The 70592-nt window shown below is 50.2% G+C and overlaps 5 protein-coding genes across 5 annotated transcripts; 3 read left to right on the top strand and 2 right to left on the bottom strand.

The window, feature by feature from the left end:
• The first annotated feature begins 9534 nt into the window (after positions 1–9534).
• Positions 9535–10227, top strand: LOC137677215 (olfactory receptor 14A16-like). The gene has a single exon (XM_068424485.1). The coding sequence runs from the start codon at positions 9535–9537 to the stop codon at positions 10225–10227; it is 693 nt and encodes a 230-aa protein (XP_068280586.1).
• Positions 10228–21942: 11715 nt separating this feature from the next.
• LOC137677214 (olfactory receptor 14C36-like) lies at positions 21943–23641 on the bottom strand. Its single transcript, XM_068424484.1, has 2 exons — positions 23635–23641; positions 21943–22925 (listed from the first exon to the last, which is right to left on the bottom strand). Exons 1-2 carry the CDS (start codon positions 23639–23641, stop codon positions 21943–21945), a joined length of 990 nt encoding a protein of 329 aa, XP_068280585.1.
• Positions 23642–34603: 10962 nt separating this feature from the next.
• Positions 34604–35515, top strand: LOC137677213 (olfactory receptor 14J1-like). The gene has a single exon (XM_068424483.1). The coding sequence runs from the start codon at positions 34604–34606 to the stop codon at positions 35513–35515; it is 912 nt and encodes a 303-aa protein (XP_068280584.1).
• Positions 35516–47146: 11631 nt separating this feature from the next.
• LOC137677235 (olfactory receptor 14A16-like) lies at positions 47147–48184 on the top strand. Its single transcript, XM_068424519.1, has one exon. The coding sequence runs from the start codon at positions 47225–47227 to the stop codon at positions 48182–48184; it is 960 nt and encodes a 319-aa protein (XP_068280620.1). The 5' UTR covers positions 47147–47224.
• A 10535-nt stretch (positions 48185–58719) lies between these two features.
• LOC137677212 (olfactory receptor 14A16-like) lies at positions 58720–59694 on the bottom strand. The gene has a single exon (XM_068424482.1). The coding sequence runs from the start codon at positions 59692–59694 to the stop codon at positions 58720–58722; it is 975 nt and encodes a 324-aa protein (XP_068280583.1).
• Between the last annotated feature and the right edge of the window lie 10898 nt (positions 59695–70592).

The following is a 70592-nucleotide window of genomic DNA, read 5'->3' as shown; positions in this document are numbered from 1 at the left end:
TCCTGCTCCCCCCTTGCCCTGCCCCCCCTGTTCCTGCTCCCCCCTGTTCCTGCTCCCCCCTTGCCCTGCCCCCCCTGTTCCTGCTCCCCCCTGTTCCTGCTCTCCCCCCGGCCCTGCTCCCCCCTGGCCCTGCTCCCCCCTCACCCTTTCTGCCCCCCCGCCGTCTCTCCCCCATTTCTCCTCAGGCCCCTCTGCCCCCTCCAGCCCTGGCCCAGCCCAGCTGTGACTGACAGGTCACCTCCAGCTCTGCTGATTGGCTCAGCCATGGCCAATGGCGCGGCTGTTGCCAGCCAGGCACAAGCAGCCCGGGCCTCTCCTCACAGACCCCCTGTGCCCGGCTGCCCCCCTGCATCACCGCAGACCCCGGCGCTGGGGCTGGGCCAGAGCGGTTGATTTCTGGCAGCGGCGGCCCTGGGCAGGAGGAGCTGCCTGTTATTGTCTTGTGGCTTTTGGGGGTTTTATTGAGGCATCTTGGGAGGAATAAAGGCAAAGGGCAGAGGGTTCTGTCCAGGCCCTCTCCTGCGAAGACAGGCTGTCCTGGAAAGGGCCCTGTCGGGGCACAGGCCTCGTCCTGCTGCTCTCACCCAGCCCAGCCCGTCAGCTGCGTCATTTCACCCCTGAGCGCAGCTGCTCCTCAGCCAGCCGGGACACTGGTCCAGTGGAGAGATGGCCTTCAAGAACGCACACACGCAGGGCCTGGTGGCTGAGACCCCCACTTGCTCCAGTAGCTGCACTGGGACCCCTCACTCGCTCCAGAAGCTTCACTGAGACCCCCAACTCGCTTCCACTCGCTTCAGTATCTGCACTGGGACCCCCCCCACTCACTCCACCAGCTGCACTGGGACCCCCTACTCGCTCCAGGAGCTTCACTGAGACCCCCGACTCGCTTCCACTCGCTTCAGTATCTGCACTGGGACCCCCTACTCGCTCCAGGAACTTCACTGAGACCCCCAACTCGCTCCCACTCGCTTCAGTGTCTGCACTGGGACCCACCACTCGCTCCACCAGCTGCACTGGGACCCCCTACTCGCTCCAGGAGCTTCACTGAGACCCCCCACTCTCTCCAGTAGCTGCACTGAGACCCACTCCAGTAGCTGACACCACAAGCCAGGGGTGCCCACACCCCCTGGTTGGCTCCAGGAGCTGGCACCCAGTCCACCCACGCCAGCCCCCCAGTAGCTGGCACATAATCCTTTCAATTCACATATACTCAGGGCAGAAAGTGAGATTATGCAGAGAGATTGTTAAGAAAAGATTTAATAAGAAGATAGAAGAAGACAGGACAGACATCATCTGTGTCCTGCTACAGATCACTTGTCTCTGGAGAGACTATGGTGTCATCAGGTAGTCCGTCATCTGAAACTTCTTCCACAAGATTAGAAGGGACGAATCCTCTTGTGCCATCGGTCAGCTCTCCCCCATGCCAACCATCTTCATCCAGGTCTCCAAAGATGTAAACATATTGTCCAGTAACTAGAGGAAGCTCTAGTCCAGGCTGCTCATTGGGATCATCAAAAAGATCATAGCTGTACCGAGCTATGAATGCTTGAAGCTCTGCTGGTTTTCTCATAGCCTCCAGGAGAATGGACTCCTTGTCTGCTGCCAGGTTAGTCTGGCACAGCCTGGAAATGATATGGTTGGATATTTCTCTTTTCAGCCATTCAAGTTCCTGAAATAGCTGCTGGCATTTTTCATTTAGCTTCTGATACCGATCATTGAGTTCAATCCGCTGGGCTTGAAACAGCTGCAGGGTTTCTTTGTGTTCCCTGAGTACTTCTGTCTGAGCACTCTGCAAACACCTTCCTCTTCTCTCCTCTGGAGAGCCAACTTTGTCTCCTCATGTTCCTTCTCCATCTGTCGAATCCTTTCTTCCATTTCTCTCCCATCTGGATTTGAAGACAGACATTCATTTGGAGTGCAGAATCTCTCTCCTCTGCTGCTCGCGCTAGCTACCCTTTCAGGTCAGCGTTGTCAGCTTGAACGAGCCACTCTCGATTATCTACCGGCAGTCCTGGTTAACTGGAGAAGTTCCAGCTGACTGGAAATTAGCAAATGTAACACCCATCTACAAGAAGGGCCGGAAGGATGATCCAGGCAACTATAGGCCTGTCAGCCTGACCTCGGTGCCAGGCAAGGTGATGGAACAAATCATCTTGAGTGCCATTACACAGCATATGCAGGACAATTGGGGCATCAGGGCCAGCCAACATGGATTCATGAAAGGCAGGTCCTACTTGATCAACCTGATCTCCTTCTATGACAAAGTGACCCGCTTAGTAGATGAGGGCAGGGCTGTGGATGTAGTCTATCTAGACTTCAGAAAGGCATTCGACACTGTCTCCCACGACATCCTCCTAGACAGACTGGCTGCCCAGGGCTTGGATGAGTGGACTCTTCAATGGGTTAAAAACTGGCTGGATGGCCGAGCCCAGAGAGTGGTGGTGAATGGGGCAAAGTCCAACTGGCGGTCAGTCACTAGCGGTGTTCCCCAGGGCTCAGTTCTGGGGCCGGTGCTGTTCAATATCTTTATAGATGATCTAGACGTAGGGATTGAGTGCACCCTCAGCAAACTTGCAGATGACACCAAGCTGGGTGGGAGTGTCGATCTGCTGGAGGGTAGGAAGGCCCTACAGAGGGATCTGGACAGGTTAGATAGATGGGCTGAGACCAAGGGCATGAGGTTCAACAAGAACAAGTGCCGGGTCTTACAGTTGGGCCACAACAACCCCATGCAGCTCTACAGGCTGGGGGAAGAGTGGTTAGAGAGCGGCCCAGCAGAAAGAGACCTGGGGATGCTGAACGACAGCCGGCTAAACATGAGCCAGCAGTGTGCCCAGGTGGCCAAGAAGGCCAACGGCATCCTGGCCTCTCTTAGGAATAGTGTAGCCAGCTGGTCTAGGGAGGTGATCGTCCCTCTGTACTCGGCACTGGTGAGGCCGCACCTTGAATCCTGTGTCCAGTTCTGGGCCCCACACTTCAAGAAAGATGTTGAGGTGTTGGAGTGAGTCCAGAGGAGGGCGACCAAGCTGGTGAAGGGTCTGGAGGGTCTGACCTACGAGGAATGGCTGAGGGAGCTGGGGGTGTTTAGCCTGCAGAAGAGGAGGCTCAGAGGTGACCTTATTGCAGTCTACAACTACCTGAAGGGAGGTTGTAGCGCCGTGGGAGTTGGCCTCTTCTCCCAGGCAACTAGCGATAGGACAAGAGGACACAGCCTCAAGCTTTGCCAGGGGAGGTTCAGGTTGGACATTAGGAAGAATTTCTTCTCAGCAAGGGTCATTAAAGATTGGAAGGGGCTGCCCAGGGAGGTGGTGGAGTCACCATCTTTGGATGTGTTTAAGAAAAGACTGGACATGGCACTTAGTGCCATTGTCTAGTTGACATGATGGTGTCAGGGCAATGGTTGGACTCAATGATCCCAGAGGCCTCTTCCAACCTGATTGATTCTGTGATTCTGTATTCTGTCAAACCCATCTGCCCACAGAGGAGAGTATTTTCTTCAGCCAGGCGGGTGTTTTCATTTGTCAGGGAGGGAGCTCCAATGTTTTATTGCATAAGGAAACCCAGGGAGCTCAGCTGTCCTAGCACTAACCTCTTCCTGCCTGGCTCCTCTCCCCTCACTGCCTGCAGGCAGTGCCCTCAGCCCTGCTGCGCTTTGCAGGGAAGCTGCTCCTCGGCAGAGCTGTCTCTCTGCAGCACTGCCCGCTTGCCATGAGCTCTCTCCACCCCAGGAGCCCACCCCAGCTCAGCAGAAAAGGACCAGCCCAAGGCATCACTGTCTCTGACGCTTCTGGGCTCCCTGGAGTTGTCCCAGGGGCTCCAGGGCTGACAGCTCCTGAAAGGCAGCAAAGTCACCTTTGGGGAATGGACATTTTAGCTGACTGCAGTAATGGCCAATCATCCCTCTTGAAAGAGTGGAGAGAGACTGATTCCAAAAGCATGGTTTGTCCTACCAGAGCATGGGTGCCTATGAAGGGTATAAATGTTCCCTCTGGACACTGATATTCTTGACCCATAACAAAAGGAGACCCAGGCAGGGACAGGGAGGTGTTGGTTGGACCCTGTGCCAGGCAGGGATTCAGCTGAAGCAATGCAGGCATCTCATCCCCAGCTGGAAGCCCTTGGGATGAAGCAGGATTCAGCTCCCACCATGCACCCCACAGACCCACAGCATTAAGGGATGTCAAGACTGACCACTGCTTCCAGCCACTCCAGCCCAGGATCCCTCCTGCCATGCTGCTGGAGCCCAGTACAGACCAGTACCACCCAGTACAGTCCTGCCTGGCTGCTGGAGCCCAGACTGGTGCCTGGGGATCTGGAGTCTTTGCCCAGGCTGAGGCACACAGCTGACACATTTCTGCTTGCAGGAGTAACTTGTAACGAAGCTCAGCACGCATCCCAGAGATGCACACACAGAGACGCAGAGGACACTGACACGGCCAGTCACACAGACTGCCACAGATGAGGCGCTGCTGTCAACAGCATCCATGTGCAGGACTCACATAAAGCACAAACAGAGGCAGCCACGTCCCCTCCTCCTCTTGGGCTGACAGAGACAGGAGGTCACTAGTGCGAGCACACATACATGACAACCTCTATGTTCACAAGCACACACATGTTCATGGATCCCTTGAGTACTGGCACAGCCCCTCTGCCCCACCCCCGGTACCCCTGCCCAGATCTCGGCCCTCTGACCCACCCCACGGGTTCCCTACTCGCTGGCTGGTCCCTCTTGGTGCTCCCAGCAAACATGCAGCACTCACACATTTGTTCTGCAGGCACCTCACACTCACACAACTCCCCAGGCACCAGCACGGACCCTCTGCCTGCCTGATACCCCAGCCCAGACCTGAGGCCCCCCAGTGCTGCAGGGGAGAGTAGAAGGTTTTATGTTGCTTAAAAATCACCACCAAAGATATTAGATAAAGTGTTTTTAATGAGAATTTGTAACAGTGTGACTTAATAAAGTTCAAATGGCAAAGTGCACTCTATTACTTACTACAAAAGAGCAATTGGGGCAGAACTGGGCTAGAATGATTTATACAGAGATTGGAAATGTGCAGGGGTAGAGGGAAAAGGGTAAAGGGAAAAGAGTAAGGAAGACCCTCCCTTTTAGTCACAAGGTTCAGAAAAGATCCCCTTGCTTTCTAAACTCCTTTTTGGAGAGGAATCTAGGTGCGGCTGGATCCACTGCTGGTCCCAGACTTGGTCAACAGTTCATGTCTAAAGGAATCTGGTAGAGGGATTTCAATGGTAATGATTCAGTGTGGTGTTATGTGCTTTGTGTAACTTTGGGATAGAGGCAATTAAAGTTTAACACTATTATGGTATGTCACGAGATTAGATTATATGATTCTCTAACAATATTTAATCCATCAAAAATCAACGATCTATTATAATTAACACAGTGATTCAGTTAAAGATTTTAAAAAGTTACTTAAATTATATGTATACACACATATACAGAGATATATATAGAGAGAGAAATAGAAATAGAAATAGAAATAGAGACGTTAATTTATATTTAAGATATTTTCTGCAGATCATAAATTTTGGAATCCAATAATCTTTGTAAATCTTGCAAAATCAAAATATATTGAATTACTCACTATATTTAAAAACCCAGTAATAGTGAATTACATGCTCTTTCCCTTCGTCGACATCTATTGGCGGACGGTCTAAATTATCTCACAAGTCAAGCCTGGACGTCACGGAAGCGGCCCTGAGGTGTGCCAGCTCAGGGGGAGATGCAGGGTCACAGTCTGATGTAATCCCAGCTCTTTGTCCGTGTAGCTTTTTCTCTGTCTTTTCCCATCCCACCCTGTGTGCACTCAGCTCTGCCCTGCAGAAACCTCCCAGTGTCAGGGCACATGCTGAGGCATCCTGGTGCTTGGCGGTCCAGAGACCCAGGTCAGAAGAAAACATACCGTGGCCAGAAAACGTCATGCTGCTGCAGCCTTAGGCTGATGAGTTGGTGATGGGATATTACCAGGTTTCCAGCAGACCTACCGATCTGTCAGTCTCTGTCTCTTGTCCAAACTTAACATTGCCTTTTCCATTTCTCTCCTCTCCCCAGCCCTCAGCAGCAGCAGGAACCTGAAAGCACAAACTCAGGAAGGCTCTTTGTCTTTATAATAATCACTGCATTGACAACATTTATGAAAACTTCTCTCAGAAATGCCCTGGGTGATCTGGATCTGTGAACAGGCCTGACCCATGCAGCACTCTCTTGACAGCAGAAGGACCCTGCCCTGCTGGGATGGCTCCCACTTCAACGTTGCATATTCATTTGGGTTAAAAAAAAAAAGCCATGCTGATGGTGGGATAGTTTTTCAAAGACTGTTTCAAAGTGGCAAAGCAGATCAAACACATAAATGCTGACAGGTGGGTTAAAAAAAAAAAAGATGAGAAAAAGAAAATAGGTGAGAGGAAAAAATAGGTGAAGATGTGAATCATATGGATTCACAATTTCTCTGGCAGTAAAGAGAAAGTCCCACAGGCTACGTGATGTTTTCATTAGATGGCCCTACGTGAAGATGGGTTTCTTGGGCCTCTTGTCTTGAGCCTGTGGCCTTCTCATTTCCAGCAAGGGGAAAAGGTCCAGCTCAGGAACCAGTTTGCCCCAATTTGTCTGTAGAGCCAAGGCAGTTGTGTCACACAGTAGCTGTGTCAGAGGGAAGATGGAGATAGTGGCAAATGAAACAATTTGGGCTGAAATGGAAGCTCAAATCAATAGCTGTCAGGAGAACACTGGCTACAAGTAGGCATGGTACCTGATTCAGCTGTGGCTTCTCACACACATCACTGAGGAGGGCAGGGTGACAGGAAGAGAGGAGCATGCTTCAGTTTCCCAAAGCCCAGGACAGTGCCCAAATCATCCATCCTTCCCCTGCCCTCTGGCATCCTGATTCTTGGGATGCAAACCTACTGGGGCTTCTGTCAAAAAGCCTTCTGTCATCCTTCAGGTGTTGGTGTGACTTCTCTAAGAGTATCAGTAGCTAAAATAATAAAAAAGCAAGCATTTATCTGCCTAAATCTAAATATCTGCAATGTAGCAGGCTGCATCCATCTGTGCTAGCCACTCTGGGCAATGCCAACTGAATCCAGTGGTCGCCATATAAGGCATGATACCCCATCCTCAAGCACACACCTAACATGGTTCAGTTGAAGGGTGGCCTTGTGAAAGTGACTCTTTGTGTCCCCAGGTGGCATGGACACTGCTGATATTCCTCTCCAGAGAGTGACAGGGGCTGAATCCCCTCCTCAGGACAGACTCGTTGCCCAGGCATGGGGCTAGCTCACCCAGTTCTTATTGGCACTTCACTGGGCATCCATTTGGGTGTATTAGGTGCTCTTCTGTGGCTCTTTCTGCACAGGAGATCATAAAAAGACAGCCATTTCATAAGAGATGATCACAACGGCCCTGCTAAAGACAAGAAGTCTCACCATGAGCTCTGAAGGGAGCCAGCAAGTTTGTTAATAAGCATGAGGAAGAGCCAAGAAGCTCAAGGCCTCTTCTGAAGTATGAGTGGCCCTGAGAAGCAGAGATTGGCAAAGTGTAGGTCTGGGGCAGAGAGTCGGGGGATGTCAGTGAGAAGATGGTTAACAAATCCTTACAACCATATCTGAGCCCAGAAATAGAAAGCAGTAGATGCCTGTGTGTGGAGGAGGTCTGTCCTGGCAGGAAGGGAGGCCCCTCCTGTGCAAATCAGGGATGATAGAGATGCTTCCATGTTGTGTGCATGGCTCAACATAGGAGACTGGGAATGCCTGGTGCTGGGGGTGGCTGTGCTCAGTTATGCCCCCTGAGCTGACCTTGCTCTCTTCCCCTCTGTTACTCCCCACGCTTGGATGGACCTCAGGAAACATCCATGAGCCTGGAGGATGGCACGATCCTCGTGGAGTGATGACCTATAACTTCAGGGGAAGAGGGAAGGGTTTTTGGGACACATGGGAGTGCCGTGAGGGGTCGGCGTGTGCATGACAGTGAGTGCTCAAAGGCAGGAAGAAGACCTGGAGTGACACAGGGTGGTCATGCTGAAATGGAATGGGTTGAGTTTGGATTTTGAGGCAGCAGAAGAAGGAGGATGCACATTTCAGTGCTGTGTTCATACAGAGCGAGGATTCAAACGAGCCTGAGGCTGCAACATCTTGGGTGACTGAGCAGCATTAGGAGAAATTTGGAAGAAGCTGGGAGGGTTGTAGGGAACTCACAGGCTTTGGAAAATCCTCAAAAAAAACACAGCTTTGTGTTTGAAGCAACAGCCAGTGAGGAGAGTGGGAGATCACAGAATCACAGAATCACAGAATCACGGAATCAATCAGGTTGGAAGCGACCTCAGGGATCATCGAGTCCAACCGTTGCCCTGACACCACCCTGTCAACTAGACCATGGCACTAAGTGCCATGTCCAGTCTTTTCTTAAACACATCCAGAGATGGTGACTCCACCACCTCCCTGCGCAGCCCATTCCAATGTCTAATAACCCTTTCTGAAAAGAAATTCTTCCTAATGTCCAACCTGAACCTCCCCTGGCAAAGCTTGAGGCTGTGTCCTCTTGTCCTATCGCTAGTTGCCTGGGAGAAGAGGCCAACTCCCACTTCACTACAACCTCCCTTCAGGTAGTTGTAAACTGCAATAAGGTCACCGAAAAGATCAGTAAAGCTGGGGATATCATGGGGTCAGACTAAGGTGGGGGAAGAAGGGAGAAGGTTAAAGTCTGCAGGGAAACAGGCACAGGCAAAGGACAGTGTAGGACAGCCTGGTGGGGACAGTCAAGGGACTTGATGGGGCTCAGACCCACCCTCAACATGGAGGAGGTGTGAGGGCAAAGAAACAGCTCCGGGCAGGGGCATCTCCAGGCAGCAGAGACATAGGCAGGGAGTGAGAGGGAGCTGCTCCCAGAAATGCCATGGGAGGGGGGATTTGGGCACATCCCTGCCACCCCCTGCAGTGCAGATGCCTTTCCCAGAGCTACCCCCTGGTCTCCTCTCCCACCCCGCACAGCCTCTGCCCACAAGGCCATGGGGTCCAGGGCATGAGTCACCTCCATTGCAGCCGGACGTCCAGAAAAGGAGAGCTGCATGTGTCCTCCAACGTGGTACACAACAAATGGGCCTAAAGCATCTACTCTGTGAGGTGTAGTGCACAGCTGGGTAAGGAGGAATCTTCACTGCATGCCCTTGTTTCTCCTTGCTTAATTTTTCTTTGAGCACTGCAATATTTTTCCTTGTTTCTCCACGTATCCATGGTACATTGTTTTTGTTTTTTTGGGGGGGCGCAGATCAGCTTCTGCTCTGATACTGATGCTCGGAGATGTGCCCTGGAAGTCTCTTCATGAGAAGTAGGTGCCCAAGCTCCATTTTAAAATGTCAAGCATGTCACTCATGGGGTTTGGGGCATGAGCTGACTTGTTCCTCATTCAGATCAGGGAGGAGGATTCCCATGAGAAAATCAAAGGTTTTGCTCAGAGAAGTCTCTCCTAACATGCCACTGACTTTTCCTCCTTGAACAGGCCCCCATGCCCAGAAGGACCAAATGTCCAACAGCAGCTCCACCACCCAGTTCCTCCTCCTGGCATTTGCAAACGCACAGGGGCTGCAGCTCTTGCACTTCTGGCTCTTCCTGGGCATCTACCTGGCTGCCCTCTTAGGCAACGGCCTCATCATCACTGCCATAGCCTGTGACCACCGCCTCCACACCCCCATGTACTTCTTCCTCCTCAACCTCTCCGTCCTCGACCTGGGCTCCGTCTCCACCACTCTCCCCAAATCCATGGCCAATTCCCTCGGGAACACCAGGACCATTTCCTACTATGGATGTGCTTTCCAGGTCTCTATGTTTGTTGTGTTTGTCACAGGAGAGTTTTATCTTCTCGCTATCATGGCCTATGATCGCTACGTTGCCATCTGCAAACCCCTGCACTACGTGACCCTCCTGGGCAGCAAAACTTGTGCCAAAATGGCAGCAGCTGCCTGGGGCAGTGGTTTCCTCAATGCTGTGCTGCACACTGCCAATACATTTTCACTACCACTCTGCCAAGGCAATACCATAGACCAGTTCTTCTGTGAAATCCCCCAGATCCTCAACCTCTCCTGCTCACACTCATATCTCAGGGAAGCTGGGCTTCTTGTGGTTAGTATCTCTCTTACTTTGGGGTGTTTTGTTTTCATTGTGCTGTCCTACACGCAGATCTTCAGGGCTGTCCTGAGAATACACTCTGAGCAGTGACGGCACAAAGCCTTTTCCACGTGCCTCCCTCACCTGGCTGTGGTCTCCCTGGTTATCAGCACTGGCATGTTCAGCTACCTGAAGTCCCCCTCCATCTCCTCCCCTGTTCTGGATCTGGTGGTGGCAATTCTGTACTCCGTGGTGCCCCCAACTTTGAACCCTCTCATCTACAGCATGAGGAACCAGGAGCTCAAAGACACACTGAAGAAGCTATTTAAATCCCATGTCTTTCCGCAGCAATAACCTGTCCATGTCTCCTCACAAGGATTTTCCAGTTCATCTCAGGAACTGCTCCTCCTCTGCTTTGGACATTTGGTTTGTGATAATCATGTTTGTCCAGGAATATCTGCATTCACTTCATTTCTCCAGAGACACAAACCCCGTCTGTCTGAGCCGGAGACCTTGGTACATGCCTCTGGCATGCTGGTACAACTAGTCTCTTGTGTCGCATGTCTGTAATAAAAGGGGTTTTCCTCAGTGCCAGTGTCCTGGAGGTTGGGCCCTTCTTCCAAAGCTGAAGTCCAGAACAGGCTGAAGAGGTTTCCCCTACCAGGCCATGCTATGGTGCTTGGGTTCTCCATGGGCTCAGGGGCGGAGGGCATGGGACAACGTGTTGGGGAAGAGGCCTGGTCTGGGTGACCAGTTCCCATGGAGATGGTGAATGATCAGAAGGGATCTGCCTGGGACTGTCTCCCCATGGCTTTCAGGCACCACAGGCCTGCTGGCTCTGCAGAGCAGCACCACCAGCTCGGGGCTATGCAGGGAGAACAAGGAGGGGACAGGAGTGGCCAGACAGGTCAGCATGGACACACTCCCATGGAGAAAGCCTCTCTGGGACAGGGGTGTCCCTGGAGAAGAGCAGAGGAGCAACTCCATGCTTCCAGGGATGAATAAATGACCACGAGAAACCAGGTATGATGCTGGGAAAGGCAAAGCTCCCCTGCAGTTGGTTGCAAGGAAAGTCAAGAGCAAAACACAGAGCTTTGGTTGCTCGTAGAGACCAAAGCTGAAAAAGGAAAATGCAGGGCTGCTGCTGAATGGGGGAGGTGTGATTTAATAACAGCAGACACAGAGGGGGCTGAGGGACTCAATGTCTTTTTTTGCCTTCGTCTTTACTGAAAAGGGCTCTAGGCCTCTGTACTCAGGGGGAGGGTTCAAGGAGCAGGAGAGTATGTGTTGATAGGAACCTCATGAAATCCCACGAGGACAAATGACAGTTTCTGCCTCTGCAGGGGACTCACCCTGGCAATGGCACAGGCTGGGGGCTGCCTGGCTGTGGAGCAGCCCTATGGAGAAGGTCTTAGCGGTCAGCAATCTGGAGAGGAGGCAGCCGTGTGCCCTGAAGCAAGGGAGGCCAACAGCATCCTGGGCTGTATGACCAGGAGCATGGCCAGGAGGTCAAGGGAAGGGATTACCCACATCACTGCATCCATATTTCAGATCCCCAATACAGAAAAGATGTCAGCGTGTTCAGGGCAGGACCCCTAAGATGGTCAGGGGCTGGAGCATCGGCCTGTGAGCAGAGGCCAAGAAGGGAAGGCTGAGGGGGGACCTCACCACAGCTTGCCTTACCTATGAGGAGATCATGGAGAATAAAGGCTCTTCAGGATGGTGCATGGTGGGAGGACAAAAGCAATGGGTAGAAGGTGAAAGAGGAGAGTTTCAGCCTAGATATAAGGAAAAATCTTTTTCCCCATCAGCTCAATGAAGCATTGGAGCAGGTCACCCAGATAGGCTGTGCAGTCTCTGTCCTGGGATGTTTTCAAAATCCAGCTGGTTCAAGCTCAAGCTCAAACACCTGAGTACTTTCAAGAATATGGCAATGTTTTCCCACCATGCCAGAATGGGGATTTCCAGGAAGTGCATTAATCATAGGAGAAGAAATATCAATCTCCCCCTGTACTTGCATTGCCACTACTCTGTCTTTTACACTCTCTCTTTAATCTCCCTCACCTTTCAGGTGTTCCCACCTCTCCTAATTAAATGACCATGTCCAAGGGCACCTTTTCAGCAGACTAGATGGACATACGCCCTTCCCATTGCTCTCCAGATTTCCCCCTCTCCTTGCCCCGTGTCCGTTCACATACTTCCAAACTATGTTGTTGCTGCTTTGAGCATTAGGGAGTTGGAGACTTGCCCCATCTCTGAGAAGTCTTATTAACTCTTGAGTCAACTCCTTAATTATGTTTATATCTATCCTTTCCCAGCTCTTTATCTAAAACAGTTCTTGTACTAGTAGAAGGTCGACCTCGTTAGATGCATCTTGGACACGGCACGTAGTAGAGGAGAGTGTGTTAAAGCGTATGAAACTGCATCATGTGTAACTTGTGTTTTTTGTCAATGAGGAGGAGTCCTCCTGTGCCTGTGTGCAGCCACTTCTCTGAGGACAGCAGGTGGGCATTGGTGCCACGGAGCTGTAACATCCAGCTGCAAACTTCAGTGGAGAAGTGTGATATAAGGAGAAGTGATGCAAGGCCCAGGGCCTGATCAGAGAAATGGTGGGGTTGGGGAGGTGAGGAGCAAGGTTGTCCATAGAGTGTTTGGCCTCAAGCGACTGCTTTTCCTACCTGCCCATCTCTGCTTAGGTGACCCTCTCGATCAATATCAATTGGAGAATGCTGCTATCGCTTCTTCAGTAAACTGAAAAATAAGCATTAAAAAAGCCTTTAAAATACAAAACTCCTTTTTCATTAAGTACTTATTGAACTCTTCCTCTGTAACTACCATCCTGAAACCTCTTCAATTAGCTGTAGAAGCCTTGAGGAAACTATGAGAAGAGACAAGGCACCTGAGGACTCTCTGCCTTATAATGAGCCCCATGGTGTATTTGGTGCTGAGTCCATGGACCTGCAAAGCTGAGAGGAGATTGCACAAACTGCTCAAGGAGTCAGAAGCAAATGCTGAAGTTTCTTGAAGTATTAATGGGTCCCCACTGAGGACTATTAACAAGACAGCCTCCCCATGGACCCGTTAGAGCAGAAAATTGGAGGCAGTGATAACAGGCAGGCAAAGGCCAAGTGCTGGTAGCTCTGATGCTGAGGAGAGCCTTGGTGTGTTTTATCAAGGCAAATGTCAAGCCGTGACCTCAGCCCCTCTGAAGAGAGAACCTTTCCATCACGCATGGCTCAGGGTGCTTCCTGGGATGTGCGGGGTGTGATGCCAAGTGAAGGACGACAGTACGACACCTCTCAGCCTCCCCAGGGGAGAACCTTGTTCTCACCCCAGCACGTCCCTGCCTTTACTGACATCTCTCCCTCCTCTCTGGCTGTTGCTTCAAACAGAAAATCAAACCCAGACTCCGAGTGACTTGTTGTGCCAAAGCACTACCCTCCAAGTGATGTTTCTTCCTCCTCACATCCATCTGGACATCCAAAACTGCAGTTTCTTGTGGTTTTCTTTTCTCATGCTCTTTCCCACTACCAAAAACCATGGAATCATCTCTGGAAGTAACCATCAAGCTTTCTCAAGCTCCTACTACACCTTCCTGAGCCTCCACTTCACCAGGCCAATGAAGCCCCCAACTCCCACACATGGCCTTTCCACACATGGCCCCTAACTCCATCTTGGCAGATCTCCTATGGGCCTGCTCCGGTTCCTTTCCACTCCTCCAAAACAGGGAGCCCCACACTGGGACACACTATTCCAGATGTGGCCACAGCAGTGCTGAGTCCGGGGAGGGGAGTGATAACTCACTCCTCCCAGTGCAGCCCAATGTGCACATGACCGTATTTGTGTTTAGCACCACTGTCCCACATGGCATGCCTCATAATGCCCAGGCCCTTCTCCTCAAGGCTGCTCCTCATTTGGTTCAGGTCTGAACCTGCCTTGATGTACAGGGTTATTTTGCCCCCTACTGTAGAAAATCAAAAGATCAGAAATTCAGAAGGAGAAGATCTCTTCTCCTTGGAAAGCTTCTTGAGGTTTCTCTTGGCCAAATCCCTGAGTTTCTCAAGGTCCACTTGGCCTGAAGCTCCATCATGCCAGATGTTAGTGTGAGCATGCAGATGGCTCACCTGACTTGTGGCCTCTCTAACAAGATCACAGCATGAGGAATTTCAAGGACAGGACAGCTAACAAGTTAAAGGGGAGATACTAGTCAAACGAAATTGCCATCCAAGGTAGGCATTACTGTGGTGACCATCCTAGAAACACCAAATGGGGGTACAAAACAAGGAAAAACAGGGCCAATGAGGAAAGGGTAAACAGGAGTGGGCTGTATGTATGAGAGGACATGAGGATGATCAAAGCGAAGATCTCTGGAGGGACAAAAGAGGGGAAAAAAAAATAAGGTGAAGCCAAGGATAAGGTCATGGCTGTTTGGGGATATCTGCCAAGCAGCCCTTCACCTGAGAAAGACTGACTGGAGTGGGACACAAAGCCGCAGCTGATCTGACCATACTTAGGTCGGACTTACTTCCATGGTCACAGGGAACCTGAGTGCTTTCCCTACCATCATCAAGGGAAGAGCCCTGTGGTAGAAGGAAACACAGAATCCTTGATGCTGGAAGTGATCTCAGGGTGTCTCTAGCCCAATCTTCTGCTCACAGAAGGGTCTGCTATCAGGTTGCACCACCTTGCACAGGACTTTATTCATTTTGGTCCTGAAAACTTCCAAAGATGGAGATGACACCAGCTTTCTTGGAAGCCTTCTCCTTGCTCCTTGGCCCACATGCTCCCATCGTGCACCACAGTGAAGAGCCTGACTCTTCTGGTTACCTCCTGGAAGGTGTGGGAAGGCTGTTCTACGATCTCCCCAAAGCCACCTTCTGACTGAACAAATCCAGCTCTCTCAGTCTGCCATAGTGAGAAAGTCAACATTAAAAATGTATGCCTGAGATGTTTAATCACAGAATCACAGAATCAATCAGGTTGGAAGAGACCTCTGGGATCATCGAGTCCAACCATTGCCCTGACACCACCATGTCAACTAGACCATGGCACTAAGTGCCATGTCCAGACTTTTATTGAACAGATCCAGAGATGGTGACTCCACCACCTCCCTGGGCAGCCCCTTCCAATGTCTATTAACCCTTTCTGAAAATAAATGCTTCCTAATGTCTAACCTGAACCTCTCACGGCGAAGCTTGAGGCTGTGTCCTCTTGTCCTATCGCTAGTTGCCTGGGAGAAGAGGCCAACTCCTACTTCACTACAACCTCCCTTCAGGTAGTTGCAGACTGCAATAAGGTCACCTCTGAGCCTCCTCGTCTCCAGGTTAAACACCCCCAGATCCCTCAGCCATTCCTCATAGGTCATACCTTCCAGACCCTTCACCAGCTTGGTCGCCCTCCTCTGGACTCGCTCCAACACCTCAACATCTTTCTTGAAGTGCGGGGCCCAGAACTGGACACAGGATTCAAGGTGCGGCCTCACCAGTGCTCGAGTACAGAGGGACGATCTCTTCCCTAGACCGGCTGGCTACACTATTCCTAATAGAGGCCAGGATGCCATTGGCCTTCTTGGCCACCTGGGCACACTGCTGGCTCATGTTTAGCCGGCTGTCGATCAGCACCCCCAGGTCTCTTTCTGCCGGGAAAGGCGGCTCTTCCAATCCCATTGGGTTCTCTTGGATTGGCAAAGGACTTCAGGGGTGTGAGAATATCATCCTCCTCCAGCCATGTCTTTCTGCATGTGTCACTCTCACTTGTCATCATGATGTAATGCACAGGTGAGGAGGGCCTCATGTAAACAAGTAGGCGTTCACAATTGAAGTATGAACTCAAAATGTTTCAGGCCCAAGGGGCAACTTCACACCACTACCAGAAGTGGTGCTGGGGGTGCTATACTTGGTGCTAAGCCATATGCAGAGGAGGAATTCATGACTCCAAGAATCACAGTCACTATCCTCAGTGGTGAGAGAACACCAAACCATTCAGGTCAGAAGGGACCTTTGGAAGTCTCTAGACCAACCTCCTGCTCACATCAGGATGAACACTGAATTCCCTTGACATTCCTCAGGGCTTTTTCCAACAGCGTCCTGAAAATGTTTTCTGGCGGCTTTGTCTAGGACCGCTGTGGGACTCCTGGAACCCCTCTGAGGAAGCTGAGGGTGCCAGAAAAGGAGAGCTGGAGGATTCCTTGACTCCCAGAAAACTGCTAACCAAATCTAGTAGGTTCTGAAAAACTTTTTCTGCTGTTCTTGGTCAAGAAGTGCATTGCTGAGAGGCTGCTGAAGCTATTCCAGCCCTTGGACTGTTACTCCCTACTTGTCTTCCAAGTAGGCACCAATGAGACAGTCAGACACAGAACTACAGGTCTGTCAGCCTCATCTTGATCCACGGGAATGTAGTGGAGCAGCTAAGCCTGGAAACCATTTGCAGGCACATGAACAACAAGAAACTCTTCAGGTGTAGTCAGCATGGATTCAGCAAGGGCAAGTTATGCTTGACTGACCTCATAAACTTCTATGGTGAAATGGCTGGCCTGGTAGATGAGGGGAGAGCAGTGGCTATTGTCTGTCTGGGCTTCAAAAAAGCTTTTGACACTGTCTGCCATAAGATCCTGATAGAGAAGCCTGGGCTGGATGAGTAGACAGTGAGTTTTTCTGATGATACGAAACTGGGAAGAGTGGCTGATACACGAAAGGGTTGTGCTGCCATCCAAAGGGACCTCAACAGACTGGAGAAATGCGATGACAGGAACCTCATGAAGTCCAACAAGGAGAATTGCCAAGTCCTGCCCCTGGGGAGGAACAATCCCCTGCACCAATATGTGCTGGGGGTCTCCCAGCTGGAAAGCAGCTTGGCAGAAAGGGCCCTGGGGGTCCTGATGGACACCAAATTGAACATGAACCAGCAATGTGCCCTCATGGGAAAAAAGTTGAATGGTACCCTGGGCTGCATTAGGCAAAGTATTGCCAGCAGGTGAAAGGAGGTGATGCTTCCCCACTCCTCAGCACTGATGAGGCCACAGCTGGAGGCCATTTCTGGGCTCCCCAGTACAGGAGAGGCATGGATGTACTGGAGAGAGTCCAACGAAGGGCTGCAAAGTTGCTGAAGGGACTGGAGCACCTCTTCTATGGGAATAGGGAGAGAGCTGGGTCTGTTCAGCCAGGGAAGTGAAGGCTCAGGAGTATCTTATCAATGTATACAAATACCTGAAGGGAGGGTGAGTCAGAGTCTTTTCGGTGGTGCCCAGTGACAGGACCAGAGGCAATGGGCACAAACTGAAACACAAGAGGATCACTGTGAACATCAGGAAACACTTTTTTTTTACTGTGAGAGCGACTGAGCACTGGCACAGGTTTCCCAGGGAGCTTGTGGAGTGTCCACCCTTGCAGATACTTAAAAGTCTTCTGGATAGGTTCCTGGGTCACCAGCTCTGTGATGCTGTGAAAAGCTGTTATGATGTCTTAGGTCTACATGATGAGTCCCACAGGAGGAGCAAGACCAGCTAAATGCAACTTCCAGATGGATGGGTGATGCCATTAATTATAAAAATTAAGCGCCATTGGAGACCAATGAGGAGGAAAGCCAGTGTTCTGGATTGAGAACTTCCTGGGAAAAGCAAAAAGGAAAGGTTGGTTCCCTGGGTGAAAAGTACTCCTTACTCTCAGGGTTGCTATCTGGTTTGGGACAGCTTCCTGAGCAACATATATGAGGTTCAACAAGGCTAAGTGTCATGTCCTGCACTTGGGGCACAAAAATCCCATGCAACGCTACAGGCTGGGGGAAGAGTGGCTGGAAAGCTGCCTGACAGAAAAGGACCTGGGGGTGTTGACAAATGGCCGGCTGAATATGAGCCAGTGTGTGCCCAGGTGGCCAAGCATCCTGGCTTGTGTCAGAAAAAGTGTTGCCAGCAGGACTAGGTCAGGGATCGTCCCCCTGTACTCGTCACTAGTGAGGCCGCACCTTGAATCCTGGGGTCAGTTTTGAGTCCCTCATTACAAGAAAGACATCGAGGTGCTGGAGGGAGTCCAAAGAAGGGCAATGAAGCTGGTGAAGGGTCTGGAGCACAACTCTGATGAGAAGCAGCTGAGGGAACTGGGGTTGTTTAGTTTGGAGAAAAGGAGGCCGAGGGGAGACCTTCTCGCTCTCTACAACTACCTGAAAGGAGGTTGTAGCAAGGCAGGTGTTGGTCTCTTCTCCCAAGTACCAAATGATACGACAAGAGGAAATGGCCTCAAGTTGCACCAGGGGACATTTAGATTGCATATCAGGAAAACTTTCTTCACTGAAAAGGTTATCAATCATTGGAACAGCCTGCCCAGGGAAGTGGTGGAGTCACCATCCCTGGAGGTATTTAAAAGACATGTAGATGTAGTGCTTAAGGGGCCTAGTTTATTGGGGGACTTGGTGGTGCTAGGTTAATGGTTGAACTTGATGATCGTAAAGGTCATTTCCAACCAAGACAACTTTATGATTCTATGTGCATCCATGGAGGGTGATTCCCTGGACCTGCACCAAGCAGCAGCCATGTTTCCCAGCAGGGATTTCCATCCCACCTTCCAGAAATGACCGTGTCTCTCCATTCAGCATTCATGGATCCCAAAATACCAACTCAGGAAAGACTTGTCTGTGAAGGGAAGGCCTCCCTCAGGCACATCTGTCCTCCTTGAATCCAGGTCCTTGTGCAAGGCTCACGTGGTTGCAGCTTATTTGGTGCCCACACGTGTCTGACAGATGGCTGGTTAGTGCCATTACCAAGCAGGGAGTGAGAGATCTGGTCCCAGGACAAGTTCTGCCCAAGGCAGTTGCAGCTCACAGCTGTGGTGTCTCAAGTCACTGACCCATGGAAGGGGTCTTTGAGAAATAAAGCCCCATACATGGAAATCACCACCATTAATGTGGGTGACATGATGCCATGATGCCAACATATAAATTTCCAGCCACCGTAATACGTTCAGGAGAAGAATTACTGATCTTCCTCTGCATTGACTCTCACTACTCTCTCACATCTTTCCACACGTACTCCTTAAACTGACCCCTTCTCAACTTTCTGCAGTCTGCCTGATGGCCCCTTTAGCCAAACCCTTAATTATGTCCCTACCCGTCCTTTCCTCTGTATCTCGCTGAAGGTTTTCCACTAAGGTTACCCACTGTGGAAAGTGCACTTCAGTGGAGGCAACTTGGACTTCATACACAGATGAGGAATGTGCTTTATTTTTTACTGAACTATTCCTTTCTTTTCCTTTCTCTTTTTTTTTTTTTTTTTTTGTCAGGTAAGAACCATCCTTCTGTGACTGTGTGCAGCTGGTGGTCCAAATAAAGCAGGTGGGAACTGGTGCAAAATGAGCTGAAATATTCAGCTACACAATCTAGTGGAAAATGGTTGGATTTGAGAAAGCATGAAGCAAGTCCCAGGTGGCTGATGATAGGAATGGCAGGGTGTGTGGGAGGTGGGGGGGACAGATTTTGCCCATAGAGTGTCGTATGGTAATTGCTGAGTAATCTTCCTGTCTTTATCTCACCATGAGCCTTTCATCATATTTTCTTTCCCCCTGTTCTGCTAAGTAGGGGGAGTGATCGAGCAGCTTGGTGGGTACCTGTCAGCCAGACAAGGTCAACCCACAGCAGCTGTCCACCTGGCAAATCCTGTCCCTGGTGTCTCTTGGGTCCCCAGAGTCATCACTGTGACTGAGGGGTGGGGAAAAGTCCCCCTGGCACGGTCCCCATGATAGACCTTGATGCCCCATCTTCACACAGCCCTCCTGCCTTGGCACCCCCGCCAGCACATGGCCACTTACCAGCCCTGGCAGTATCCCATGCAGGGGTTCTGGGGAGACATTTTTGAGACCTTTCTATATATACAGGGGGCTTATAAAAAAGACGGAAAGAGACTTTTTACCGAGGCCTCTAGTGACAGGACAAAGGGCAATGGTTTTAAACTGAAAGATGGTAGGTTTACATTAGACATAAGGAGGAAATTCCTTACTATGAGAGTGGTGAGAAACTGGAACAGGTTACCCAGAGAAGTTGTGGATGCCCCATCACGGCAATGTTCAAGCTCAGGTTGGATGGGGCTTTGAGTAGCTTGATCTAGTGAGAGATGTCCCTGCCCATGGCAGGAGTATTGGAACTGGATGATCTTTCAGTGTCCCTTCCAACCTAAACAATTCTATGATTCCTCCGGTATAGACACGGACTCCAGCAGGAGGATGGGACTGGTCAGATTTCAAAGATCAGCTCTCATCTGGACAGTGGTGAATGGCTCTCCCTGTGCTTCCCACAGACCCTGAGCTGGTGATGCTGCTCTGCAGAGAAGCAGGCTGTGGTGCCCATGGGGTGACTCCACATGGCCTACTGGTCAGGGTGGGAAACAGACCCAGCCATCTGGGGATCACTGCTGCTAATCCCCCTCCTCAGGGTCTGTGGGTGTGGCAGGTGTTTGAAGGGATAATGGTGCGTTTCCAGTGACTGTAGATGTGTCCAGATGAACCTCTAGATCCAGTTAACTTCACTAATGGTGCCATGAATCACTCTCCAGCTTCACTTCCCTGCGCCTGATGGGTTCCCACTGCCTCCCCTGGGGATTACAGAGTCCTTCTTTGCCTGCAGATACATGGATTTAATGCTTTTCCTTTGGGGGATGCCATCTTGAGAGTTCTCTCACTTTGTGGGGCTCCAGTCACTTCACACCCCAAGCACATGCTGTCCCTGGAGATCCTCTGGGCTCTCCAGTCAGCTTGAGATTCACCTCCTGAAGGACATCATCTGCATGTCACCTGTGGGACAGCCCTGGGTATGTAAAGAAGTGACCATTCATCATCCAGGCCTTGGTCTCTGACAGGTCACAACATCACAATGAGCTTTTTGTTCCTGAAACCAAGGAGAAACAGCAGTCCCTTCTGGGCAGGAAATCTTGGGCCTATTCTTGGCACCAGATCTGGAAGAAGAGCCCAGCCTTCAGTCAGTGCGCTGGGGGAGTGTCCTGGTTTGGCCTAAACCAGACCAATTTTCCTTTCAGTGATTTTTACTTTTAGCTAAGTTTCTTCTAAGTAACTGCACTTTCTGAGACTGCATGTTTTGCAGACAGTCTCTGCTTCTAGGACTGATGACGCTCGAAGGTTATAGTTATCACTGAGGCACTGGTAGGGATGTTATGCAGAAAGGCTCTTGCTGTACTTATTCTTAGAGAAACCAAGGTCACTGCTAAATTCCTCACTGATTATGAGTGAAGAGCTGTAGAAGGGTCGAACCTCCAGAGAGGAGTGGACAGGAGAGGTGACCCTGAATTGACTAGTGAGGTATTCCATCCCATACACGTCATTCTCAGTATAAAGCGGAGGGATCACAAGGGTCTCGCCCCCTTCTGCTATGGCCAGTGTCCAAAGAGGACTCTGTCCATTTTTCTCCTGCCCCTGATCCCAATCCGTGCATTCCTGAATCCAGTTCCCATATTTTATTAAAACTTTTAATTTCCCAACCCATAAGTCTCTCTCTCTTTTCTCTTTTCCTTATGCTTCTGGGGCAGAACAGGGTTAATAGAGAGAGTCTGCCATCGGTTTAATAGCCAGCCCAGCCTTAAAGCGTGACAGGGAGATATCATTTTATTACAGAGATGCTATAAGAGAGTCCATACTGACACACTGATAGATCTGCATTTCTACAGGCCCCATGTGAGGTAGAAAAGGTTCATTCCTCATTAGCAGTGGGAGAAATCCAAATATGTCTGTAGGCACATGAGAAACACAAAGAGTAAAAATAATCACATCCAAAAAAGCTGTCATGATCATGAAAAGAAGCAATACACAAGCCTGGAACAGGATGTATTGGGAGTCATTTCTGGAGAGTGAAGGGAACATTATGACAACAGAAAAATGTTCGTAAAATGATTTTCCTAATGGCATCCTTGAGCTCCTTGTTCCTCATGCTGTAGATGAGGGGGTTCACAGATGGAGGCACCACTGAATACAAAACTGCCACCACCAGATCCAGAGATGGGGAAGAGATGGATGGGGACTTCAGGTAGGCAAACATGGCAGTGCTGATAAACAGGGAGACCACAGCCAGGTGAGGGAAGCATGTGGAAAAGGCTTTGTGGCGTCCCTGCTCAGAGGGGATCCTCAGGACAGTCCTGAAGATCTGCACGTAGGACAGTACAATGAAAATAAAACAGCCAATGCCTGTACAAAAACAAAACACAATAAGCCCAACTTCCCTGAGGTAGGAGTCTGAGCAGGAGAGCGTAAGGATCTGGGGAAGTTCACAGAAGAACTGGTCTATGGTATTGCCTTGGCAGAGTGGTAGTGAAAATGTGTTGGTAGTGTGCCCCACAGCACTGAGAAACCCAGCACCCCAGGCAGCTGCTGCCATGTTGGCACAAGCTCTGCTGCCCAGGAGGGTCACGTAGTGCAGGGGTTTGCAGATGGCAACGTAGCGGTCATAGGCCATGATGGTGAGAAGATAAAACTCTCCCGTGACAAAAATGACAAACATAGAGACCTGGACAGCACATCCATAGTAGGAAATGGTCCTGGTGTTCCCGAGGGAATTGGCCATGGATTTGGGGAGAGTGGTGGAGATGGAGCCCAGGTCGAGGACGGAGAGGTTGAGGAGGAAGAAGTACATGGGGGTGTGGAGGCGGTGGTCACAGGCTATGGCAGTGATGATGAGGCCGTTGCGCAAGACGGCAGCCAGGTAGATGCCCAGGAAGAGCCAGAAGTGCAAGAGCTGCAGCTCCCGTGCGTCTGCAAATGCCAGGAGGAGGAACTGGGTGGTGGAGCTGCTGTTGGACATTTGGTCCTTCTGGGCATGGGGGCCTGTTCAAGGAGGAAAAGTCAGTGACAAATTAGGAGAGACTTCTCTGAGCAAAACCTTTGATTTTCTTATGGGAATCCTCCTCCCTGATCTGAATGAGGAACAAGTCAGCTCATGCCCCAACCCTACCAATAAGTGACATGCTTGACATTTTAAAATGGAACTTGGGCACCTAGTTCTCATGAAGAGACTTCCAGGGCACGTCCCCCAGCGTCACTATCAGAGCAGAAGTTAATCCATGCCCTCACATAAACCCCAGAAAGCAAGAGCACCATGGATACGTGGAGAAACAAGGAAAAATATTGCAGTGCTCAAAGAAAAATTAAGCAAGGAGAAACAAGGGCATGCAGTGAAGATTCCTCCTTACCCAGCTGTGCACTCCACCTCACAGAGTAGGTGCTTTAAGCCCATTTGTTGTGTACCACGTTGGAGGACACATGCAGCTCTCCTTTTCTGGACGTCCAGCTGCAATGGAGGTGATTCATGCCCTGGACCCCATGGCCTTGTGGGCAGAGGCTGTGCGGGGTGGGAGAGGAGACCAGGGGGTAGCTCTGGGAAAGGCATCTGCACTGCAGGGGGTGGCAGGGATGTGCCCAAATCCCCCCTCCCATGGCATTTCTGGGAGCAGCTCCCTCTCACTCCCTGCCTATGTCCCTGCTGCCTGGAGATGTCCCTGCCCGGAACTGTTTCTCTGTCCTCACACCTCCTCACTGTCCATGTTCGCAAACCCCATCCCGCCTCCTGTGTGCTGTTCTCTGCCCTGCAGACACCTCCTGGCAGCAGAGCACTGCCCAGGGGTGTCTCTGTGTGTGCAGGGTCTAAGGGGCATCTCAGACAAGTCCTGGTGAGATCTGGGTCTCTGTGCCTTCCCCAGAATGGAGAAATAAATGCCAATCAACCACTGCCCATCCAGACAACTAATAAGAGAAAACCCAAAGCACACATACCTTCCCTTTCAGATAGCCCCTGCCCTGCCCTTCCTCCTGAAAAGTCTCCCCCAGAGATGTTGTGGGGGTGATGTGGAGCTGTGAGCAGCCCTTACCCGTGCAGCACCCTCATAACAGCAGACAGACCCTTCCCCGCCAAGGGTTGCTCCTTCCACCCACAGCTTCTCCCTGCAGCGCCATGGGGAGCTCCTGGGCAGGCTGAGTGCTGACCCTGGCAGGCGGCAGAGTCTCTGCCCCAGCACACAGCCCCTGGGGTTAAGGGACCCTGCTCTGAAGGACAGTCCTGGGCAGCCCTGGGTGCACAGCTGGATTCACACCCAACAGAGAAAGGAGCCGTCATGCCCTGTCCCTCTGAGGGTGCAGCAGGAAATCGCTGCTCAGGAGCATCTCCTTCTCCTCCACACTACAGAAACAGTGAGAGTCCTCTTGAAAGGTGCCACAGGCTGTCGGATGTGCCAGCTATAGGACATCCCTCCAGGAACCACAGCTTCATTGCCCTGCACTCAGAGACTTACCATGTAGAGGGCTGTGAAGATTTCCCCCCCAGTAAGCTCTCTTATTCCCTCCCACGCCACACTGCCTTCAACCTCGCCCTGCCTGGCTCCTCTCCCCTCACTGCCTGCAGGCAGTGCCCTCAGCCCTGCTGCGCTTTTTAGGGGAGCTGCTCCTGGGCAGAGCTGTCTCTCTGCAGCACTGCCCGCTTGCCACGAGCTCCCTCCACCCCAGGAGCCCAGCCCAGCTCAGCAGCAGACGACCAGCCCAAGGCAGCACTATCCCTGTCCCTTCTGGGCTCCCTCTGGGTGTCCCAGGGGCTCGACTGTTAAGTAATCATGATTCGACTGAAGTAATCGTGGATGTCTCCTATCAGAGACAGAGTTAGACGTGAGAATAATCTTTTCTCATCCCATTAGAAGACAGGACAGCCAGACAGTGACAGGCAGGGATCACATTTGTCCAAGCTGAGGGAAGTGATTCAGCTGAGTCAGTCAAGGCAACTCCTTCTGGGCTGGTAGTCCTGGGGCTAGAAGGGGACTCAGCTCCCTCGCTTGTCTGCCTCAAACCCTCAGCAGGTGGGATTCCTCTTGCCTCAATTCAGGCCTGCACAAAATAGGCACCTGCATGTGAGCTGCTTGTTTCAGCTCCCATGCTGATTAATGGAGATGGAGGGCAGGAGTGAGCTGTTCACGTGAAACACCTGGTGACATTTGAGATGCCAGAGGTTGTCCAAGGATTGTGCAGGACAGCTGAACCTGTGCTTATTTGTCCATTCCTGGGCAGCCTACACGAGTTTTCAGTTGACCAAATCATGTCATGTACCATAGGGAGGTCTAACCTTGACTCTCTCTTCACCATCAGCTGGGTTTACTAGATCTCCATTGACTATAGTGACAGTTGTGTCATGAACATGCCCACATGACCTAATGAAATTCAAGGCAGTTACTCTATTTTTTGGCTAAATACAGGCCTGTAGGACCACATGAGATGCCAAGGCTCTCCCAAAAACCTTCCTCTGTCTGTCAGGGATTGCCTGGTCCAGCCAGGTAGCTGATGAGAGAAATGGTGGGGTTGGGGGATAGGGACAGAGACTGCCTGTCAGGTTATTGATTTCCCTTTTTCTGTTTGTCTAAGATTACCCACTGTGGAAAGTGGTCTTCAGTGGACGTAACATGGGCTTTCTATACACCTGAGGAGTGCATTTTATTTTTCATTGACATACGCCTTCCTTTGTTTTTGCTTGTCAGCAATTAGGAAATACCTTTCTGTGTCTGTATGCAGCTCACTGTCCAAGTAAAGCAAGTGGGAATTGATGGCAATGGGCTGAAACACACAACTACAGACTTTAGTGGAGAAAGCTCAGTTGTTTAACAAGGCTGCTTTAAGTCCCAGGTGGTTGATGAAAGAAATGGTGGGGTTGGGGAGCAGGGACACAGATTGCCCATCAAGTGTCTGACATAAAGTTCATTGATTTCCCTACATATTCAGACTCCATTAGGACATGCTTAAGATCCATCTCAAGTAGATTGCTGACATCATTTAACCTATAAGTAGAAAAATGAAGAACACTGGAAAAAGAAGAAAGCCTGCCTTAGTTTTATTCACTATGGAAATGTTTTCACTTTAGGTGTACTTCTGAAATCTCTCTGATCAACCAACTGAGGAATTAAGGAAAATTATTCCCAGAGGCTTGGCTTGTTAGGGTGTTTTGCGTGTTAATGAGCCCTCTGGTGCCAAGTTCCTGAACTACAGATGCTGAAAGTTTGAAGAAACTTCTAGGGAAGTAACAGTCAGAAGCAAACATCCAGGTTTCTGAGGGTGTTAGTAGGCCTCACAGAGGACCATCACTGAAGAGCCAATGGAGGCAAAGACCAGACAAGGTGAAGCAGGAAGTCAGAGGCACTGGTTACAGGTGGAAAATCAAATGTGGAGGTGGCTCTGAAAGCCTTCGATGTGTTTTGCCAAGCAAGGTGACCAAGCCCTGACCCCATCCCCTGCAAAGTGGGAGCCTTTCTCTCACAGGATGCTCAGGGCTCTTCCTGGGGGCAGTGTGATGTGGGGGTGTGTGATGCTGAGGGGAGCACAGCACTAGGACACCTCCCATGCTCTGTGGTGGTGAGGAAGCAACAAGACCCTGGGGTTGTAAGGAACAGGTGTCCTCCCCTGGGCCTCACTGGAAGAGACAACAGCCATAGCTGAGAGGAAAAGGACCTGAGCTCTGTTGAGGGTGGGTCTGAGCCCCACCAAGTCCCTTGACTGTCCCCACCAGGCTGTCCTACACTGTCCTTTGCCTGTGCCTATTTCCCTGCAGACTTTAACCACCTCTCTTCTTACCCCACCTTAGTCTGACCACATGATGTCCCAAGCTTTACTGATCTCCCACTCTCCTCACTGGCTGTTGCTTCAAACACAAAGCTGCGTTTTTTTGAGGATTTTCCAAGGCCTGTGAGTTCCCTACAACCCTCCCAGCTTCTTTAAAATTCACAGAATCACAGAATCAACCAGGTTGGAAGAGACCTCAGGGATAATCGAGTCCAACCATTGCCCTGACACCACCATGGCAACAAGACAATGGCACTAAGTGCCATGTCCAGTCTTTTCTTAAACACATCCAGAGATGGTGACTCCACCACCTCCCTGGGCAGCCCATTCCAATGTCTAATAACCCTTTCTGAAAAGAAATGCTTCCTAATGTCCAACCTGAACCTCCCCTGGCGAAGCTTGAGGCTGTGTCCTCTTGTCCTATTGCTAGTTGCGTGGGAGAAGAGGCCGACTCCCACTGCGCTATAACCTCCCTTCAGGTAGTTGTAGACTGCAATAAGGTCACCTCTGAGCCTCCTCTTCTCCAGGTTAAACAACCCCAGCTCCCTCAGCCGTTCCTCATATGTCAGACCCTCCAGATCCTTCACCAGCTTGGTTGCCCTCCTCTGGACTCACTCCAACACCTCAACATCTTTCTTGAAGTGCGGGGCCCACAACTGGACACAGGATTCAAGGTGCGGCCTCACCAGTGCCGAGTACAGAGGGACGATCACTTCCCTAGACTGGCTGGCTACACTGTTCCTAATAGAGGCCAGGATGCCATTGGCCTTCTTGGCCACCTGGGCACACTGCTGGCTCATGTTTAGCCAGCTGTCAATCAGCACCCCCAGGTCTCTTTCCGCCGGGCTGCTTTCTAACCACTCTTCCCCCAGCCTGTAGCACTGCATGGGGTTGTTGTGGCCCAAGTGTAAGACCCAGCACTTGTTCTTGTTGAACCTCATGCCATTGGTCTCGGCCCATCTATCTAACCTGACCAGATCCCTCTGTAGGGCCTTCCTACCCTCCAGCAGATTGACACTCGCACCCAGCTTGGTGTCATCTGCAAATTTACTGAGGGTGCACTCAATCCCTACATCTAGATCATCTATAAAGATATTGAACAGCACCGGCCCCAGAACTGAGCCCTGGGGAACACCGCTAGTGACCGGCTGCCAGTTGGACTTTGCCCCATTCACCACCACTCTCTGGGCTCGGCCATCCAGCCAGTTTTTAACCCATTGAAGAGTCCACCCATCCAAGCCCCGGGCAGCCAGTTTGTCTAGGAGGATACTGTGGGAGACAGTGTCGAATGCCTTTCTGAAGTCTAGATAGACTACATCCACAGCCCTGCCCTCATCTACTAAGCGGGTCACTTTGTCATAGAAGGAGATCAGGTGGGTCAAGCAGGACCTGCCTTTCATGAATCCATGTTGGCTGGCCCTGATGCCCCGACTGTCCTGCATGTGCCGTGTAATGGCACTTGGGATGATCTGTTCCATCACCTTGCCTGGCACCGAGGATGGTCCTCCTGGATTACGGGGGGTTCACACAGCCCCCAGCCCTAACTTCAGGCTCTGGGGGCTGAGTCTCCTCAGGACAACCCGTCCGGACATTAAAGACTGAGGCAAAGAAGGCATTGAGCACCTCTGCCTTTTCCTCATCCCCTGACACTACCCTGCCCTCCTCATTCAGCAAGTGGTGGAGGCTCTCCTTGAACCTCCTTTTGCTGTCAATGTATTTGTAGAAGCTTTTTTTTTATCTTTGACTGTAGCAGCCAAATCAAGCTCTAATTGAGCTTTGGCCCTTCTATTCTTCTCCCTACATGACCTGGCAACATCGCTATAGACCTCCCAAGTTACCCAACCCTTCTTCCAGAGCAAGTAGGATCTCTTTTTTTCCTTAAGTTCTAGACTAAGTTCTCTGTTTAACCAGGCTGGTCTTTTTCCCCGACAGCTTGTATTCCTACACACCGGGACAGCCTGCTCCTGAATATTTAGCAATTCCTTTTTAAAGCACGTCCAGCCTTCCTGGACTCCTTTGCCCTTCAGGACCGACTCCCAAGGGAACCCAATTCCTCCTAATGCTCCTCAGTCACCCAAGATGTCGCAGCCTCAGGCTCGTTTGAATCCTCACTCTGTATGAACACAGCACTGAAATGTGCATCCTCCTTCTTCTGCTGCCTCAAAATCCAAACTCAACCCATTCCATTTCAGCATGACCACCCTGTGTCACTCCAGGTCTTCTTCCTGCCTTTGAGCACTCACTGTCATGCACACGCCGATCCCTCACGGCACTCCCATGTGTCCCAAAAACCCTTCCCTCTTCCCCTGAAGTTATAGGTCATCACTCCACGAGGATCATGCCATCCTCCAGGCTCATGGATGTTTCCTGAGGTCCATCCAAGCGTGGGGAATAACAGAGGGGAAGAGAGCAAGGTCAGCTCAGGGGGCATGACTGCGCACAGCCACCCCCAGCACCAGGCATTTCCTGTCTCCTAGGTTGAGCCATGCACACAACATGGAAGCATCTCTATCATCCCTGATTTGCACAGGAGGGGCCTCCCTTCCTGCCAGGACAGACCTCTCCACACACAGGCATCAACTGCTTTCTGTTTCTGGGCTCAGATATGGTTGTAAGGATTTGTTAACCATCTTCTCACTGACATCCCCTGACTCTCTGCCCCAGACCTACACTTTGCCAATCCCTGCTTCTCAGGGCCACTCATACTTCAGAAGAGGCCTTGAGCTTCTTGGCTCTTCCTCATGCTTATTAACAAACTTGCTGGCTCCCTTCAGAGCTCATGGTGAGACTTCTTGTCTTTAGCAGGGCCGTTGTGACTACCTCTTATGAAATGGCTGTCTTTTTATGATCTCCTGTGCAGAAAGAGCCACAGAAGAGCACCTAATACACCCAAATGGATGCCCAGTGAAGTGTCAATAAGAACTGGGTGAGCTAGCCCCATGCCTGGGCAGCGAGTCTGTCCTGAGGAGGGGATTCAGCCTCTGTCACTCTCTGGAGAGGAATATCAGCAGTGTCCATGCCACCTGGGGACACAAAGAGTCACTTTCACAAGGCCACCCTTCAACTGAACCATGTTAGGTGTGTGCTTGAGGATGGGGTATCATGCCTTATATGGCGACCACTGGATTCAGTTGGCATTGCCCAGAGTGGCTAGCACAGATGGACGCAGCTTGCTACGTTGCAGATATTTAGATTTAGGCAGATAAATGCTTGCTTTTTTATTATTTTAGCTACTGATACTCTTAGAGAAGTCACACCAACACCTGAAGGATGACAGAAGGCTTTTTGACAGAAGCCCCAGTAGGTTTGCATCCCAAGAATCAGGATGCCAGAGGGCAGGGGAAGGATGGATGATTTGGGCACTGTCCTGGGCTTTGGGAAACTGAAGCATGCTCCTCTCTTCCTGTCACCCTGCCCTCCTCAGTGATGTGTGTGAGAAGCCACAGCTGAATCAGGTACCATGCCTACTTGTAGCCAGTGTTCTCCTGACAGCTATTGATTTGAGCTTCCATTTCAGCCCAAATTGTTTCATTTGCCACTATCTCCATCTTCCCTCTGACACAGCTACTGTGTGACACAACTGCCTTGGCTCTACAGACAAATTGGGGCAAACTGGTTCCTGAGCTGGACCTTTTCCCCTTGCTGGAAATGAGAAGGCCACAGGCTCAAGACAAGAGGCCCAAGAAACCCATCTTCACGTAGGGCCATCTAATGAAAACATCACGTAGCCTGTGGGACTTTCTCTTTACTGCCAGAGAAATTGTGAATCCATATGATTCACATCTTCACCTATTTTTTCCTCTCACCTATTTTCTTTTTCTCATCTTTTTTTTTTTAAACCCACCTGTCAGCATTTATGTGTTTGATCTGCTTTGCCACTTTGAAACAGTCTTTGAAAAACTATCCCACCATCAGCATGGCTTTTTTTTTTTAACCCAAATGAATATGCAACGTTGAAGTGGGAGCCATCCCAGCAGGGCAGGGTCCTTCTGCTGTCAAGAGAGTGCTGCATGGGTCAGGCCTGTTCACAGATCCAGATCACCCAGGGCATTTCTGAGAGAAGTTTTCATAAATGTTGTCAATGCAGTGATTATTATAAAGACAAAGAGCCTTCCTGAGTTTGTGCTTTCAGGTTCCTGCTGCTGCTGAGGGCTGGGGAGAGGAGAGAAATGGAAAAGGCAATGTTAAGTTTGGACAAGAGACAGAGACTGACAGATCGGTAGGTCTGCTGGAAACCTGGTAATATCCCATCACCAACTCATCAGCCTAAGGCTGCAGCAGCATGACGTTTTCTGGCCACGGTATGTTTTCTTCTGACCTGGGTCTCTGGACCGCCAAGCACCAGGATGCCTCAGCATGTGCCCTGACACTGGGAGGTTTCTGCAGGGCAGAGCTGAGTGCACACAGGGTGGGATGGGAAAAGACAGAGAAAAAGCTACACGGACAAAGAGCTGGGATTACATCAGACTGTGACCCTGCATCTCCCCCTGAGCTGGCACACCTCAGGGCCGCTTCCGTGACGTCCAGGCTTGACTTGTGAGATAATTTAGACCGTCCGCCAATAGATGTCGACGAAGGGAAAGAGCATGTAATTCACTATTACTGGGTTTTTAAATATAGTGAGTAATTCAATATATTTTGATTTTGCAAGATTTACAAAGATTATTGGATTCCAAAATTTATGATCTGCAGAAAATATCTTAAATATAAATTAACATCTCTATTTCTATTTCTATTTCTCTCTCTATATATATCTCTGTATATGTGTGTATACATATAATTTAAGTAACTTTTTAAAATCTTTAACTGAATCACTGTGTTAATTATAATAGATCGTTGATTTTTGATGGATTAAGTATTGTTAGAGAATCATATAATCTAATCTCGTGACATACCATAATAGTGTTAAACTTTAATTGCCTCTATCCCAAAGTTACACAAAGCACATAACACCACACTGAATCATTACCATTGAAATCCCTCTACCAGATTCCTTTAGACATGAACTGTTGACCAAGTCTGGGACCAGCAGTGGATCCAGCCGCACCTAGATTCCTCTCCAAAAAGGAGTTTAGAAAGCAAGGGGATCTTTTCTGAACCTTGTGACTAAAAGGGAGGGTCTTCCTTACTCTTTTCCCTTTACCCTTTTCCCTCTACCCCTGCACATTTCCAATCTCTGTATAAATCATTCTAGCCCAGTTCTGCCCCAATTGCTCTTTTGTAGTAAGTAATAGAGTGCACTTTGCCATTTGAACTTTATTAAGTCACACTGTTACAAATTCTCATTAAAAACACTTTATCTAATATCTTTGGTGGTGATTTTTAAGCAACATAAAACCTTCTACTCTCCCCTGCAGCACTGGGGGGCCTCGGGTCTGGGCTGGGGTATCAGGCAGGCAGAGGGTCCGTGCTGGTGCCTGGGGAGTTGTGTGAGTGTGAGGTGCCTGCAGAATAAATGTGTGAGTGCTGCATGTTTGCTGGGAGCACCAAGAGGGACCAGCCAGCGAGTAGGGAACCCGTGGGGTGGGTCAGAGGGCCAAGATCTGGGCAGGGGTACCGGGGGTGGGGCAGAGGGGCTGTGCCAGTACTCAAGGGATCCATGAACATGTGTGTGCTTGTGAACATAGAGGTTGTCATGTATGTGTGCTCGCACTAGTGACCTCCTGTCTCTGTCAGCCCAAGAGGAGGAGGGGACGTGGCTGCCTCTGTTTGTGCTTTATGTGAGTCCTGCACATGGATGCTGTTGACAGCAGCGCCTCATCTGTGGCAGTCTGTGTGACTGGCCGTGTCAGTGTCCTCTGCGTCTCTGTGTGTGCATCTCTGGGATGCGTGCTCAGCTTCGTTACAAGTTACTCCTGCAAGCAGAAACGTGTCAGCTGTGTGCCTCAGCCTGGGCAAAGACTCCAGATCCCCAGGCACCAGTCTGGGCTCCAGCAGCCAGGCAGGACTGTACTGGGTGGTACTGGTCTGTACTGGGCTCCAGCAGCATGGCAGGAGGGATCCTGGGCTGGAGTGGCTGGAAGCAGTGGCCAGTCTTGACATCCCTTAATGCTGTGGGTCTGTGGGGTGCATGGTGGGAGCTGAATCCTGCTTCATCCCAAGGGCTTCCAGCTGGGGATGTGATGCCTGCATTGCTTCAGCTGAATCCCTGCCTGGCACAGGGTCCAACCAACACCTCCCTGTCCCTGCCTGGGTCTCCTTTTGTTATGGGTCAAGAATATCAGTGTCCAGAGGGAACATTTATACCCCTCAGAGGCACCAATGCTCTGGTAGGACAAACCATGCTTTTGGAATCAGTCTCTCTCCACTCTTTCAAGAGGGATGATTGGCCATTACTGCAGTCAGCTAAAATGTCCATTCCCAAAGGGTGACTTTGCTGCCTTTCAGGAGCTGTCAGCCCTGGAGTCCCTGGGACCTCTCCAGGGAGCCCAGAAGCGTCAGAGACAGTGCTGCCTTGGGCTGGTCCTTTGCTGCTGAGCTGGGCTGGGCTCCTGGGATGGAGGGAGCTCATGGCAAGCGGGCAGTGCTGCAGAGAGACAGTTCTGCCCAGGAGCAGCTCCCCTAAAAAGCGCAGCCGGGCTGGGGGCACTGCCTGCAGGCAGTGAGGGCAGATAGGTGAGGCAGAGAGATGTTAAAGGCAGTGAGGAGTGGGAGGATGCTGAGAGCTCACCGGAGGAGAAATCTTCACCACCCTTAACACAGTAAGTCTCTGGCTGCAGGGCAATATTCCTGAGTATCCTGGAGGGCTCTCCTAGAGCTGGCACATCCCAGAGCAGATAGGAACTGGCAGGATGGCTCCCAGGGTTTCTTTAGTGTGGAGAAGGACATCCTGCAGAGCAGCGCTTCCCTGCTGCATTGTCAGAGGAACAGGGCATCAGAGCTCCCTTCTTCCAGGAATGGCTGCAGGGTTGTGAAGCTGTGTGTGCACCAAGGGGTACCCACTGCTGTCCTTCAGATTAGAGTCCCTGCATCCAAGTGGGCTGTGTGCTGGAGCAGGAACTCCACTGCCTGCCAGGGTCAGCACTCAGCCTGCACGGGGAGCTCCCCACAGCGCTGTGGAGTGAATCTGTGGGTGGAAGGAGTGACCTCCAGCAGGGCGGGTTCCTTCTTCTGCCAAGAGGGTGCTGTGTGGGTCAGGACTGCTCACAGCTCCACATCACCCCCAGGACATTTGCAAAGCGTCCTTTTGAAGGACGGCAGGGCAGTATTTCCTTGATAGGGAAGGTGTTTGTGCTTTGAGATTTCTCCTCTTGGTTGTCTGGGTGGGCACTGGGAGATGGGAATTTATTTCTCTGTTCCAGAGAGGGCAGTGAGACCCCAGTTCTTGTTAGGACTTGTCTGAGCTGCTCCTTCACCCCTGCACACCCAGAGATGCCCCTGGGCAGTGCCCCACTGCCAGGAGATGACTGCAGGGCAGAGCTGAGCACACAGTGGGTGGGATGGGGTCTGTGAGCATAGACAGGGAGCAGATGTGGAGACAGCAATGCAGCTTCCAGCGGGTACAGCTCTGGTCCTGAAATGGTGGTACACAACAACATGTCTAAAGGCATCTGCCCTGGAGTGCCACTGTCTGTGAGGTGGTGAGTAAAAGTGGGCAAGGAACAGGCTTCACTGCATGCCTGCCTGTCTTTCTTATTTTGCTTCATCTGGTGAGAGCACTGTGATATTCCTCCTTGTTTCTCCACATGTACGCAGTTCTCTTGATCTCCAGGATTTGGGGTGCAAGTCACCTTCTTTTCTGACACTGACTCTGGGGGACCACCTCTGGAGTTGTCTTTAGAGGAACTAGGTGCTGATGCTCCACTTTTATCAGAAGATTTTGGGGGTTTTCCTTGAAAAGTCTCTCAAAACTTCTCACTGTCTTTTTCTTCTTAAACAGGCCCTGATGCCCTCAGGCAGTAAAAGTCCAACAGCAAATGTCCAACAGCAGCTCCATCACCCAGTTCCTCCTTCTGGAATTTGCAGACACACGGGAGCTGCAGCTCTTGCACTTCTGGCTCTTCCTGGGCATCTACCTGGCTGCCCTCCTGGGCAACGGCCTCATCATCACTGCCATAGCCTGTGACCACCGCCTCCACACCCCCATGTACTTCTTCCTCCTCAACCTCTCCGTCCTCGACCTGGGCTCTATCTCCACCACTCTCCCCAAATCCATGGCCAATTCCCTCTGGAACACCAGGAACATTTCTCACTTTGGGTGTTTGGCCCAGGTCTTTTTCTTTCTCTTTTTGATGTCAGTCGAGTATTTTCTTCTTACCGTCATGTCTTATGACCGCTACATTGCCATCTGCAAACCCCTGCACTACGTGACCCTCCTGAGCAGCAGAGCTTGTGTCCACATGGCAGCAGCTGCCTGGGGCAGTGGTTTCCTCTATGCCGTACTGCACACTGCCAATACTTTTTCACTACCATTCTGTCAAGGCAATGCTGTGGACCAGTTCTTCTGTGAAATCCCTCAGATCCTCAAGCTCTCCTGCTCGCACTCCTTACTCAGGGAATTTGGAGTTCTTATATTTAGTGCTATTTTAGCTTTGGGGTGTTTTATTTCCATTGTGCTGTCCTATGTGCAGATCTTCAGGGCTGTGCTGAGGATCCCCTCTGAGCAGGGACGGCACAAAGTCTTTTCCACCTGCCTCCCTCACCTGGCCGTGGTCTCCCTGTATGTCAGTACTGGGATGTTTGCCTACCTGAAGCCCCTCTCCATCTCCTCCCAATCCCTGAATCTGGTGGTAGCAGTTCTGTACTCGGTGGTGCCTCCAGCAGTGAACCCCCTCATCTACAGCATAAGGAACCAGGAGCTCAAGGATGCCATTCGGAAAGCGATTTAATGGACATTCTTTGGTAGTTAAGGACTTCCCTTCTCTCTGCACAAATAAATCCCATGGTATCCCATTGCAGGTGCATGCTTTGTTCATTAGTCATTGTCGTTATCATTATCTGTACAACATAAATATTTGGATTCATTTCTTTGCTAAGGATGAATGAACCTTCTCTGTGTCACCTGACTCTCATATGAAAAATCTTTCTAACACTCCATCACAGCTGTGTCTCCCATAGCATCTTTGTAATAAAATGGCATCTCCCCAGTGCACTGCCTGAAGACTGAGCTTTTCATCCAAAGCTAGCGACAAAAACAGGCATGAGCAAATGCTCCGCAAAGGGGCCTGTTAATCAATGGCTTCAGGAGCAAAGAGCTCATTGTCCTGTTGGCACCTGTCAGAGACCAAGGGTTGGGTTTAGGACTTTCCCACTAGTGTCTAGTGACAGTGGATATGGGGAGCAGTAACCGAGTCACTGAGGTACATACATACCCTGCGCAGTCACAGAGGGGACACTCAGATGATGTCCTTGAGGAAAGGAGTCTGGAGCTGCCTGGAGACCCCAGGAATCTCCATGGACAGTGTGGGCCAGGGACGGGCAGTGACTGGAGCTCCACAAAGTGAGAGATTGCCCAAGGTGGAGTCACTCAAAGGAAAAGTGCTAAACCAAGGCATCTGCAGGGAAACAAGGACTCTGCAGTCCCAGAGGAGGCAATGGAGATCCAGCAGGCACAAGGAAGGGAGGCTGGAGAGTCATTCATGTCACCCTCAGTCGTGACTGAACATCTACTCTCCTTGGAAATGTATCATAGCCCTCTCAAGCATCTGCCACATCCACAGAGCACCAGGGAGGGGGCTTAGCAGCAGTGATCCCCACCCATTGTCACTATTTAAAGCTGGGCTGGCTATTAAACCTGCAGCAGACGCTCTTTGTTAACGCTTCTCCCCCACCTGAAGGGAAAGGGAAAGGGAAAAGGGAGAGAGACTTACGGGTTGGAAAGTTAAAACAGTTTTAATAAACTATAATAATGAATATAATAATAATATTGGAATAATCAAATATATACAAATATATACAAAACCAAGATCGAGCTCTGCCGATGTCAGCCACGTCACCACCGGCACTACAGGGCAGGCTCCGGGAAGGCCCAGGCTGGGCCCAGCGATGGTCGAGAACTGAATTCAGGGGTGCACAGATCGGGATCGGGGGCAGCAGGAAAACAGACAGAGTCCTCCTTGGACACTGGCCAAAGGCTCAAGCCGCAGAAGCAGCCCGAAGCAGCAGAAACACCCAAACACAGCAGAAGAAGCAAGGAAAGGGGCAGAAGAAGGGGCCGAGACCCTCGTGATCCCCCCGCTTTATACCGAGAATGACGTGTATGGGATGGAATACCTTCGTTGGTCAATTTTGGGTCACCTGCCCTGTCCGCTCCTCCCTTCAGGTGTGACCCCCCTGCGGCTCTTCACTCGTAAGAAGGGAGGAATTTAGCAGTGACCTTGGTTTCTCTAAGACTAAGTACATCAAGAGCCTTTCTGCATAACATCCCTACCGGTGCCTCAGTGATAACTACAAACTTCGAGCGTTATCAGTCCTGGAAGCAGAGACTGTCTGCAAAACATGCAGTTAGTTTTAGAAAGTGCAGTTACTTAGAAGAGACTGAGCTGAAAGTAAAAATCACTGAAAGGAAAATTGGCCTGGTTTAGGCCAAACCAGGACACCCAGCTCCCAAGGGCCAGTAGGACCACAAGGAGAGGGCCAGGAATGAGCAGAACAATCAGGGATGAGATGAGATAGGAGCTGACCTGGGCTAGAGTTTACATCAGAGAAAAAGCCCATGTTCAGCTTATTCCAAACTGTTTCCACACCGTGGATAACTTGAAGCATGCTCACAGTGAAGAGCCAGAAGTTCTTGCTGTCCTGGTGCTCCACCAGGCCTGGGAGGTGGCTGAAGAAGGACTGGTGTGTCCCATGGCTCGTCCCTTTGTGCCATCATCCCTCATGAAGAGTGATATCGAGACGGAGGTTGGCACCCTGTGAGAGGGCTGACACTGATGCAAGCATGACCCAGTAGATGTGTGGGTTTGTTGCTGTTCCTCTCTCACTCCCTGTGACTAGCACGTGTCCTTGAGACAGCCTCCCCCAGTCCGTGTGCTGGCTCTTACCCCCAAGTCACCCTCAGTCCTGGCGAGTCCAGTGGAGGACTGACTTTTGAAATGTGACCAGCTCCACCTATAGTGGGGGAACATCCAGCCCTTCCCAGGCTCACCCATTCCCAGACCCTGGCAGACCCTGGAGCAGGGGTGTCTGCAAACTCTTGGGCACCAAGACTTCTTGTGCAGACCATGCCAGGGGGATGTTTTCCCACCCTGGAATGCACCCTGCATTGTGTGGTGCCTGCACAGGTTGGCTGTGGGGGCCACGTGTGGGGCAGCAGGGCTCTGCTGGTGCAGGGATGAGGATGTGAAGATGAGCCACACTGCCAGGACATCCCAAAATTACCCTCAAACACTGGCCAGGTACAGCTGTGCCTCCAGTCACTCCAATGACTGTGGGAACCCAAGATGCACCATGAGTTGGAAGCATAGAGTGAGCACCACAACCCCCAGCTCTGCCAGCAGACCTCCTGATTCCATAGCAGCTGCCCATTGTCAGGAGAGGCCTCAGTGCTGCTCACAGTGTTGTGGGTCTCTTGAGGGCTGCAGCCACTGTCACTGTCTGCCAGGAGCCCCAAGACACAGTGGCAAGTGTCGGTTCCCTGCACCACAGCTCATGGTGCCTCCCCTCTTTTGTGACTGTCCTCTCTCAGGAGCACCACTGGATGTGAAGGGGAGCTGCTGGAGCTCTTCTCCACTGACACTCATGGCCCCTGGCTCTGCCCTGGTGCCAGCTCACAACCACTAACACAACCCTTCTGCAGGCCAGCTTGAAGCTGGCCACCATGGTGTGCCAGCATGGACCCAAGGAACCCAGAGAGGTTGTGCCTGGAGAGCAGGTTGTGACTGCCCTTAGTCTGAGTAGGGTTGATGATCTGGATCGGAAAGAAAGGACAAGAGACCGCAAGGACAAGAAGCAGGAAGGGAAATTTCAAATGAGGTTAAGGAAATAAAAAATTATAGAGATCTCTATATAACCATGATAGAGGGTAAACACTGGTTCAGGGGCCCAAAGATTTTCAAAACTCAACTGGAGAAAGCATTACCAGATGTAAATCTAAAGTTCTTCCTGCTCAGAACATATCATGGTATTGGAGATGTCCAGAGGTCCTTTCCAACTCAAATCCTCAAGGAAGAAGGGGCTGGACACAGCAGCTGGGGTAGGGGACACCGCTGTGTGTTGAGACACTGCTGGCATTTGTAATCCCTGGTCCACCATTTCCTCAGAGTTACACAATGGGTGAGGTCACCCTCAAAAGGAGGCTGTGCTGCATGAGCACCAGGAGTCCTGCTGCTGTGGGGAAATGCCAGAAAAGCTCTCAGAAACACTACCAGGCATTACACCATCATGGAATCACTAAACAGTTGGGGTTAGAAAGGGTCTCTGGTGGTCAGCTAGTCCTCCCTTTAATCCTAACCCATAAACTCGCAGTGGGCTCCTCATGCATCCCCAGGCAGATGTCCAGGCACTTCAGCTGCTCTCTCACGTAAAGGGCAACCCCCCCTCCTCGTTTTCCAATACTGTCCTTCCAAAAGAGCTTGTATCCCTCTGTTGCAACATTCTAGTCATGGAAGACATCCCAGCACATCTCCCTGAAACCAGTAAAATCATAACCTTGCAACTACCCACAGATCTCTAACTCACCGTGTTGATCCTGTGTGCATTAGCGTACAGCATGTTGAGTACCTGGAGAGGGTTTAGGGAATTTCTCCATCGTGGTGCCTTGAAGGCACTTCCATACTGACAGAGGAAGATTTCAAAGAGCACTTTACAAAAAATTATTCTTCATTTTCGTGGGTCTATTTTATTACTTTTCAGTTTAGAGAAGAGCTGATATCTTCAAGAAGGGCAGGAAGGAGGACTCAGGGGGATGCAGACTGGTCAGCCTCATCTTGATCCATGGGAACATGGTGGAGCAGCTAAGCCTGGAAACCATTTCCAGGCACATGAATAAGAAAATCATCAGGCATAATCAGCATGGATTCACTGAGGGGAAGTCATGCTTGACTGACCTCATAAATTTCTGTGGTGAAATGGCTGGCCTGGTAGATGAGGGGAGAGCAGTGGCTATTGTCTGTCTGGGCTTCAAAAAGGCTTTTGACACTGTCTGCCCTAAGATCCTCATAGAGAAGTCTAGGCTGGTTGAGCAGACAGTGAGGTGTCTTGAAAAGTGGCTGAAAGTCTAGGCCCAAAGAGTGGTGATCAGTGACACAAAGCCTAGTTGGAGGCCAGTAACTTGTGGAATACCCCAGGGGACAAGACTGAGTCCAGTCCTGCTCACAAGCTTCATTAACAACCTGGGTGATGGGGCAGAGTGCACCCTCAGCAGATTTGCTGATGATACCAAACTAGGAGGAGTGGCTGACACACCAGAGGGTTGTGCTGCCATCCAGAGGGACCTCAACAGACTGGAGAAATGGGCTGAGAGGAACCTCATGGAGTTCAACAAGGAGAATTGCCAAGTCCTGCCCCTGGGGAGGAACAACCCCCTGCACCAATATGTGCTGGGGGTCTCCCAGCTGGAAAGCAGCTTGGCAGAAAGGGCCCTGGGGGTCCTGGTGGACACCAAATTGAACATGAACCAGCAATGTGCCCTTGCAAGAAAGAAGGTGAATGGTACCCTAGGCTGCATTAGGCAAATTATTGCCAGCAGGTGAAAGGAGGTGATGCTTCCCCACTCCTCAGCACTGATGAGGCCACAGCTGGAGGCCATTTCTGGGCTCCCCAGTACAGGAGAGGCATGGACATACTGGAGAGAGTCCAACGAAGGGCTGCAAAGTTGCTGAAGGGACTGGAGCACCTCTTCTATGGGAATAGGGAGAGAGCTGGGTCTGTTCAGCCAGGGAAGTGAAGGCTCAGGAGTATCTTATCAATGTATACAAATACCTGAAGGGAGGGTGAGTCAGAGTCTTTTCGGTGGTGCCTAGTGACAGGACCAGAGGCAATGGGCACAAACTGAAACACAGGAGGGTCACTGTGAACATCAGGAAACACTTTTTTTTTACTGTGAGAGCGACTGAGCACTGGCACAGTTTTCCCAGGGAGCTTGTGGACCGTCCACCCTTGCAGATACTTAAAAGTCTTCTGGATAGGTTCCTGGGCCACCAGCTCTGTGATGCTGTGAAAAGCTGTTATGATGTCTTAGGTCTACATGATGAGTCCCACAGAAGGAGCAAGACCAGCTAAATGCAACTTCCAGATGGATGGGTGATGCCATTAATTACAAAAATTAAGCTCCATTGGAGACCAATGAGGAGGAAAGCCAATGTTCTGGATTGAGAACTTCCTGGGAAAAGCAAAAAGGAAAGGTTGGTTCCCTGGGTGAAAAGTACTCCTTGCTCTTGGGATTAGTATCTGGTTTGGGACAGCTTCCTGAGCACTATGTGCATCCGTGGAGGGTGATTCCCTGGACCTGCACCAAGCAGCAGCCATGTTTCCCAGCAGGGATTTCCATCCCACCTTCCAGAAATGGCCATGTCTCTCCATTCAGCATTCATGGATCCCAAAATACCAACTCAGGAAAGACTTGTCTGTGAAGGGAAGGCCTCCCTCAGGCACATCTGTCCTCCTTGAATCCAGGTCCTTGTGCAAGGCTCACGTGGTTGCAGCTTATTTGGTGCCCACACGTGTCTGACAGATGGCTGGTTAGTGCCATTACCAAGCAGGGAGTGAGAGATCTGGTCCCAGGACAAGTTCTGCCCAAGGCAGTTGCAGCTCACAGCTGTGGTGTCTCAAGTCACTGACCCATGGAAGGGGTCTTTGAGAAATAAAGCCCCATACATGGAAATCACCACCATTAATGTGGGTGACATGATGCCATGATGCCAACATATAAATTTCCAGCCACTGTAATACGTTCAGGAGAAGAATTACTGATCTTCCTCTGCATTGACTCTCACTACTCTCTCACATCTTTCCACATCTACTCCTTAAACTGACCCCTTCTCAACTTTCTGCTGTCTGCCTGAGGGCCCCTTTAGCCAAACCCTTAATTATGTCCCTACCCGTCCTTTCCTCTGTATCTCGCTGAAGGTTTTCCACTAAGGTTACCCACTGTGGAAAGTACACTTCAGTGGAGGCAACTTGGACTCCATAAACAGCTGAAGAATGTGCTTTATTTTTTACTGAACTATTCCTTTCTTTTCTTTTCTCTTTTTTTTTTTTTTTCTTTCTTGGCAGGTAAGAACCATCCTTCTGTGACTGTGTGCAGCTGGTGGTCCAAATAAAGCAGGTGGGAACTGGTGCAAATGAGCTGAAATATTCAGCTACACAATTTAGTGGAAAATGGTTGGATTTGAGAAAGCATGATGCAAGTCCCAGGTGGCTGATGATAGGAATGGCAGGGTGCGTGGGGGTGTGTGGGGCGGGGGGGGGGAGGAGGACACGACAAAGTTTGCCTGCACAGTGTCATACAGAAAGAATCTTACTTTTCCCATATATTCAGACTTTGTCAGGAGACACTCCAGATCAATGGGAATTGGGGAAGGGTGGTATCACTTGTTCTGTCAGCAGAAAAGTAAACAAAAATGGTAAAAGAAGAAATTCTGTTTTTTGTTGATATGTATTACTGAAATCTCCTCAGTTTGGCTACACTCCTGGAGTCTCTCAAATCAGCCACACAAGACATGGAGAATGGGGGGAGAATTATGCAGGGAGACTTGGCTTTTTAGGGCATTTTGCATGTTAATGAGCCCTCTGGTGACAAGTTCCTGATCTGCAGATACTGAAAGAATGAAGCAGCCTCTAAAGAAACTAAAGGCTTCCTGAGGTCCATCCGAGTGTGGGGAATGAAGGAGAGGAAGGGAGGAGGATTAGCTCCTGGGGCATGTAGAGCACCGTCTAACCACCCCTCAGCACTGGGCATTCCCCATCTCCAGGTGGAGGCATGCATACGTGATGGAAACCTCTCCCTCACCCCTGATTTGTGCAGGGGCCTTCAGCCACATTCCCAGGGCAGACCTATTCCCCCTCCACCCACAGACATCAACAGCTTTCCATTTTTGGGCTCACACATGGTTGGAAGAATTTGCTAAAACCCTCAACCACTGCCTTGCTTCTTGCTAAGTTCCCTCCACCCTCTCTTGCATCCCTACACACTGCCAATCACAGCTAATCACTAACTGACAAGCTAAGCTCCTCTCAAGGCTTTCCATCTCATCCTCAGGGGATGACCATGTTTCTCCAGTCACCCTTTATGCATCCTTAAACACCAGTTGAGGAAACACATCTTGGTGAGGGGAGGATCTCCATGAGGCACCTCTGTGCTCTGTGGGGTCTAAGAGGTTGTGCAAGGCTCCAGGAGGAGTTCATTTAGTGCCCACCTTTGGATTGCAGATGGATGGTCTGCAGTGGGCAGGGAATGAGACAGGACTGCTACCAGAAATGCCATGGGAGGGGAGATCTGGTGCTGAGGGAAAGAAGAATGAAGGGTGGACATTCAGGGCTATGGTGTTTCTCTTCCCAAGTCACCATTATGCGTGATGAATCTCTGCTTCCCTGGAAGCGGCCAACCATCTGCCTGCCGATGGGAAGCACTGCACGGCTCACTTTGGGAGTTTCTTTGGTGCAATCGGTTAGCACATTCGGCTGTTAATTCGCCCCCCAGGGGACGGGTTCCCTTTTCCCTGCCCATGGCAGGGGGGTTGGATCTAGATAGGTCCCTTCCAACCCAAACCATTCTATGGCTCTAGGAACAGAGGAGGCTATTCAGTCCCCTCAGCAAAGGATGAGGAAGGAAAGCCAGCTGAGACAAATTCCTTATTCTGCTTTGCTTCACATACAGCTTTGCTTTGCTTCACTTATTAAACATTGTGTTGACCCATGGATTTTTCTCACTTTGCCCTTCCAGTTCTCTCCCTCATCCCACCTGGGGGGAGTGAGTGAGCAGCTGGGTGAGGGCTTTGCTTCCAGCAGGGCTCAACCCATTGCACAGTGTGACTTATTTCTGCTTTCACTAAATCCGGTAACAGTAACATGCTCTAAAATAATTTCTTCTTTTTCTTGATGATGCTTAGCTCTATTTCTTTAATGTTGTTCCTTTCATTCATTCTTCCTTGACAAGATTGACCTGGAGACTTCCTAGAGTTGCTGACAGAGGACTTTCCCTGCTTCCTCACCCTCATTGAAAGATTCATAATGGCCAACACAATGCCACCCTTACTGGCTCTTCTAATCTTCAGTGACAGGAACTGACCCATCCTGGATGAGCTGCATACATCTGAGCTGTCCCTTCACATGGGGAGCATCCCGCATCCTCACCTTCCCTGCAACTCTCCTCTGCAGAGCCTCTATCCCTCCATTGCAGCACCCCAAGTGAGCAAGCTGTCCCACCACATCTAATTTCATCCCAAACAGCACAGTGCTGTGAGGCTCCAGCTCCTCCTGCCTGTGCACATTTGGGCTGCAGCATCTCAGCCGTGTCACCAGGGCTGAGCACAGACTCATTGCAGGTAAACATGGTAACAGGGACCCAGCACCCCACTCTGCCTCACATGCTGGAGTGTTGGACAGTTGTTCATGTACAGGAAATGAGGTGCCCACAGACTGCCCTGCAATCTCCAAGGCTAGAGAAACACGTCTGGGCAATGACACCTTGTCCAGAGAGGTGTTTGGTGACTCTACAGAAACCCTGCAGGGCTGTGGGGCTTGCAAGAAAAACTCCAGGAAGGACAGGGTGCTGCAGAGAAAGTCTTTGAGGGTGGATAGCCTTGGGTCCATCCACACTGTGGACATTACCATCATCATCTTCCCTCTCCATATCATCAGGCAGGTGAGTAGAGGTTCAGAGAAAGGAGAATGGTCAGGGGTGGAGAACGCAAGTGCAGGGCCTGGGGACCATGGTGTGACCTGCCTCCCAGTCCTACAGCACCACCAAGGGATGGGCCTTGCATCTGTGCCATGGTGTTGGTGTTCAGGGGATGGCACACAGGCACCAGACCCCTTTGGGAGGCCCTGGGCTGTCTGCTTCACATCAGCTCCAGCACGGTATGGCTTTCCTGGAGGTCCTGTGCTCTGTTTGCTTTCTGAGTGGAGCTGTATTTGACACTCCAGGCACCTGGCATGGCACTGGAGGCTTTTTTTTTAATGCATTAAACAAATGAAAATAAATAAGTTATATTCAGTGCAGGGAAGCGGATGTGTCTTAGCTTTGCAGTGAATGGTGCTCTAGTAGATAGAGTGGATAGAGAGAGACCCAGGTCTCCTTCTGGTACGCTCCTGTGTTTGGTCAGCTCAAGAACTCTGCATGCTCCAGAGATACATGTGACAAGGTGCATTCAGGTGTCCTAAACATACAGGTCTGGTGTCATTTAGAATGGCTAAGGATATCCCCCTTCCCTCTCTAGCCCTCAGCTGGTGTTTGGGAAGGATGTGGGTATTCTCAGAGATTTTCCATCAGAGCTTGCAAACACTTGCACACATCTTGGACCACCCCTGGCCCCTCAGTCATCACCAAGTGTTTGTGGGTGAGCAACTGAGTGCCCACAAAACCATGGCCCAGCACAGGGGAAACCAACCCCTCCCTGTCCCTCTCTGCATGTCCTTTCTGTTATGGGACAGGAACGGTGGTGTCCAGAGGGGAACATTGACACCTCTCGCAGACAACCTCGCTCTGGAAGGACAATTTCTGCTGCAGAACTCTGTCTCCCTGCACTGTTTAGAGAGGGACTATTAGTGATTACTTTTGTTGACTCCAAAGTACATTCCCCAGGGATGATTCTGCTGCCTTTCAGGAGCTGTCAGCCCTGGAGCCACAGGGACACTTTGAGAGAGCCCAGAGGGGACAGAGAAAGTGCTGCCTTGGGCTGGTCCTCTGCTGCTGAGCTGGGCTGGGCTCCTGGGATGGAGGGAGCTCATGGCAAGCGGGCAGTGCTGCAGAGAGACAGGTCTGCCCAGGAGCAGCTCCCCTAAAAAGCGCAGCATGGCTGAGGGCACTGCCTGCAGGCAGCAAGGGGAGAGGTGAGGCAGAGAGATGTTAAAGGCAGTGAGGAGTGGGAGGATGCTGAGAGCTCACCGGAGGAGAAATCTTCACCACCCTTAACACAGTAAGTCTTTGGCTGCAGGGCAATATTCCTGAGTATCCTGGAGGGCTCTCCTAGAGCTGGCACATCCCAGAGCCGATAGGATCTGGCAGGATGGCTCCCAGGGTTTCTTTAGTGTGGAGAAGGACATCCTGCAGAGCAGCGCTTCCCTGCTGCATTGTCAGAGGAACAGGGCATCAGAGCTCCCTTCTTCCAGGAATGGCTGCAGGGCTGTGAAGCTGTGTGTGCACCCAGGAGTGCCCAGGGCTGTCCTTCGGAGCAGAGTCCCTGCATCCCAGGGGGCTGTGAGCTGGGGCAGGAACTCCACTGCCTGCCAGGGTCAGCATTCAGCCTGCACGGGGAGCTCCCCACAGCACTGTGGAGTGAATCTGTGAGTGGAAGGAGTGACCTCTAGCAGGCAGGATCCTTCTTCTGCCAAGAGGGTGCTGTGTGGGTCAGGACTGCTCACAGCTCCACATCACCCCCAGGACATTTCCTGGTCGATGTTTCAGGGAAAGGACAACGCAGGGGCTACCGGAAGCAGAGGCACTTTCTGGAGTCTGTGGTTTCAGTTTCCCAGTGTGACAGGCACGCAGAGACATCGTGATGGAGGTGTCATGTTTGTACAAGAGACTGAGACTCCTAGAGTATTGCACTGAGAGATCAACAGGTCAGCAAGGTACTCATAAACACCCTTCACTCCCTTCAGCCTACAGATCAGCCCCAACATCAACCTTGGGGTTTCTCTGAGTTGTTCTTTAGAACCTCCAAACAGCGAGCCATCCTTAGACAATGCCCTGCTTCCAGGAGGTGTCTGCAGGGCAGAGCTGAGCATACAGCGGGTGGGATGGGGTCTGTGAGCACTGACAGGGAAGAGACGTAAGGGCAGAGAAACAGCTCCTGGCAGGGACAGATCCAGGCAGCAGACATAGGCAGGGAGGGAGAGGAAGCTGCTACCAGAAACACCAAGGGTGTGGGATTCGGGCACCTCTCTGCCATCCCCTGCAGTGCAGATGCCTTTCCTGGAGCACCGCTCTGATCTCCTCTCCCACCCAGCACAGCTTCTGCCCACAAGGCTATGGGTTCCCAGGCTGTGTCACCCCCTCAACAACCCGACCCTTGAGGAGTTTATGCTCCCCAGTACTCATCTCCCTCCCCCTGTTCTGTCTGGGGCATTTCTCCGCATTTAACCTGGGGTTGTCCTGCTGGAAGATGCTGAACAGCCCTTCTGCATTACAAGCACATTATATCTGATGTAAACTGTTGATTTCACACACTTTCCATCATACCATCTCTGTAGAGAAGAGCTGACTCCTCCAGAGCCAGTGTGCAGTGGCCACTGGTCCTAGAAAGACACTCAGCTTGCACAACCCAGATCTCCAGCCAGAGAGACAAGCAAGGAGGAAGGTAATATGTGTTTGGGTGGGGACAAGGGACAGAGCAGGGGAGCATTGATTAATGCTTAGAGATCTGCTCAGAGAAGTCTCCCCTAATTTGTCACTGACTTTTCCTCCTTGAACAGGCCCCCATGCCCAGAATGACCAAATGTCCAACAGCAGCTCCATCACCCAGTTCCTCCTCCTGGCATTTGCAGACGCACGGGAGCTGCAGCTCTTGCACTTCTGGCTCTTCCTGGGCATCTACCTTGCTGCCCTCCTGGGCAACGGCCTCATCATCACCACCATCGCCTGCAACCACCTTGTCCACACCCCCATGTACTTCTTCCTCCTCAACCTCTCCCTCCTCGACCTGGGCTCCATTTCCACCACTCTCCCCAAATCCATGGCCAATTCCCTCTGGGACAGCAGGGCCATTTCCTATGCAGGATGCACTGCCCAGGTGTTTCTGTTTGCATTCCTGATTACAGCAGAATTTTCTCTTCTCACCATCATGGCCTATGATCGCTACGTTGCCATCTGCAAACCCCTGCACTACGGGACCCTCCTGGACAAGAGAGCTTGTGCTAAAATGGCAGCAGCTGCCTGGAGCAGTGGTGTTCTCAATGCCGTGCTGCACACTGCTAATACATTTTCACTATCACTCTGCCAAGGCAATGCTGTGGACCAGTTCTTCTGTGAAATCCCTCAGATCCTCAAGCTCTCCTGCTCAGACTCCTACCTCAGGGAAGTTGGGGCTTTTTTGGTTGGTGTCTGTTTAGCATCTGGGTGTTTTATTTTCATTGTTCTATCCTATGTGCAGATCTTCAGGGCTGTGCTGAGGATCCCATCTGTGCAGGGCCGTCACAAAGTCTTTTCCACATGCCTCCCTCACCTGGCTGTGGTCTCCCTGTTTATCAGCACTGGCACATTTGCCTACCTGAAGCCCCCCTCCATCTCCTCCCCTTCTCTAGATCTTATGATAGCTGTTCTGTACTCAGCAGTACCTCCAGCAGTGAACCCCCTCATCTACAGCATGAGGAACAAGGAGCTCAAGGATGTCATTCGGAAAGAGATTTCATGGATGTTTCTCAATAGGGATAAAATTCCCCTCTCTCTGCACAAATGACTCCCAGGGTATCTCATTATAGGCCTGTACTTTTGCCTTTTTTATTATTACCATCATTAGAATTAACATCAACATTATTATCATTATCATTATTGTTTTCTGGTGATCTGTGGTTATTTTGTTCCTACACAAATATTTAGATTCCACTTGCTTCTACTGAGAAATGAATCTGCTCTGCATCCTGCAGCCTGTATAAAGGTATGTTTAACACTGGGTCAGAGCTGACTCTCTCACAGGATGTCTATAATAAAATGGGATCTCCCCAGGGCACTGCCAGAAAGTTCGGCTCTTCTTCCAAAGTTGGTGCCAGGAATCGACATGAGCAACTGCTCCACAAAAAGACCTGTTGCTCCATGGATTCAGGAGTCAAGAGCTCAATGCCATGTTATGGCCTGTTAGAGACTGAGGGTTGCATTTAAGACTAACCCATCGGTGTCTAGTGACAGTGGAGATGGTGAATGGTCACTGAATTACATACCCATGGCTGTCCCACATGTGACATGCAGATGACGTCCTTAAGGAGGGGGGTCTGGAGCTGCCTGAAGAGCACAGGGTATCTATCTCCATGGACAGCATGTGCTTGGGGTGTGAAGTGACTGGAGCCCCACAAAGTAAGACATCACCCAAGGTGGAGTCACTCAAAGGGAAAGTGTTAAATCCAGGTATCTTCGGGAAAACAAGCACTCTGCAATCCCAGAGGAGGCCATGGGGATCCAGCAGGCACAAGGAAGGGAGGCTAGAGAGCAGTTCCCTCCCTTCAAGCAGCTGCCACATCCACAGACCCTTAGGGAGGGGGATTTTCAGCAGTGATCCCTATACAGCTTGGACCCACACGAAGAGCACAGCTTTGCTTCACTTAATAAATTGGCTTTATCTCACCCCATGAGTTTTCTCAGTTTTACTCTTCTGATTCTCTCCACCATCCCTCTGGAAGAGAGTGAGCAAGCGGCTGTGTGGGTGCTTAGTGCTGGAGTAAAGTTCTCCTTTTTGAGAGTTTTCATACGGGTGCTTGCTTCACAGAATGGAAAATGGTTTTGTTTGTACGTTGGCCAGATTGTTGGATATATGTCTCAAGCATTATATATGTGCCAGGAAAAATGGCAATTACTGTGTTAGATCTGTGGTTTTGAGTACTTAACCCTTCACCCTCTGGTTTCCTCAAGACCCATCTGTGTGAGCTGACACAGGCAGGATGCAGGAACAACCACAAAACCACAGATAAAATGCAAAGAGCAAATTTATTCCCGTTACCTCGCAAACCGGGGGATCTCCGAAGCAGCACCCGGGGCAAAGGCACGCAAGTGGTGGTGCAGGCACCACAGAGCTCAGTTCCTTATAGAGAGAGAGCAAGAGATTTCGGGCCTGCTGCTTTCGCCTGTATATCAGGGGTTTCTTGCAGGCGGTAGTTTTCTACTGTGCTTTGATCTTCTCACAGCAGGGCCAGAATCTCTGGCATGTTCGATTAGGTGCCCCTGAGTCTTATCACAGGCCTATGTTATCTAACTGCAGATGTTCTACTTGTCAGGCACACAAGACTAAGCAACCATTAGTAGTATGATACATGTGTTTTTTCGACACCCCAGGTGCAAGTCACTTGAGTGTGTTTACAATCCTCCTCACCAATCTTCCGTTATATTCCCATATTCCACCCCCTTGCTCAAAAGACTGTTTGTCCTGGGGAGTGCAAAGCTGGACATGTACATTTGGGCTTGAGGGGTGTAGAACAGAGTAATATACAGAGGCTTGCAATAAATACGTATAGGAAAAGGAATGAACATATACATCTAGAGAGTAATACTGTGAATCAGGTGTCCCATTCATCCTGTCAGGGAATGAAACCACTCAGCCAGCCAGGCACCATCAGTAGATTGTTCCATTGGATGCTATAAGTCCTGGAGATGTTGAATGTTGTCCTCTGTGCTGGCTCATTCATCAGTGATGTTGAAGCAGCATTTATGGTGTTGGAGGACGAAATAGTCTACCGTCAATCAATGTTGTAATGTTCAGTGGCATACAGTCGTTACCTACTCGGAAAAAAATGACAATGAGAAACATTAATATCACAATCACTCAGCAGAATATAATTGTGTAATATAGCTACTGGCAAGCCAATGAAGCATATTGTTAAAAGATCTGCAGCTGTTAATCTTCCCTTAATGTAAAAAGCAGATGAGTTAGTTACAGTAGAGTCTGACCAAATCTAAGTATTTACATGCAGGTTTTGCAGAAATGTATCCAGGGCATGTGCTTGTAGTATAAGACTATAAAGCTCGATGAGCCAACCTGTGACAGGGGAGGAAAACAGGAGTGTCATCTCCTTCCAGTAATACATACGCTGTTGCTGCATCTCCTTCAGCTAATATTACCCCAGGTTTGACAACCTGATGTGGGGTAATTGCCCACACAGATTGGAGAGCTTTGGCTTGTGCTTTTTCAGATTGAACTTCAGTTCGATGTTGGCTTCGCGACACCAATAACACCATTCCAATGCTATCTCCTCTAGATAAGGCACAAGTATTCGTCGAAGATACCTGAAATACAAGAACTCAAGAATCTGATATCAACAAAGGATGTAAAATAAGAGAAGCTGGGGTGCAAAACCATACAGTATTCTCAGGGGTTATTACATGAATCTTCACATCTAGACTAATAGGTTGTGGCCCCACCACGCGATCTGTTGGTGTGAACAATTCTGTAGCTAATATTTTGGGAGAGATATCATCTGGAAGAATCTCAGTCCTCACCACATTTTGTACTGGAGGTGGTGTGATACGCTCATAGGGTGTTTGATTATGAATATTGTGGCTGTTTAACAAAAAAACTGCTTTAGTAAGATGTGAACCCCAATGTTCACAGAATCACAGAATCAACCAGGTTGGAAGAGACCTCTGGGATCATCGAGTCCAACCGTTGCTCTGACACCACCCTGTCGACTAGACCATGGCACTAAGTGCCATGTCCAGTCTTTTCTTAAACACATCCAGAGATGGTGACTCCACCACCTCCCTGGGCAGCCCATTCCAATGTCTAATAACCCTTTCTGAAAAGAAATTCTTCCTAATGTCCAACCTGAACCTCCCCTGGCGAAGCTTGAGGCTCTGTCCTCTTGTCCTATCACTAGCTGTCCGGGAGAAGAGGCCAACTCCCACTTCACTACAACCTCCCTTCAGGTAGTTGTAGACTGCAATAAGGTCACCAAAAATTAGATTACATTGCCCAGGGCTGTGTCCAGTTGAGTCTCAGACACTACCAAGGATGAAGATTTCATCTTGTTCCAACATGTGCTCGCTGCCTCTTGTTCTATCACCACGTGCATTCAAGAAGAGTCTGGCTCCATCTTCTGTCTTCCAACCAGTTGTCAACAGCAATGAAGTGTCCCTGAATCTTCTCTTATGGCTGAACAAACACATCCCCCCAGCTTCTCTTCATGAGTCACATGCTCTAGCCATGACCAGCTTAGTTGCCCTCCATGTGTCTCGATGTGGCACATCAATGTCTTTCTTGAAATAAGCCCAACAATGGACATGACAGACCATATGTACTCTCAGAGGTACCAAGCAGAAGTGAAGGATCACTTCCCTTAACCTGCTGGCTCCACTCTTACTAATGCAGGCAAAGGTACTGTTGGCTTTCTTTGCTGCAAGGACACATTGCTGGCTCATGTCCACAATGCCAGTTATCTCATCATATAAGTCAATCAGGTTAGTCAGAACATAATTTTTTCTTGCTAAACACATATTGGCCGTTCCTAACCATCTTCTTGTCCTTTATGTGCGTAGAAATAGCTTCTAAGAGTATTCTTTATAACCTTCCCAGAGACTGAAATTGCCTGAGTGAAGTTACCTGGATCCTACTTCTTGCCCTTCTTAAAGATGAGTGTGATACTGGCTTTTTTCCTGTCATCAGGAACCTGTGCTGTTGCTCACCTCCTCCTGCAGTTCCTTCACCTGGTGACTCAGGGCTGTAACCAAGGCACAGGGAGGCTGCTGCTGCCCTGGCCCCAGGAGAGGCAACAACCTGCTCTCCAGCCCCAGACCGCTGGTAGGTGTCCTCCCTACCAGAGATCTCCTCTGTGTTGTAAAGTTTTAGTGCTGGTTAGCTTTTTTAATTGTTTCTTCAGCATCCCATTCATTCTTTCAATCAAGCCATTAACTTGGGGATGGTAGGCAATGCAGAATATACAATCTATGCCTAGCCCTTGAGCCCTATCTTGGGCACTATGTCCACTAAAGTGTGTTCCTTGGTCACTTTGTATTCAGTGAGGAGGTCCGTATTGATGAATGAGTTGTTCTAGTGCTTCAATTGTGTTATGTTGATTAGCATATTTGGTGGGCTTAGCAAAAAGCAGTCCTGATACTGTAGCCACAGCAGTAAATACATATTGCCACCCCCTTGACAGGGGCAGGAGACCCCTGTAATCGACCTGCCAGGTATTCTAGGCCCATTGACCCCATTTTATCTTTCCCCATGGCCTATATAATGCCCTTAAATGTAGCTGTGTACAAGTAGTACAATTATGTGCACATGCTTTGTAAATAAGTAATGGCAAAGGGGTTTGATTGTGAGCAATGTCCCATGCATGCGCAGTGTGTGCTGATCAATCACAGAATCACAGAATCACAGAATGTCAGGGATTGGAAGGGACCTCGAAAGATCATCTAATCCAATCCCCCTGCCGGAGCAGGATTACCTAGATCATGTCACACAGGAACGCGTCCAGGCGGGTTTTGAATGTCTCCAAAGAAGGAGACTCCACAACCTCTCTGGGCAGCCTGTGCCAGTGTTCAGTCACCCTCACCGTAAAGAAGTTTTTGCTCATATTTATGTGGAACCTCCTGTGTTCCAGCTTGCACCCATTGCCCCTTGTCCTGTCAATGGATGTCACTGAGAAGAGCCTGGCTCCATCCTCATGACGCTTGCCCTTTACATATTTATAAACATTAATGAGGTCACCCCTCAGTCTCCTCTTCTCTAAGCTAAAGAGACCCAGCTCCCTCAGACTCTCCTCATAAGGGAGATGTTCCACCCCCTTAATCATCTTTGTGGCTCTGCGCTGGACTCTCTCTAGCAGTTCCCTGTCCTTCTTGAACTGAGGGGCCCAGAACTGGACACAATATTCCAGGTGCGGCCTCACCAGGGCAGAGTAGAGGGGGAGGAGAACCTCTCTTGACCTACTAACCACACCCCTTCTAATCCACGCCAGGATGCCATTGGCCTTCTTGGCCACAAGGGCACATTGCTGGCTCATGGTCATCCTGTTGTCCACTAGGACCCCCAGGTCCCTTTCCCCTACGCTGCTCTCCAACAGCTCTGTCCCCAACTTGTACTCATACATGGGGTTGTTCTTGCCCAGGTGCAGGACTCTACACTTGCCCTTGTTATATTTCATTAAATTTCTCCCCACCCAACTCTCCAGCCTGTCTAGGTCTCTCTGAATGGCTGCACAGCCTTACGGTGTGTCAGCCACTCCTCCCAGTTTTGTGTCATCAGTGAACTTGCTGACAGTGCACTCTATTCCCTCATCCAAGTCATTAATGAATATATTGAATAGTACTGGTCCCCGTACCAACCCTTGAGGGACTCCGCTAGACACAGGCCTCTAACTGGACTCTGTCCCATTGACCACCACTCTCTGGCTTCTTTCCTTCAGCCACTTCACAATCCACCTCACTACCCGATCATCCAGACCACACTTCCTCAGTTTAGCTGCGAGGATGCTGTGGGAGACCGTGTCAAACGCTTTACTGAAATCGAGATAGACCACTTCCACGGCTTTACCATCATCTGTCCACCGGGTTACATCCTCATAAAAGGCTATCAATTTGGTGAAGCATGACTTCCCCTTGGTGAAGCCATGTAGACTGCCCCTAATGATCCCCCTATCCTTGATGTGCCTAGAGACAGCACCAAGGACAAGTTGTTCCATTACCTTTCCAGGGATGGAGGTGAGGCTGACCAGTCTATAGTTACCCGGGTTCTCCTTCTTGCCCTTTTTGAAGACTGGAGTGACATTCGCTTTTCTCCAGTCCTCAGGCACCTCTCCCGTTGCCCATGACTTAGCAAAGATGATGGAGAGTGGCCTAGCAATGACTTCTGCCAGCTCCCTCAGCACCCACGGGTGCATCCCATCAGGACCCATGGATTTATGGATGTCCAGATTGCTTAATTGGTCCCTGACCCAGCCCTCATCAACCAAGACAGACTCCTCCTCTACCCTTGGCTTTCTGAGGCAATGGCTAACAAAAAGAAAGCATTAGCAAGATTTATCACCACTTTCCAGGGCTGCAAATTTTTGCTGATTTTTTCTATAAGAGTAACCATGTCTGGTACTGTAACTGCATGGCGGGGGGTGACTATTCAATTCTCTGTAATCTACAGTCATTCTCCAAGTGCCATCTGGTTTTCGAACAGGCCAAATAATAGGACTATTAAAAGCAGTCATAGTTTCCCTAATGATTCCCACTTGTTGAAGTGCCTGAATAGGGCAATTAACACGGTCGCAGTAAATGGTGTAGCATTTCCTATTGTTAAGATCACCTTAGCTTGGAGGGTGGGGGTTGGATTTCCCCCCAATCCACAGATCTGTGAAGTGGCGTCTTTATTATCAATATTACTGTGCAATACAGTAACTTCAGCTCCAGTATCCACCAGAGCTAATACATGTAGAACCCCCCCAAGACCACCACTTTATAGTTAAAGGAACAGAAGGGCATCGGTCCCCCTCACGGTAAGAGGCTACAGTGGCAGCGATTTTGGGGGACATGCCAAACCTTCATTTCTGCTGTTTTGGCATTTGCCAGGTAGTGTCATGCATTGCGCTGGCAGGCGGGGCAGAGGGTGGGCACGGAGTTGGTGGTGGGGCTAGGGGTGGTCGGCTTTTTGACGTAAACACTAACTTTTGCCATTTGCAAAACATTTCTGATGTTGTGATCCCATCTATTTCTGATCATGGTACTCTGGCTTGTACAAGATCATTCCACATTTTTTTTCTTGTCACCCGTGCTGTAACCCCCTTTGCTTTTGCCAGCTTTCCTTTATTCACCACCTGAACAGATGGCCCTGACACTACAGCCCCAATTTCCCTGAAGGTATTTGCTGGGGCGCCTGTATTACCTGTAGCACTTGTCACTGCTGGTATAATGAGGGGCTTTAGTGAGGCAGGCGCTCCTCTCAAGAACTGCATTTTGATACTTCTCGTTATGGGTGCACTGTCTGGATTAGATCCCACAACTAATGCATGATCCGTCCCCATCTGCCGCACCAAATTAATATCTTCTTCCAGTGTGCACCAGTTTACAAGGGACGACAGTAATTCAACAGGTTCTGCATATGCTGTTAAAACTGCTGCACACAACCACTGATACAGCTCAGGGAAGTTGGGGCTTTTTTGGTTGGTGTCTGTTTAGCATCTATCTAGACTTCAGTAAGGCATTCGACACTATCTCCCACAGCATCCTCGTAGACAAACTAGTTGCCCGGGGCTTGGATGGGTGGACTCTTTGATGGGTTAAAAATTGGCTGGATGGCCAAGCCCAGAGAGTGGTGGTGAATGGGGCAAAGTCCAACTGGCAGCCGGTCACTAGCAGTGTTCCCCAGGGCTCAGTTCTGGGGCCGGTGCTGTTCAATATCTTTATAGATGATCTAGACGTAGGGATTGAGTGCACCCTCAGTAAATTTGCAGATGACACCAAGCTGGGTGGGAGTGTCGATCTGCTGGATGGTAGGAAGGCCCTACAGAGGGATCTGGACAGGTTAGATAGATGGGCCGAGACCAATGGCATGAGGTTCAACAAGAACAAGTGATGGGTCTTACACTTGGGCCACAACAACCCCATGCAGCACTACAGGCTGGGTGAAGAGTGGTTAGAGAGCAGCCCGGAGGAAAGAGACCTGGGGTGCTGATCGACAGACGGCTAAACATGAGCCAGCAGTGTGCCCAGGTGGCCAAGAAGGCCAATGGCATCCTGGCCTCTCTTAGGAATAGTGTAGCCAGCCAGTCTAGGGAAGTGATTGTCCCTCTGTACTCGGCACTGGTGAGGCCACACCTTGAATCCTGTGTCCAGTTCTGGGCCCCGCACTTCAAGAAAGATGTTGAGGTGTTGGAGTGAGTCCAGAGGAGGGCGACTAAGCTGGTGAAGGATCTGGAGGGTATGACATATGAGGAATGGCTGAGGGAGCTGGGGTTGTTTAGCCTGGAGAAGAGGAGGCTCAGAGGTGACCTTAGTGCAGTCTGCAACTACCTGAAGGGAGGTTGAGCGCAGTGGGAGTCGGCCTCTTCTCCCAGGCAGCTAGCGATAGGACAAGAGGACATAGCCTCAGGCTTCGCCAGGGGAGGTTCAGGTTGGACATTAGGAAAAATTTCTTCTCAGCAAGGGTTATTAGACATTGGAACGGACTGCCCAGGGAGGTGGTGGAGTCACCATCTCTGGATGTGTTTAAGAAAAGACTGGACATGGCACTTAGTGCCATTGTCTTGTTGCCATGGTGGTGTCAGGGCAATGGTTGGACTTGATGATCCCAGAGGTCTCTTCCAACCTGATTGATTCTGTGATTCTGTGATTCTGTGATTCTGTTATAGGCTGGAGAAGTACAAGATTTAGAAACAGAAGTCAAGGTTTAGGAAGTGCGTTAGAGAAAGCTAGAACAGCAGCTCAGTTTCTAGCAGAGCAATGTAAGGTCACTAACATAAAACATGATCAATGCAATGCAATCACTGAAGTCTGGGAACTCAAGAGTAAGTCCTGGAGAAGGTCTGTAGGTTTTGCCAGGGAGACCCAAGTTCCTGTGGGCTGGGGCCACAGATCCTGGCACCCTTGTCAGTGGATTCTCAGGGAAAGAGTTGAAATGACCATCGGGAACCCAAGAAACTTGGTCCGATTATTTGTAGACACATGAGCATCCATGAACACTCTTGGGCCATATATGGGCAACTCTGGCTAAAAAATTCAAGATAAGTCACATCAGGTGGCTGTAGCGGAGCTCATCAGCTTGCCCCAATTTGGGAAAACATCCCCTTCAAACAAGGGAAATGAAAGTGAGTAGTGTGAAAGACCCATCAGGTCAATCTGCGTATTAAGGGAAAGTAATATTTATTATGTCATAGATGCAAAAGCCAAAAAGCATTGGATTGTTCCTCAGAATACTTGAGGAGATCTAATCTGGTTTGTCCATGAGCTAAGGCAAACACTCTGAACACAGTGAAGGACACTGAGTGATGGCCTAACATGAAGAAGGATGTAGATCGCTGGTGTAAGAACCGCCTTTCTTATGCCATGACCAGTGCAGATTATGCTGGAGTAAAAGACCAAGTCCAGCACCAACTTATTGAAGGCCCATGGACACAACTGCAGATTGACTTGGAAGGACCTCTGCCAGTGAGAGCCTGAAACACCAAATGCATCATGGTAGGAGTGGATCCTTTTAGTAAATGGGCATAAGCCCTCCCTTGCAAAACCAGCACGGTGGCCACCACTGCCAGTCTGCAATTTATCAACATCTTTTCTGTGTGGGGTCAGCTCCACACTGTAGCGTCCAATCTCAGCACCCACACTGTTGCATGAGAACAACATAACATGTCCCACCCTTGCTCTGTCATCCCATGGGGCAGGGGAGATGGAGATGCCAGTAAAGGGGTGAGTTTGGCTGTTGAATGTGGGGTCCCATGTGGGGTGATGCAGGTGAAAGAGATTCGCCTGGGTGCTGATTCTGGGGGCACCTCTGTTACAGCCACCCGACCAACCATGTCAGGCAGGAGGGCAGGCAGGGCTCATGACCACCCTACCCAGGAACAGCCCTGAGCTTGGTGAAAAGTCCTTTCCTTATCTCCACATTGAACATCTCCTGTTTTCACCCAACACCCATTTTCTTTCATCCTCCCACCATGCACCATGGTGGAGAGCCTGGCATCTCCCCTGCCCTCTCTCCACCTCCCCTGCCTCCTGTCCAGCACAGCCCAGTCTCAGCTGGCCCCACGGCAGTGCCCACCGCAGGGTGCTGCAGACCTCTGGGCACTCACACCATAGCCCCAGCCCCTCTGAAGGGCACAGCAGCTGCTGAGGGTAAGCCCCAGAAATGGGGGACATCTATAGCACAGAGAAACAGAGGTCAGTGGCACCCTGTGTCCTCTGCTCTCTTCTCCAGGAGATCCTAAGAGGGCTCCAGCCCCTCCATGCCATCCCCTCTGCCCAAGCCAGCACAAGAGCCCTGGCTCCAGGGGTTCTCAGGCTGCTCCTGCTGCCCCAGAGACAGAGCAACCTGCCCCAAGGTGCTGCATCCAGAGAGGGGTTTTCATTTCCCATTCAATCCTTCTCCTCTGAGGATGCATCTTAAACAAAGACAGTGCTGCAGCTTCATTTGTTTTGCTTAAATACACAGAGAGCCTGGCTCCTTGTTTACACAAAGTCTCTGGGTCACACAAGACAGGTGGATACAATGGTAGGAGGGGATGAATACTGACATTTCCTTGTAGACAATATCATCACAAGTGGAAAAAGAAAAAAAAAAACAAAAAACAAAGAAAAGACAGGCTTGGTCTGTCATGACACACGTAGGGAGCCATTTGCAGAGGAATGTAGGCAGTCTATAGCTGCTGAAATAAATCCAATCAGTTTCCTCAGGGCAACCTTGAGCTCCTTGTTTCTCATGCTGTAAATGAGTGGGTTCACTGCTGGAGGCACCACCGAGTACAGAACAGCCACCATCAGATCCAGGGATGGGGAGGAGATGGAGGGGGGCTTCAGGTAGGCAAAAGTGCCAGTGCTGACAGCCAGCAATACCACGGCCAAGTGAGGGAGGCACGTGGAAAAGGTTTTGTGCCGCCCCTGCTCAGAGGGGATCCTCAGCACAGCCCCGAAGATCTGCATATAGGACAGCACAATGAAAACAAAACACACCCAAAAGAGAAAAGAACTAACCAAAACAACCCCAAATTCCCTGAGGTAGGAGTTGGAGAAGGAGAGCTTGAGGATCTGGGGAAGTTCACAGAAGAACTGGTCTATGGTATTGCCTTGGCAGAGTGGTAGTGAAAATGTATTGGCAGTGTGCAGCACAGCATTGAGGAAACCAGTGCCCCAGGCAGCTGCTGCCATTTTAGCACAAGCTCTCTTGTCCAGGAGGGTCCCGTAGTGCAGGGGTTTGCAGATGGCAACGTAACGATCATAGGCCATGATGGTGAGAAGATAAAACTCTGCTGTAAGCAAAAAGAAAAAGAAAAAGACCTGGGCAGCACACCCTGAGAAGGAGATGTTCCTGCTGTCCCAGAGGGAATTCGCCATGGATTTGGGGACAGTGGTGGAGATGGAGCCCAGGTCGAGGATGGAGAGGTTGAGGAGGAAGAAGTACATGGGGGTGTGGAGGCGGTGGTCACAGGCTATGGCAGTGATGATGAGGCCGTTGCCCAGGAGGACAGCAAGGTAGATGCCCAGGAAGAGCCAGAAGTGCAAGAGCTGCAGCTCCCGTGCGTCTGCAAATGCCAGGAGGAGGAACTGGGTGATGGAGCTGCTGTTGGACATCTGCTGCCTCAGGGCAAGGGGACCTGTCCAAGGAGGAAAAGGCAATGACAAATCAGGGGAGACTGCTCTGAGCAAAATCAAAGCCATTTTTCATTTAATCCCCCAAAATGCCTCTCCTCTTTCAGATACCTTTGCACAGCTGCCTTGTACAAGCGCTGGGTTGTGGTGGCTGAGGGTACCACTGGGAGGAGAGGACTCTGCAGTGGGCTCTGGAGCAGTTAGTCCTGCCCTACAGCAATAGGTAAATAAGAACAAGGATTGACCTGTCATTAAATCAGTTCCTCATGGACTTTACAACATATTCACTCTCCACTCACTTGGCTGCAGAACAGCCTTGGCTGGGTTTTTCTTTTTTTTCTTCTAGCTGCCTGTTTCATTTCTAGGAGTACTTAGTGTAGGTAGACAACATGGCAGTGGTACTGCACTCCAAGCAAAGTCTTGAGGGTCCTGGGAGGCAAAGGGACTGTCCCTTAGTGCAGAGTGAGGACAACCAGTGTGTCCATCAGTCCTGGCCTCAGCCAAAGACAGCTCGAGCTCATTCCAGTTGCCCACGTGCAGCAGCCCAAGAACTCCCCATCTTCTCTGCTGGGCTCCCAGATATGACAAAGACTTTGATGGAGAGCTGTGTGCTTCCATTAAGAGGTCTTAAAAATGGGGTGTCCTGAAGGGAGAGGTATCTTTTTCCCACTCCATGCAGTGCATTCCCTAGAGCCCCATGGGCTAGCAGGAGGCTTGGACACCTTCCTATCATGGAGACATCTGCATAACAGGATCCACAGGGTGAGTGTCTGAGCTGCAGCTGAAACCCCCATCCCCAATGAGCCTCAAAACTGGAACAGCAGCAGCACAGGCAGGTGGAGACACAAGGAGAAATACCCCAGTGCTTCTGCCAGGAAGGCCAAGGCCAGGGAAGGAAAGACGGAAACTCAGGAGAGTCTGCTCTGATGGAGGTCTGGATGACAAGGAGGGAATCATGACCTGAAAACTGCGGCATAAAACATCTGCTAGGGAGGTGTTCCCATTGCCCTGCCAGACTATTCTGTTAGCACTGTCCTCCCATTGCCTGTCCTTGTCTCAGCTGCCTGGAGCTGCACCTGCCAGGAGCTGTATCAATGTCCCCCGGTCTCCTCCCTTTGCATGCTCACAGACCCCATCTCACCCACTGTGCGCTCAGCTCTGCCCCTCAGACACCTCCTGGCAGCAGGGCACTGCCCAGGGGCGTCTCTGTGTGTGCAGAGGTGAAGGAGCAGCTCAGACCAGTCCTAAGAACTGCAGCTTCAGTGCCTTCTCCAGAACAGACGAATTCCCATCTCCCACTGCCCACCCAGAGAACAAAGAGGAGAAATCTCAAAGCAAAAACACCTTCTCTTTCAAGGAAATGCTGCCCTGCTGTCCTTCTTCAAAAGCACGTTTTACAAATGTCCTGGGGTGATGTGGAGCTGTGAGCCGTCCTGACCCACACAGCACCCTCTCAACAGCAGAAGTACCCTGCCCTGTGGATGGTCGTTGCTTCCACCCACAGCTTCTCATCACAGCACTGTGGGGAGCTCTCCAGGCAGGCTGAGTGATGACCCTTGGATATGGTAGAGTTCCTGTCCCAGCTCACAGCCCCCTGGGATGCAGGGACTCTGCTCCGAAGGACAGCCCTGGGCACTCCTGGGTGCACACACAGCTTCACAGCCCTGCAGCCATTCCTGGAAGAAGGGAGCTCTGATGCCCTGTCCCTCTGACAATGCAGCAGGGAAGCGCTGCTCTGCAGGATGTCCTTCTCCACACTAAAGAAACCCTGGGAGCCATCCTGCCAGTTCCTATCGGCTCTGGGATGTGCCAGCTCTAGGAGAGCCCTCCAGGATACTCAGGAATATTGCCCTGCAGCCAAAGACTTACTGTGTTAAGGGTGGTGAAGATTTCTCCTCCAGTGAGCTCTCAGCATCCTCCCACTCCTCACTGCCTTTAACATCTTTGCCTCACTCCTCTCCCCCCGCTGCCTGCAGGCAGTGCCCTCAGCCATGCTGCACTTTGCGGAGGAGCTGCTCCTGGGCAGACCTGTCTCTCTGCAGCACTGCCCGCTTGCCATGAGCTCCCTCCATCCCAGGAGCCCAGCCCAGCTCAGCAGCAGAGGACCAGCCCAAGGCAGCACTTTCTCTGTCCCCTCTGGGCTCTCTCAAAGTGTCCCCGTGGCTCCAGGGCTGACAGTTCCTGAAAGGCAACAGGATCATCCCTGGGGAATGTGCTTTGGAGTCAACAAAAGTAAGCACTAATAGTCCCTCTCTAAACAGTGCAGGGAGACAGAGTTCTGCAGCAGAAATTGTCCTTCTAGAGCGAGGTGGTCTGCAAGAGGTGTCAATGTTCCCCTCTGGACACCACCGTTCCTGTCCCATAACAGAAAGGACAAGCAGAGAGGGACAGGGAGGGGTTGGTTTCCCCTGTGCTGGGCCATGGTTTTGTGGGCACTCAGTTGCTCACCCACAAACACTTGGTGATGACTGAGGGGCCAGGGGTGGTCCAAGATGTGTGCAAGTGTTTGCAAGCTCTGATGGAAAAATCTCTGAGAATACCCACATCCTTCCCAAACACCAGCTGAGGGCTAGAGAGGGAAGGGGGATATCCTTAGCCATTCTAAATGACACCAGACCTGTATGTTTAGGGCACCTGAATGCACCTTGTCACATGTATCTCTGGAGCATGCAGAGCTCTTGAGCTGACCAAACACAGGAGCGTACCAGAAGGAGACCTGGGTCTCTCTCTATCCACTCTATCTACTAGAGCACCATTCACTGCAAAGCTAAGACACATCCACTTCCCTGCACTGAATATAACTTATTTATTTTCATCTGTTTAATGCATTAAAAAAAAAGCCTCCAGTGCCATGCCAGGTGCCTGGAGTGTCAAATACAGCTCCACTCAGAAAGCAAACAGAGCACAGGACCTCCAGGAAAGCCATACCGTGCTGGAGCTGATGTGAAGCAGACACTCCAGGGCCTCCCAAAGGGGTCTGGTGCCTGTGTGCCATCCCCTGAACACCAACACCATGGCACAGATGCAAGGCCTATCCCTTGGTGGTGCTGTAGCACTGTCACCAAAATCTGGAATAAAACTCCTCAACGCTGGGTTTAGCATTAACGAGCAAGCTTCTGCGCAAGCGTGGTTGATGTCTTTCTGTTGACACGTGCGAGTGGCTCCAAGGAAAAGATCCTGTTCTTGTTCTTACAGGATTTATCTCTTCTTCTGGCACCAGAGCTGTGAATCAAGTCATTTAAGACACTACAAAGATGTTGTTTGCATTCTTGTTTATTTTTGGCCCTTCTTTGTAATTAGTGAGGAATTTAACAGAGACCTTGGATTCTCTAAGAAAAAGCACAAGCAAGGGTCTATCTGCATACCATTCCCACCAGTACCTCAGTGATGACTATAACTTTAAGCGACGTCAGTCCTAGAAGCAGAGACTGTCTGCAAAACATGCAGTTAGCTTCAGAATGTGCAGCTATTTTAGCTGAAAGGAAAATTACTGAGAGGTAAATTGGTTCTGTTTAAAGGTTACACAGAGTAGGCCTTTTAGGCTCTACTTTGAGGCCTACTTTTACTAAACCATCTGGTATCAGTGGGACTGCTGACCACGCTTCTCTTCCCCAGTGTCGTCCCACTCCTTGCCAGATCTGCAGATGGGCTGAAGGATCCAAGTTCATCCCAGAGCAGAACATGTAGGGTTTCTACCCTGCCTACAGAAAGCCCCATGAGCAGCTACGGTGGGTGGAGATCCCAGGTGAGAGCAAGGTGGGGGACTGGAGAGGCAGACAGAGGTCTGCAGCTCACGCCCTTCCTGCTCTTCCACCTTCTTCTTCTTCCTTCCAGTTACAATCGGTGACTCTGCACACGAGGGGACCCAGCACACCCCCCACAACGCAGCACAACCCTTCAAGCTGTGGAGAACGAGAAGATGCTTTGTTCTTGACACAGGATAGAGTGTCCACAGGGAAATTCATCTTAGAGAGGAAAATATTCCCAAATCAGTCTTCATACGAGGCTACAGCTCACCATGCTCGTCTTCTGCTCATGTCAAGCCACCCCTCTTATTACGGTTTGTCCTCACAGATGTGTTGGAGTAACTCCATTACCTACAAAGTCCTGGGACCAACCATCATGCACACTCACTGGGGTTTGGCTAAAGATGACCATGGAGGGATTTAAAAGATGTGTAGACATGCCGCTTAGGGACATGGTTTAGTGGTGGACTTGGCAGTGTTGGGTTAATGGTTGGGCTCGATGATCTTAAGGGTCTTTTCCCACCTCAAGGATTCTGTGATTCGATGATTCTAGGCCATTCTTGGCCTGGCCATCACGCATCAGCATGGACTAGGACTGAGTTTAATATAAAACAGCCCATTAGTGACATTACTGACTTCTCAGCTGTGCCAGGACAGAAGCTCTGAAGGTACATGATATATTGCTGGGCAAAGAAAAGGTTTGGTAGATCTCAGACGTGTGCATCGATTTCCACATTATTTCCCATGGTAGATTGATAGAAAGCACGAATTTAAGTCTGATGTAGGTGCTCTTTCCTCCACGGGAGGCTGAACTGCCAGATAAAATGTTGTGCTTTTCTCAGACAAAGCTCCAGCTGGTTTGTGCTGGTGGTGAGATGGTTGCCACCGTGGTCAATGTCCTTTGCATGACAGCCTTGTTGGCTTGCTTTCTGCTCATTCTTCTCTCCTACGCCTTTATCCTCGGCTGCATCCTGCAGATGACCTCAGCAGAGGGGAGGAACAAAACCTCCACCTGCACCTCCCACATCATCCTCATGGTGATGCATTACAGATGCACCTCCGTTATCTACCTGTGACACAAATCGCCCCACGCCGCAGGAGCGAGTGCTCTCATTGACATGTCCTACACGGTCTTCACCCCTTTCCTCAGCCCCATTAGTTTTAGTCTGTGAAGTAAAGACTTAAAAAATGCCCTATGGAAGTCCTGGAGGTAAATCTTCATCATCGGGAATGTGAATTTTTGGCCAGGGTCTAATTTCAGCTACAGGAGTGGTAATCGCTAATTTATTTTCTTGTTTTCCTTTGGTGCTTCCTCACTGCTTTCCACACAATAGACATGATTTTTTCCAGAAAAATTAGACATTTCCTTGGCTCTCACATCTTTTACTCTCCTGGGGATGGTGGACCTTGCTTGGCTGGAGTGTTTTGGTTTAACTTAGTCCAGCACGACTAGGGCAGTGATCGTTCCTCTGTACTCAGCACTGGTGAGGCCGCACCTTGAATCCTGGGGTCGGTTTTGGGCCCCTCCCTACAAGAAAGACATCGAGGTGCTGGAGCGAGTCCAAAGGAGGGCAACAAAGCTGGTGAAGGGTCTGGAGCACAAGTCTTCTGAGGACCAGCTGAGGGAACTGGGCGTGTTTAGTGTGGAGAAAAGGAGGCTGAGAGGAGACATTCTCACTCTCTACAAGTACCTGAAAGGAGGTCATAGTGAGGTGGGTGTCAGTCTCTTCTCCCAAGTGATAGTACAAGAGGAAACGACCTCAAGCTGTGCCGGGGGAGGTTTAGATTCGATATTAGGAAAAATTTCTGCACCAGAAGTGCTGTCAAGCATTGAAACAGGCTGCCCAGGGAAGTGGTGGAGTCTCCATTCCTGAAAGTATTTAAAAGACATGTAGACATGGCTCTCAGGGGCATCGTTTAGTGGTGGACTGGCAGTGCTGGGTTAATGGTTGGACTTGGTGATCTTAAAGGTCCTTTCCAACCAAAACGATTCTGTGATTCTATAACTTTCAGTGCTGCAAACTCAATATCACACAGAAGGAAGAGTGACAGCAGCTCCAGTACCCTCAAAGTGGAGACACGGGCAACTCCTGGAGGAGCAGCAGGTGAATCGGTCTGAGACCTGGTGCAGAAGACTATTGTCCCCAACGTATGGACATTGTCTGCTCTCCTAATCATGACTTTGTCTCTTCCATTGATGACTTTGGGGCTGGTCTGAGAAGGTCTTGGATCAATTCCCTTTTCATTTGTTCCTCTTTTGACAAATTACAAACTCAAAACCACTTGGGGACAAACACAACCTACTGCTCTGCTGTTTTGAAAGTCCCACGTGTCTAAGGCAAATAATGGTGGCTTTGAAAATGTTGTTTACAATGAAATTATTTTGTTTGATATAACACTTCACATGTTTGCAGTCCCCTTTATACAAAATGTACGCACGGGTGTTGAGCCACGTGGAGAAGGCCTTGAGAAACAGAGAGTTGGAGGCCTCTCATGGGGTGGTCATGAGTGTTTGAGCGCTGTTCTGAGTTTCCTGGTGGATGAAAGGTGACTCGGACAGAAATATTTATCCCTTATATCCATACAGAGGACTGTAGCATAGCACATGTCGTTTCCTTTCCGCTGGCAGAGCAATCCACAGCAAGGCTCAGGTTGGTCACTCCAGCTCTGAACAGGCCCCAGCTCTCTTCATTTTTCATTTTTAGTGCATTTTAGCACCACAAACCAAACTTCCTCACTTCCTATGCATACATCACTACAAGGGGAGACACTGAAAGCAATTGCAGGCATTGCTGATGGTGATGGACAGGCATCTCCTCTGCCCTTGGCAAGACCAATGGAGCAGGGAGTGAGATACAGCCCTGTCTCTGGAGATGTCCTTTTCCTGAGACACCAACGCTTACATGCACCTAATGACCAATTTCCCACCCCCTCAAGGCAAATTTCATCCTAATTTTGACATTTGCTTTACTTCAGCACCATTTTTGTGTGGCTCTCGATGGACACAGTGAAAAACCTCCCTGGTCCTTCCAAGGTGATGAGCAGCTCCTAAGGTGTATAATTGAGTGTGAAATTCAGAGAATCATAGACTCATCGAATGGTTTGGGTTGGAAGGGACCTTAAAGATCATCTAGTTCCAACGCCCCTGCCGTGGGTAGGGACACCTTTCCACTAGACCAGGTTGCTCAAAGCCCCATCCAACCTGACCTTGAACACTTTCAGGGAGGGTGCAATCTACAACTTCTCTGGGCAACCTCTTCCAGTGTCTTACCACCCTCACAGGAAAGAATTTCTTCCAAATATCTCATCTAAATCTCCCCTCTTTCAGTTTAAAACCATTACCCTTTTGTCCTAAAAAGTCCTTCTCCAGCATTCTTGGAGGCCTCCTTCAGGTACTGGAAGGCTGCTAGAAGGTCTCCCCAGAGCCTTCTCTTCTCCAAGCTGAACAACCCCAACTCTCTCAGCCTCTCGTCATAGGAGAGGTGCTACAGCCCTCTGATCATCTTTGTGGCCTCCTCTGGACTCATTCCAACAGCTCCATGTCCTTCTTATGTTGGGGCCCCCAGAGCTGGACACAGTACTCTAGGTGGGTCTCACAAGAGATGGAGTAGAGGGGCAAAATCCCCTCCCTCGACCTGCTGGCCACGCTGCTTTTGATGCAGACCAGGATACGGTTGGCCTTCTGGGCTGCAAACACATATTGCCGGCTCATGTTGAGCTTCTGTCCTGGTTTGGCCTAAACCAGGCCGATTTTCCTTTCAGTGATTTTTACTTTCAGCTAAGTCTCCTCTAAGTAACTGCACTTTCTGAAACTAACTGCATGTTTGCAGACAGTGTCTGCCTCCAAGACTGATAACGCCCGAAGTTTGTAGTTATCGCTGAGGCACCGGTAGGGATGTTGTGCAGTAAGGCTCTTGCTGTACTTATTCTTAGAGAAACCAAGGTCACTGCTGAATTCCTCACTGCTTACAAGTGAAGAGCCGAAGGGGGGTTGCAGCTGCAGGGAGGAGCAGACAGGGCAGGTGACCCAAAATTGACCAACGAGGGTATTCCATCCCACACACGTCATTCTCGGTATAAAGGGGGGGGATCACGAGGGTCTCGCTTTTTTCTGCTATGGCCGGTGTCCAAGGAGGACTCCGACTGTTTTCCTGCTGCCCCCGATCCCGATCCGTGCATCCCTGAATACAGCTCTCAACCGTCGCTAGGCCCAGCCGGGGCCTTCCCGGAGCCTGCCCTGCAGTGCCGGTGGTGACGTTGCCGACATCGGGGGAGCTCGATCTTGGTTTTGTATATATATTTGTATATATTTGATTATTCCAATATTATTATTATACTCTTTTTTTTCATTATTATAGGTTTATTAAAACTGTTTTAACTTTCCAACCCGTAAGTCTCTCTCCCTTTTCCCTTTCCCTTTCCCTTCGGGGGGGGGGGGGGGGAGGGTTAACAGAGAGCGTCTGCCGCAGGTTAATAGCTGGCCCAGCTTTAAACCGTGACAGATTTATTTGGCGCCCAACGTGGGGCACGAGAGAAGCTCCAACAGGTTCCTCTGATAAGTCGAATCCCAGCTCCGGCGGGAGGAGACCCGGAGAGCTCAGCTGAGAGAGTATCAGATTTCTTCCTTTGAGATTTACGAGGGGTTGGAAATTAAAAGAGATAGCGAAGATGGTAATGTCATTTTTGAATGCTGTGTTATCTCATCTCTTTATAAAGCCTTTTACAGAGTTAAGTGTAATGATACCTTACTTGCCGTATGCGCTGTTTGTTACTGTTTATGTGCAGTTTATCAATGCTGGGCACTGGTCAATGTGCATTGTTTTGTTATGGCATTTCATACTGATTTATGTCGTGATAAACTGGGCTGTTACTATTCTGACCGCGGTAGCAGCGATTTTATCTGCAGACTCCGGGCGTCCTTTAGCTGATTGTGTTAATGATTACACTTCCAATTTTACTTTGGGAAATAGTACCTTCTCCTTTTCTGCCAAGCTGATTCCTCTACATTTTGTGAAATTCGGATGGTGCTGTCTAGGTGGCATGTTTTTATTTTCGGTTGTCCTGAATGTGTTTCTGATGTGGGATAAGATTAAATATCGGTGCAGGGACAGGTGTAGGTGTTATGCAGCCACCTCAGATCCTACAGCATGTGCTGCCGCTACAGCTCGCACCGCAGCTGCTACACCCCCCAAGATGGCCACTGCAGCTACTCAGACTCTAACGAGTCTCAGCACTCCCACGACAGCCACTGCATCTACTCAGACCCCAGCATCTATTGAATCTGTACCAATTGCTCCTGTAACCAGGAAGAAATACCAAAAGAAATCAGCTCGTGAAGAGGAGGATGATGACTCAGAGCCTTCTAAGGCAGATCCATCATATGACCCAGGTGAGGGCCCTTCTCAGGCAGAGTCAGGGCCCAACACAGATGGGGGTTCCCTTGATCGTCATTTTAAAGCAGACCCATCACAGAAGAAAGGTCCTTCTAAAGCAGAACTATCACAAGAGGAGGACTCGGATGTAGAGATAACCTACCACTCCTTATCCCTGAAGGACCTGAAAAATATAAGGAAAGATTTCAGCTGTTATGACGGTGAGCCTATTATTACCTGGCTGCTCCAATGCTGGGATAATGGGGCAGATAGCATGCAATTAGATGGCAGAGAAGCCAGACAGTTGGGATCCCTGTCCAGAGATGGTGGTATTGATAAGGCGCTCGCAAGAAAGTCAAACACTATCAGTCTCTGGAGGCGACTCTTGTCAGCTGTAAAGAGCAGGTATCCCTATAAAGATGATGTTATGAGCCACCTAAGCAAATGGACCACTATAGAAAAAGGTATTAACTACCTTAGACAACTAGCTGTGCAAGAGATCATTTATAGACACCCACGGGACATTGTAGATCCTGTAGATCCTGATGAAGTGGAATGCAACCGATCCATGTTCCGGAAGGTTGTGAAGAATGCTCCACCGACACATACCCATACATTGTCAATATTAGTCTGGGGAGAAGATGATATGGCACGTTCTACTGTGGGTGAAATGGCTAACTGTATGCGACAGTATGAAGATAGTATTTCTTCCCCACTGCAGACCCGCATCTCAGCTGTGGAAAAACTGACTAAGGAAAACAAGGATTCATTTAAACAACTGTCAGACAAACTGTCCAGGATAGAGAATAAACTTGACTCTCTACCTACACAGGCGCGCGTTGCAGCTGTTAGGAGAAAACGGCCTCCTACAGGACCAGCTCAAAGGAAACGGAACACATCACGAGGTATCCTGTGGTTTGCCCTGCGTGGTTATGGGGAAGACATGAACGGGGAAGACATGAACAGATGGCATGGACAACCTACCAGTACCCTACAGGCACGAGTACGTGAGTTGCAAGCTAAAAGAAATACCAGAGAGAATTTTTCTAGGAGGATGGCTGCTCCAGTTACCAGTGAGCAGGACCCCAGTCAGGGTAGATGGGCCTCAAATTCCTTTTTCCCAAGAGTGAATAGGGGAAATGAAGGTCCAATCCCCGTGAGCAGCACGAATCCATTTCTTAATTAGGGGGGCCCTGCCTCCAGCCAGGTGGAGGAAAGGGACAACCGAGTTTAATGGACTGTGTGGATTCCATGGCCTGGCACATCAAAACCACAAAGGTATCGAGCCTTGGTAGACACTGGTGCACAGTGCACCCTAATGCCATCGGATCATAAAGGGGCAGAATCTATCAGTATTTCAGGAGTAACAGGAGGATCTCAAGTGTTATCTGTATTGGAGGCCGAAGTGAGCCTAACTAAAAATGAATGGAAAAAGCACCCCATTGTGACTGGCCCAGATGCTCCATGCATCCTTGGCATAGACTACCTCAAGAGAGGGTATTTTAAGGACCCTAAAGGGTATAGATGGGCCTTTGGTATAGCAGCTGTAGAGACTGAGGACATTAAACAGCTGTTTACCTTGCCTGGCCTCTCAGAGGATCCTTCTGTTGTGGGGTTGCTGAAGGTTGAAGAACAACAGGTGCCAATTGCTACTACCACGGTGCACCGACAACAATATCGCACCAATCGAGACTCCCTGATCCCCGTTCATAAACTGATTAGACAATTAGAAAATCAAGGAGTGATTAGCAAGACTCGCTCA

The sequence above is a fragment of the Nyctibius grandis genome, unplaced genomic scaffold (genome assembly GCF_013368605.1).
Source record: "Nyctibius grandis isolate bNycGra1 unplaced genomic scaffold, bNycGra1.pri S41, whole genome shotgun sequence".
Lineage (NCBI taxonomy): Eukaryota > Metazoa > Chordata > Aves > Nyctibiiformes > Nyctibiidae > Nyctibius > Nyctibius grandis.
This window is presented reverse-complemented; position numbering and strand designations above follow the sequence as displayed.

Coding starts and splice junctions, on each gene's coding strand:
- LOC137677215 (XM_068424485.1), top strand. CDS start 9,535: ATGTCCAACAGCAGCTCCACCACCCAGTTCCTCCTCCTGGCATTTGCA.
- LOC137677213 (XM_068424483.1), top strand. CDS start 34,604: ATGTCCAACAGCAGCTCCATCACCCAGTTCCTCCTTCTGGAATTTGCA.
- LOC137677235 (XM_068424519.1), top strand. CDS start 47,225: ATGTCCAACAGCAGCTCCATCACCCAGTTCCTCCTCCTGGCATTTGCA.
- LOC137677212 (XM_068424482.1), bottom strand. CDS start 59,694: ATGTCCAACAGCAGCTCCATCACCCAGTTCCTCCTCCTGGCATTTGCA.